Source organism: Bidens hawaiensis, unplaced genomic scaffold, assembly GCF_021521415.1.
Source record: "Bidens hawaiensis isolate Kalapana, Puna unplaced genomic scaffold, B.hawaiensis_p1.1 tig00050503_1, whole genome shotgun sequence".
In the NCBI taxonomy this organism is placed as follows: domain Eukaryota; kingdom Viridiplantae; phylum Streptophyta; class Magnoliopsida; order Asterales; family Asteraceae; genus Bidens; species Bidens hawaiensis.
The window spans coordinates 1-53629 of NW_027499035.1; the positions used below are offsets into that span (position 1 = coordinate 1).

General features: G+C 35.3%; 3 protein-coding genes and 1 pseudogene across 4 annotated transcripts; 2 read left to right on the top strand and 2 right to left on the bottom strand.

Moving 5' to 3' along the window:
- Positions 1 to 14630: 14630 nt before the first annotated feature.
- LOC143598562 (putative ascorbate-specific transmembrane electron transporter 1) lies at positions 14631 to 15880 on the top strand. Its single transcript, XM_077076752.1, has 4 exons — positions 14631 to 14807; positions 14916 to 14964; positions 15330 to 15529; positions 15617 to 15880. The coding sequence occupies exons 1-4, from the start codon at positions 14649 to 14651 to the stop codon at positions 15878 to 15880; spliced, it is 672 nt and encodes a 223-aa protein (XP_076932867.1). The 5' UTR covers positions 14631 to 14648.
- Positions 15881 to 20083: 4203 nt separating this feature from the next.
- Positions 20084 to 24079, bottom strand: LOC143598563 (receptor protein kinase TMK1 pseudogene; annotated as a pseudogene). Its single transcript, XR_013147133.1, has 3 exons — positions 23966 to 24079; positions 21540 to 23834; positions 20084 to 20610 (listed from the first exon to the last, which is right to left on the bottom strand). The product of XR_013147133.1 is annotated as a receptor protein kinase TMK1 pseudogene (transcript).
- Positions 24080 to 24193: 114 nt separating this feature from the next.
- LOC143598564 (uncharacterized) lies at positions 24194 to 27556 on the top strand. The gene is made up of 7 exons (XM_077076754.1): positions 24194 to 24253; positions 24338 to 24640; positions 25238 to 25321; positions 25461 to 25564; positions 25823 to 25898; positions 26392 to 26475; positions 26559 to 27556. Exons 1-7 carry the CDS (start codon positions 24194 to 24196, stop codon positions 27240 to 27242), a joined length of 1395 nt encoding a protein of 464 aa, XP_076932869.1. The 3' UTR covers positions 27243 to 27556.
- LOC143598565 (cyclin-SDS-like) lies at positions 27382 to 31805 on the bottom strand. The gene is given in 7 exon segments (XM_077076755.1): positions 27382 to 27447; positions 27694 to 27738; positions 27860 to 28040; positions 28722 to 28850; positions 28925 to 29091; positions 29173 to 29343; positions 30570 to 31805. Coding segments are annotated over 7 exon segments (1959 nt in total). The 5' UTR covers positions 31770 to 31805.
- Between the last annotated feature and the right edge of the window lie 21824 nt (positions 31806 to 53629).

The following is a 53629-nucleotide window of genomic DNA, read 5'->3' on the forward strand; positions in this document are numbered from 1 at the left end:
TTCGTTGGGAATCAAAGCGTGGTGCTGAATTCACTTGGGAACGAAAAGATGAAATGCGAACAAAGTATCCTCATCTTTTTGTTACGGATTCTTCTACTTAATTTCGGGACAAAATTCTCAAAAGTAGGGAATGCTGTGACATTTGTCAATTTTTCGTATTTGTATTTGTATTTGTATTTGTTAGACCGACCCGTTTAGTCGTTTCAATATATTCGTATTTAAAAGTTATCGATTTATATCAATTTCAATGATTAAAGTTTGTTTCCATTCAGTTCTTGTTCATAGTGTTAATCTCCGAGCTATAAAAGTTTACAAAATAGTAAATCACCAAACTATCGGGTATAAAATATGAGCAATCAAAAGATATTAAATTATACTAAGTTTTAATCAAGTATGTACAGTTATAAAGTTCAAGGGTTAAAGAATAAATAAACTTTAAAATCAATATATTAATATTTATAAAGTTTAGGGGCTTAAAGTGTAACTTTGAATTTAAAATATATTAATATAATAAAAAAACCCTAGCCCCCCCCCCCGTCTCTTTCCCCTTCGTTTTTCCGGTACACCGGCCGGTAACGACGGTGTTTTCCGGTGACCCTCCAAAACACCCATTAAGACCTCGTTTTGATCCGTTAATCCCACCAAACGACTCATCCACTAATTATAAACATTAATTCGCGAGTTATTTCGTCATTTAACATCTAATTAACTTATAATAATCACTAAACACGTCGGAATTATTATTAAATCTCAATAACTCGAATTAAACTTGAACTGATTCAATTGAGGCTATAAATAGCACTCTAATCTCCTTCTAAACGTGATACAAACAAAATTTTACACTAACAAACTCGTTAATATCACTGGATCGTTCATCCATGTTGTTTCCGGCCAACACACCGTACGACCTCATTCCGGCATCTTTAGAGGTAATTGATAGATGAATTTTCATCGTTTCAACCCGACTAATGAAACCCCTAATATCAATTCATCAAACAAACAACAAAATTGGATAATTGAAATTTCTAGGGTTTAAGGTGAAGAAGATGAAGTTTACTTATTTGTTTATATTTAATTGTTTGCATCTTTTAACAGAAATATTAAAGTGCTCCAGTGGTTGTGCATGTGTTGTGTGGGCATGGAGACCCGGGTTCGAACCCGGGTCACAGCAAACCTGTTTTATATTTTTTTGAAATCATTTTTTAATTAGTTTTAATGAATTATATTTACATTTATATATTATACAAAATAAACAAAATTAGTTTTATAATTAAATAAAAGTCGTTTTAACTTCCGTTAGCATTTTCGCTCAAGAACCAACTTTTACAAACCCAAACCGCTCATTAAAACTCGTTAAATATATATATATATATATATATATATATATATATATACACATATATATATTGTCATGGTAATTTTACAAATTCTAAATCAACAAACACTTGTACTAATAATCATACCGGTAAGAATAAAATCCCGTAACATTATTATATACAAATTTAGTATAAAACTTATAAGTAATATTATAATAATAATAATTCATGAAAACCCATTAACTTAAATATTTATACACTTAAAAATGTGTAACAAAATACTTATAAATAAAAACGTATGAACTATAAAACCGACATTTTATTTCATCAAATTAGTTAGTAATTCTTGTGTTTTTGTTATTTTAGCTCGTGAGATTCGATCATTCGGTTTCATATAACGCGCTTATAATATTACTTTCAAGTAATCATCCAAATTCAAAGGTGAGTTTCTCACACCCCCTTTTTATCCTTTGTAACTATTTTCGGACTAGCATATATATCCTATCAACAATTAAATTTCATTTATTTATTATTACAAACTATAATTCGTTACATGAACTTGTGTGCTTATTTGTTTGCTTGCTCAAAGACTACTTGCTCATGGTTACCTCAATAAGTATGATAATACGCCCCCCTATGCACTCAGGACCTCGATGTTATGAGTGGAATAGGGACCCCCGATCCGAGTATATTTGGTTATTACCGAATGGAAAAGACTTTGCTTGCGCTATTACTACACTAAGTTTCATGGAATTGTATGGTTTTTATATACTCGTATCAAACTTGTGTGAACTCACCAACTATTCAATTAGTTGACTTTATTTTATATATATATATATATGCTACATATACTTTCATTAGAGGATGAAGTGGCGAGAAATACTAGAAGTTAGGTCACTTAAATAATAAACAAGAACACGTTGTTTTGTTCCTTTTACTTTGTATTTGTTTATTTTATAAACTTGTTGAATTGAGATTTGAATGAATTAATGATATTATTGTCACTTAATAGTGTCACATGTGTTTTGGGCAATCTGTACGTCACACTCGGGCGTATTCCACTTTAGCCAGGGTGTTACACCAAAAACTAGATTACCTGAACTTTGATGAGATAATTTTCCCTAGAATCTTTAGAATTTGAAACTGATTGATCATGATAAATTTTTTGTCATTAATATTATGTGTATGACAAATTTTTAATTGTTTAATATTTTACAATTAACAATTGTATAATCAAGCAACATATAAAACTGGAAATTAAAATATAACAAGATGATTAGTTTCATTTCATATGAATGTAGTTTCTAGAAAATTGACAAAGACATACTAACCTTAAAGCATGTTCAAATAACAGTGATTATTCTGAGTTAGCAGAATATTAGAAAATTTAAAGTTGCATAAAGTGAAAGTAGTGATTATTATTTATAACTGTTGAAAGTATTGGATTATGAATGTTTAAATTTTGAATACTAATCCTGTGTTATTAGTTAATATTATGAGAAGTTGTTGGAATATTTAACTAATCGATATATATATATATATATATATATCTATATATATATATATTATCAACTTAAAGATAATAAAAAGAAGGAAAGATTCCGGATTTTATGGAAGCATGGCAAATGACTCTTAACCGGATTAACTTTTTTTTTTTAAGTTAATGTGAAAATGGAATATCCTTGAAATATAATAAGGAGCATGATTAAGTTACAAATAATAAAAAATAAAAATAATATATATTTCTATTAAGTTGTATTATAATTAAGATGTGAATCTTAATGAATTTTTATAAATTTTAATAATAAATGTTATAACTGTAATATTTTTAAAAAAAATTGTGTATAAATTTATTATATTGAATATAAAACATAATAAACACTTTAATTTTGTGTTAACCAACAGGTAAAACTAACATAACCCCAGTTCGTTGTATTTGTATATAAATAAAATTAATAAGTTAATATAATATTGAAATTATGTGAATAACTGATGAAAACGATATTCTATGTATTAATATCTTAAATGATTTTTGAAAAACAAAGATAGTGGAATGAGACTGAGACAGATTTTCTAGTTTAACGTTTTAAACGTTTTTAGTTAAGTAATTTGTCTTATAAGGAATATTCAATTAAATATATTTAAATATATAAAAAAAGGTATAAATCAAGCCAAAAAATATATATTTCTGAACCATTTTGGTCTGAGTTATGGAAGAAAATATTAACAGTTTAGTATTGATCTTCTTATTGCTACAATCCTTTATGCTACACAAAAAAGTCATAAATAAATGACAAATAGTTCATATGGAAAATCATTAAACATATGGACTATAATTATAATGTTCAAGATATATATAATAGGTATTCTCCATGTTTGCAATATTTATACAAAAGGTTTGGAGAAAATTAAGAAAAAAACACATTTTCCTAAGTTCAAATGCATATGAGAAAATTTTAAAATCCAAATTTGAAACCAACATTATATAAAAAATTATGCATTGCTGCTCGAATCCCAGTTTAAAAATAATTTCTAGTTTACCATACAAATCCAAATTCTTCGACAATGATGCACCTTTATTTTCTTTAATTTGCAAGTAAGTGTGACTAAATTTTATTTAAACAGGTCTGCAACTTCAATTTTGATATTTTCTTATTTCACAATTAATGTTAATGAATGAATTGGTTAGAATTTACATTTAATAAAAAATATTGAATTCATATATTGAAATGGTTTAAAAGATAATGACCATACATTAAAGGGTCAAGTTATTCTACAAAGGGTAACAAAAATGAGAAGTGTGAGAAGCCATAAATAATTGACATGTGTCAAGTGGGGACCAAAAGAAAAATGGTATAGAGGTAACTGTACACATTTTCTCTCCCCGCATGCAATGCACATGTTGATACCCCCTTCATTTTCAAACGTCTATAACTTTTTCGTATGATATTTTTTTTAAAAAAAAATTCATCATGATAACAAACGTTTTTTATCTTTAATATGAGTATGATTTTTGTTATATAAAATTTAAAACAAAAATTACATCATTGTGTCTTTTCGCACACCATTGTGTCTTTTCGCTTATCATTGTGTCTTTTTTCGTCATTGTGTCTTTCAACTCAACATTATATTTTTTTAAATACTAATAACACCGTTGTGTAATAATAATATGTAAAAATAATGATAAAATAACAACAAATTATCTAATACATAAAACACAATGATTAATACATGTTACACAATAACTTGAAACGTAAAACATAATGGTGAATACATATAACACAATGACTTAAAATGTAAGACACAATGGTGAATACGTATAACACAATGACCTAAAACGTAAGACACAATGGTGAATATATATAACAAAATGACTTGAAACGTAAAACACAATGGAAACAACATATTACACAATGACTTGAACGTAATATATAATGAACGCAATACTATTTTTCTCAAATTAAATGAATTTGTCATATGTCAATCTGAATAAAAAGACAATGAAGGTATTACACAATGACTAAAAGTTAATGACGAACAAAACGACACAATGACGTAATATTTGTTTTAAATTTTTACTTTAATATGAGTACCAATTGAAAAATATAATGATCAAAATCTATAATACAATTCATATGAAAACTCAACTAAAAGACACAATGAACAACAAAAAACACAATTAAAAAAAACCCATTAATTTTTTTTTTATTTTTATATAACAATATGATACTCATATTAAAGATAAAAAAAAACTTATTATTATGGTGAATTTTTTTTAAAAAAAATAATGTCGTATGAAAAAGTTATGGACATTTTAAAATGATTGGGGAATTGACATGTCTTGTATTAGGAGAGAGAAAGTTAACAAAGGTGGGTTATTACCTTCATGCCCTTTCTATCAATTTTTATTTATTAAATTAATCTCAGCCATTCAAATCTAAGATCAATGTACTGGATTCCTTCTCACCCTTCTCGTTTTTGTTGTCCTTTGTATTTTAACTTTACCCACATATTAAAATTGGTTGAAAAAAATGTAAGAATGACTAAGAGATTGAGAAGTGGCAAGAATGAGCAATCTTTTATTAGAATAGACAAGTGAATAACATTGTTTCAAACTTGGTTCTTCTCTTATGCATTCTCTCATTCTTTACCCTCTTTAAGGGTATCCATGAATGTACTAGTACAAACTCTTACACTCTCTGAATTGTGATTTGTAAATTATAGGTGGGGTTGGCTTTAGGCATCAATTCTTAATTTAACTATTAATTGGGTTTACCTGAAACTCTACTTTTTTTCAAAAACGAACCTGAAACCACCCTAATAACAACACGGGTTAATTGGGTTAACCCGATCAACACTTTTTGATCCTATTTAACCCGACCCTAATTTCCCTTTCGGGTTTGGGTTAGGTCGGGTTAATTGGGTTCGGTCATTTTGGAGACCTAGTCTCCAGCTTGATCATCAAAAGATCCAAGTATTTATGCAAACCTATTTATGATAAGCTAAGCATCCGGAACGCAAATGTTATTGGAACAAGTTCACCGAAACAGACTTGAAAGGTAACCTTTAACAAATTTTAAATAGTAAAGAGACGGGCAAATGGGTTTTCATTAAGCTCAGCGAAAACGTTTACATTAGATAATGAAGTCTCTAAAAACGTTATAACACAAAATAGAAAATAAAACACTTAGACCGACTATACATGCTTCTGGATCCATACATAATTAACAATTAGCAGGCATGCTCTGTGTTAGTTTCAACTCTTTTGTACAATGGGCACAACTCCCAATTGACTCCGCATGCGTATGCTAGTGATACGCTTCGTGGGGATAGATCATATGCCCTACTGAGTTGCAAAGAAAACTACAATATTGTTTTCGCGAAAGTTTGAAAATATTTAGAGTTAGCTAAAGATTCACCAACATATAGCAAGACTGTTTTGCATGAAGTTAGTAAGGCAAGTCCACACAAGAAAAGACCGAGTAGAAGACTGGAGATATAGTTATTAGATGTTATCTGATGGCTCGGATTTTGAAATTATAAAACATTGTAATTATGTCATAAATCAAAAGGACGCTTGAAATAAAAGACGAGTATTTAAATCCAGAGATTTTATAAAAACATTATTTTATTAAAAGACTTATACTAAAAGAACGCAACTATAATATATTACAAAACCAATACTAATTATTGATCACACGACTAAAACTTTGAGGAAGGCTATGGCACATGACTTTCCTTTTTTAGGATCAATCAGGATTTCGAATAAATGCTGGTTAAAACCTTTTCAATTTTTCATAATAGCTCAACCTAGAAGTGTGTAGCTAAATAACCGAATATGAAAAACGAAGTCATTTTAACTTTCCTTTTGGCACATGGGAGTGGAGCATCAGTGGGGGAATTCTAGAGCAATTAATACTCAACACACCGATGAAAAACCCAATATCAATGTTTTAAAACCCGGTTTTTAATCGGATTGAACTAGACTAAATAATGGTATAACCGGTTAAATTGGGAGATTCAACCAGGTTAAATAGTTATCGTATGGGTTTGGATCTGGTAAAGGGTACAGTTCGTGATAACTTAGAAGCTGGTGTGATAGAGCATGCAATGAGCAAAGTCAAGATATTACAAGTGAGTTTTGTAAAAAATATATATATATTTGTGTATAAATTGATTTATAAATTATACGGCGTAAATAAAATTGGTTCATCTGTCACAGTTTGCAGCCGAGGCAGCGATAACAATACTTCGAATCGATGACATGATCAAACTTGCCAAGGATGAAAGTCAAGAAGGTCAAGAGTAATTTATTTTTCTTGGAATTATTTTACATTTAATTATTTTTTAGGAGTTATGCTGGTTGATTTTGTTAAACTAGACGTTGATCATGGTACGCACGCTTCGATTTATGTTGTCTGCAGAAGCTAGGAACCCATAGGTCTGAATTTTTTTTGTTTGATTTGGGGCATTCGTTTATAACCAATAAAAAATTGTCACGTGTCTTTTGTAGTACAATTCAATGAACGGCAACTTCACATGTGTCATGGGCTCGCATTTGCACATGATCAATGACAAAAGCAAAAATCGCGTAAATGGAAGGGATTTCCAAAAGTAGATAATAATAATAATAATAATAATAATAATAATAAATATTATATTTATTATTATTATTATATTTATTATCATTTGGAGGACAGTGTACCTTTTTTTTTTCTAAAAGTATACTTTTATAAACAACCAGCCAAAACGCCAAACAAGCACCCTCCGCATGTCGGAGGACTGCCAGACAACAACACAACTACATGAAAACAAAATTACACTAATTTAACCAATTGATTTGGTCCTTGTTCGATCTATGGTTATATCAAATAAATCATAACCGGGGGGGGGGGGGGGGGTTCCAAATCCATCACTCACCACACCCAATGGTGGTGTGCCACCTCACCCCACCACATTCTATCACTAATGATGAATTTAGTGGGGGTGGTGGTGTGGTGTAATGGTTTAGTTATTTTATTTATTTATTTATTTTACAACTTAAAAAATAAAAACAATATTTTAAATAGAACAATTACAACTTAAAAATTATAATTAAAAAAATTACAATTAACAATCTAATCCTCGTCTGAATCTGGAAATTCCAAACCTAAAGAACCTATAACTTCAACTAGATCATATCTCAACCGATGGTGAATATCCTCATCCTGCAAGTCTAATTGCACATTCTTAGGAACGGAAACTTGAGTAGGAGGATCCGGCACCCAATCTGGAGAAATTGCACGTTCATCTTCTTTTACTAACATATTGTGTAATATGATGTATGCATATACGTAGCTAGAGATCGTAGGTTTTTTCATCGCACGAACCGGTCGACTAAGTATGCACCATAGACCCTTTAAGACACCGGAAGCTCTCTCGACATCTTTTCTTGCCGATTCTTGAAACTTCTTGAACGCCTTTTCATTGGTCTCGACATGTTACGAAAAGGTTTTCACAAAAACAGACCATTGTGGGTAGATACCATCGACAACATAGTAACCACGTCTGTAATATCTCCCGTTGACAAAATACGGACAGAAAGGTGTAGTACCATCTGTTACGCTCTGAAACAACGGGGATGTGTACAGAACAGTGATGTCGTTGTTTAAGCCAGGAACACCAAAATAAGAATGCCAAATCCATAAATCATTTGACGCAACCGCTTCAAGTGAGATGGTCGGTCGTTTTGTATCACCCTAACATACGCCCCTCGAAACTCACGTGGACAATTCCTCCATTCGATATGTGTACAATCGATGCTACCGAGCATCCCTGGAAAAATGCCATCTAGCCTCATGCGCGGCGTAAAGACGTGTAATGTCGTGTCTTGTTGGTTTTCGTAGAAACTCCTTGCCATACAATTTAATAATCACGTTACAAAAGAATTGCAGACATTTACATGAAGTTTTCGAGACATTTGTAAGTATTCATAGAATTGGTCGGGTGGCTTACCTGTCGCTAATTGACAAATAGCGGATTTGCATTTTTGAAGCGCCGTAAAACTTCGTTTGCCCCTCGCGTCGTAAGATTCTTGAAACCATTCTTCGCTTGCTTCGACGTCGGCTACAATCTTTAAAAATAAATTTCAGCAAACGAAACAGTTCCCTAAACGTCTCATCATTGTATTTCGGCTCCTCCACAAAATAAACGTTCATTAGCACTTCGTGGGCATGTATATGATCATGATCCACCATTTTTTTATTTGGACGGCTCGGGCCTTCAAGTTCGTTATATAACAACGAGAACCATTCGAAAATGTCATCGTCCGTAGACGAATAGCTATCGGTGTCTAACGGAAACGAGCTGCTCGGAAATTCCATATTTTTTTTGTTTTGAATGAAGTAGAAGATTAAGGGTGTTTTGAGTTGGATTTGGTTTTGAGTTGGATTGAAATGGTTGTTTATTTATATTGTTTATTTATATTGTTCACTTTCTTGGTTTAATAAACGTGATGGCTATCACGTTGGACCCTCATCACGCATGATAGGGGTACCAGCGGCGGTGTTGGTGGGTATATCACGAGTGATGGGGTGTCCATCACGGACCACCCCCACCCCTCTTAACGATTTAATCTCCCCAATTATTGAATCGATCTTGATCTCCTTCATCATCATCATCGTACTTAGTAAATCCCACCAATAACAAAGCTATGGTAGGGTCTGAGGAGGGTAAGATGTAGACAAACTTACCTCTACCCCATAGGAATAGAGAGGCTGCTTACGGTGAGACATCCGACTCGATAGTAGTTTTGCATCAAGCCTTGGACATAAGGCACCTAACACTCAACCATTGGCCGATTAGTGCATTAACCCTTGTCTTTCGGCTATCAACGACACCACATGATGTCTGATTAATGTTCCGCCACTTTTAACGTTATTTTCACGAAATTAGTAAAATAACGTCAAATTAGTGCAATTTCACTCCCCCCCTCCCGAGAGCCCACACATATATACATTATTCAAAAACAGTTGCATTTTCTGCGAACAAGCAATTAACACTATCCCATTAAACACCTCCTTCTCCTTAGCCCGAAGTCCCGCCGACTTGAAAAACTCTAAGAAATCTCTAACCGAAAAACCAAGGATAGAAGGGACCTTGAACCAATGGCTAACATGATCCCACACCACCGTGGGCACCATACAACCTGTCATTATGTGGTCAATTGTGTCTAGCCTAAACTCAAAAGGAGGGCATAAACTCCTCAGGCCTTGGACTTTTCTTCTGTTTAAGGTCTCCCAAGTTGAGACTCGGTTTTGTTCCGCCCTCCAAGCATGGATATTACATTTAATAGGGACCCACTTACACCATTTCATAACATAATTATTGCTAAAATCTTTGTCTTTCACTAAAAGCTTCTTAACCGAAAAAACCATAAAAATTCCTGAGTTCTCTCCAAGCCACTCCCACGAGTCTAGCCCCACTGACTAGACATCAGCAATCATAAGCTGTAGGTTCATATTTTTACATCAATATCAATTTTATTTATTGAGAAATCTGCATTTTGTCTCCCTGGTTTATATCCACATTCGATGGGTTTACCCCTGAAAAAGATTTTGCGAAGTTTGGGCCCCTGTGTTTCTCCGGCGGGTTCCTCTGACTCCTACCATCAGTTGACCCGTTGTTGACTGTTAATCCAGAAGGGTAATTTAGACATTGCACTATTTATCTCCCCTGATTCAATAAAACCCCCGATTTAGGGTTTTTTCCCCAAACACCCAAATACAAACCAACCGTTCGAACATTGAACCCCTAATTTTTCCGATCACCGTTAAAATCAAACGTCACCTGCACACATCATAATGTCGACCTCGTATTCTATTAGGTCGGACAGTGAGTATTGTGACCCGTACGACCTATATGGTAAGGTTTTTCTGTTTGCTCAACATTTTCATTTTTTTGCTTGATTGTTGTTAACGGGTTGAATGTTGTTATAGGTGAAAATTATTCACATGCGTTCACCATAATACTTTTCCATGGAGGGTATTTCGCTACCGAGGGGCAGCGAAGATACGAAGGGGGGAAGATCACTTACGTTGATGAAGTTCAAGTTTCTGAATTTCGTAAAAGTTTGTTGCTTGGAATACTTTGTAAGTTACAATATGGTTGTGGTACAGCTTGTTGTTTTCATTACAAACATCCGCGTATTAGTTTGGACTTGGGTTTAAAGCCGTTGGTTGAATATTATCATTTTCAAGATGTTTGTGATATGATTAGAGGTGGTGATGGTATAGGTACTCACATTGTTGAGATATTTGTAGAACATGGCAGGACTAGTGGTACTGAAATTGTGGTCTGTGATTCTGGATTTGTACCTAGTTTTGGTTTTGAAAGTGTTCATGAAGTGAGTGGTCAAAGTGTCCATGAAGTGAGTGGTGAAAGTGTCCATGAAGTGGGTGGTGAAAGTGTTGATGAAGAGAGTGCTGAAAATAGTTCTAGTGAGGAAGATGATGACAGTTATGATAGTGATCTATCAGATGAAAGTGATCCTGAGTATACGGCTGCCTTTCAAACACCCTTGGAGGATGTAGAAGTTGACATGAGGTTGTATAAAGCTATTGTAGATTTTGATGTGGTAGAAGCAGCAGCTGATCATATTAGTGATGATGATGGTTTAAATCCTTGCATGGATACCTATGAGAGCTCTGATGATGAGCGCTTGAGTGTCTTGAATAGTATGCTAAGAAAGTTCAAGGGTAAGGAAAGGAATAATGATGATGAGTGTCCATTTTATGTTGGTCAGTTAATACATTTAAAGGAAACATTGAATGAAATGGTAAAGAGTTATGCTATTCATGCTAGAAGAGATTTGTATATCAAGAAGAATGATCCTTTAAGGTTTAGGGTGATTTGTTTGGGGACCAATCCTAATTTGGTTGCTGGTGAGGGGTCAAATGTGTCAAGTCAGGAAAAGTTGAAGGTAAAAAAAGGGAAATGAAACCCACTTGCCCTTAGATGCTGCACATCTCAAGACAATCTGTTGAGGATAATTGGTGTGTGAAGGCCATTCCTAGAAAACACGACTGCCTCAGAAGTAGAACAATTGGTTTGTACACAATGTCTACTATTGCCAAAGAGATTGAGGTTGAGCTACAAACCACCCCCAACTTATCTGCCAAGGAATTGAAGGCCAAATTCCAGCAGATGCATCAAGTACAACTTTCTGAATCGAAGATGAGAAGAGCAAAGACAATAGCTTTGCAAAGGAAGGATGGTGACCACACCAAACAATACACCCACCTCAGTTCATAGGTTAAAAGTCTGAGAAGCCAATGTGTGGTGAATGTGGGGGATAGAACTTGCACGTGCAGGAGATGGGACTTGACAGGTATGCCATGCAAACATGCTGTGGCAACCCTATATAACATGATAGAAAACAACATGTATGTCGATCCATTGGAGAAGTGGGTTGATGAAGCTTACTGGTTAGACACTTGGAAGGTGTATAATCACCAAATCAGGCCCATACCAGGCCCTGATATGTGGACACCCTCAAATTGTCCAACAATAATAACTCCTCCTAAACATCATACTCAGATTGGCAGACCGAAGAAGAGTAGGAAGAAGGCACTAGGTGAGAAGAAGAAATTGGCAGCTAGCAAGAAGAGGAAGAGGAAGATTGAAGAGGTTCAGGAAGTGTTTTCTGCAGGAGGAAGACTTACCAGGTTGGGGCATGAAAAAGTTGTGGAAGATGTGGAGGTTACGGACACAAGATCAGAACTTGCAGGGCACCAATTCAACAATAATGATGTCAACCATAAAGTTGTGTTTGAGTTAGATTGATGGTGTGTGTTTGAGACTATTTAAGACTTTTGTTTTGAACTTTCTGGTACCATGTCATGGTTTGTGTTTGAAACAATTTAAGACTTGTAGCATGTGTGTTTGATTTGGGACATGATGGTTTGTATGCTATGTTTGATTTGGGATATGATGGTTTGTATGCTATTTTGACAGTATTTTGTTTAATGCTTTTAAAACTAGTAGCATGTAGGCAAAAAATGCAAACATTACAATAGATTTAATCATGTCAAATTAAAGTACAATTCAAATGCAAACAATACTAGAAACCAACTACAATGTTACTTCCAATGACAATCATCATTTGACCAGTTAGAGTCCCACACTGGATCGTCTTCGTATTGATCATGAAAGTAAACTTCTTCCGGCTCACTGGTGTACTTGAAAGCTGCTTTCACAACCTCAGGGTCATAATCATCACCAGGATCCATTTCATGTTCTTCACTTGGTCTAAATAAGTCTATCTTCTTGCACTAAATAAGCCATCAACTCATCTTCACCCAATTGATATTCCTTGTCTTCCATTTGACTTTTGTCTTGGTCAAACTGCACTTTCTCAATTTCATCGTTCCCTAACTTAACATTCTCAGTTTCATCATGGCTGCAACATGACTGATAATGTGAAACACAAATTTAAAGTAAATAGATGAAACAAGAAGCTCTAAAATTTAACATAAACTTAAATAACAACAACAAAGATTACATTATCCCATACTACAAAGACAATGTTAACAGCTAATCAATAAAAACACACATAAATGAAGAACAAAAACCAACTAATTCCTAGCAACATCTTCAAGCTTGTTACTTCTTTGGTTTTCATTCTTGCAAAATCATCTTTCTTGCAAAATCATCTTTCTTGTTCATCATCTTCACCATTGCTTGAATTACCTTTTCACAACTAGGGCATGTGGGATCATCAACCCATTTTAGCCATCCACAACTCCCCTTCAAATATATCAACAAACAAACAACCCTAATTCGATTCACAATTCACAGATTACCCCTAAAATTGACCTAAGCAACACGACAGACCAAATCATCATCGATTAACAGACTAGAACCCTAATTCGTGAGTAATTAAAACTTACACAACACAAAAATCGACGCCCCGGGTTTGCATCGGTCCTGGATATCCGGTAACATGTCGCGGCACCGCATGAACATCTCACACAAACCTCATCTGCACAGCAAGGCTTGGAAGGTGAACCCGAGGAGAATTGACTTGACTTGGATTGAGACATCCGTCAATCGGGTCGCCCGATAATGCCGTTCAATTACAGGTTGAGAGAATCGCCGGAGATGGTAACATAAAGGGAAAGAGGGTAGATCGAGTAATTATAAACGAATCAGGGGTAATAAAGTAATTTCCTTTTTTTAACGGGTCAACGACGGGTCAACTGACGGTAGGAGTCAGAGGAACCCGTCGGAGAAACACAGAGGCCCAAACTTCGCAAAATCTTTTTCAGAGGTAAACCCATCGAATGTGGATATAAATCAGGGAAACAAAATGCAGATTTCTCTTATTTATTTTAGTTGATTTATATACAGTTGAAAACTAAAAATAAAACACCATAATGAAATTCGTTTTGAGACTTTTATCTTACATCACAAACACTCTTTTTTTCCTTTCTTTCTTTTTTCTTTTAAATCTGTTTTTATTTGTAAAATTATCATATAACAATGGTTTTTTATATACAAAATAACTTTCCTTATTCATAATACTGTTTATTTCCAAATTTTACAAAATTGTATCTTGCATCCTTCTTTCCAAGGACCGTTACCTTGCTACTTAAAAACACAATCCCAACAAAACAAAATTTCCAACAATCCAACTTCATGGTATGCACCAAATCTTTAAGGTTAGCCGTCTTCGCAAGTTTTCCTAAAACTCCTTTGTCCCTTGTTTCTTTCAATCTCCATCTCTCATAGACTTTTGTTCTCCAACACTTTTGTACTTCAGAAATCTGAAATCTCTTAGGTGCCATTTGTATCATGGCGCGTGATCGGTCAAGCCATCGGGTGACTATATTACTCGCTACCATATTCATTCATTTGTTAGGGGTGTCGATTACTCTCTTGGTGTTGTATTGGCTCGTTAACTTCAGAGAAGGCTTTGCTTTCACGTCACACGTAAAATTCAAAATTTTTAATGTAAGTTTTAAATAAATATGTGTATTTAATAGAACGTATATTAAAAAAAATCGTATGAGTTTAAAGATATAATCCTAGTTTAAGTTGTGTTTTGTTGCTTGATTGTAGCTGCATCCACTTCTAATGATACTTGGATTCATTATCTTTTTTGGGGAAGGTAAGAAATAAGTTACAACTTAAACTAATGGTGGGTAAATTGAGTTTTTTGAGGAACTGGAACTGGGTAGGACCTAGTCAAGAACTGGGTTGGGTAGGAACTGGTTCTGGGTATGGTCGGGGTTTTTACTGGTTTTATTGGGTTTTTATCGGGTTTTGGCCTGGTCGGGTCGGTCCATGTTTTGACCGGGTAGAGGTAGAACCAGTATCGCTAGTCCGAGTCGGTTCCGGGTACGGTTTCTCTGAGAAACTGAACCTGTTTGTACACGTGGGTCATGCATACTAGTTCTGGGTCGGGTCTAGAACCAGGTTTTTTGCAATACCATGACAACATACATGCTAATGCGTACCACTATATTAAATCAGCATTGATCACATACAAAGCGATCCCTGGAACGAGACACGCACTTAAACTAATTCACCTACTATTTCATTTGGTCGCGCTTGTAACCGGAGCCTTGGGCACTTACGCTGTCTTCAAGTATCATAACGAACTCGATATCCCACATATGTACACTTTACATTCTTGGATCGGTTTGTCTACCCTTTGCTTATTCGGATTTCAAGTAACATTTCTTAACTCTAATCCCAAAAGTTATATGTAATCTACCAATGTGTTCATATATGTACTAACACAGCTTTATATATTATAGTTGCTATTGGGATTCCTCGTGTTTTTGTTCCCGGGCGCCAAGTTAGCAACACGAGCTAGCATCGCTCCATGGCATATATTATTCGGTCTAGTCATATTTGCCATGGTGATATTGAGTGCGGAGACAGGGTTAATTGAGAAATTCATTTTCCAAAAGTTGAAGCATGGTCAAGAAGCATTTGTTGTCAACTTTATAGGATTGCTGATACTTCTATTTGGGACATTTGTTGGTCTTGTTGTTGCTCTTCCTCTAAGAAGAAAATAGCCCCTTGAAACAAATGTTAATTGATTCGATTCAAATAAAATAAACGACTAATTTATATGTTTTTTTGGGCTGGAAAATTTATAAAAATAATAAAGGTGTTACAAATTATGATGTTTTGTTGAATTTGTTCTTAGGTTTCTTAGCCATCTATGAAGTAACGTTATATAAACAACTAGCTTTTGAACCCGTGCATTACATGAGATTTGTCAAATAATAAAATAAAAAGATCCATTATCTAAAAGACACTACTAGAAAACAAGTCATTTTCCCACAAAACTTTCCTACAAATTTCCTACAACAAGTAGTTCCAACAGATTTCCAACAAAAAAATAAGCTTCAACTTTGTTACAACATTATCTAATAAAAATTATGTTAAGTCAAAATAGTTTTTGTAGGAAGTTTACAACCACATGTTTTTGTAGCAATTTTGTAAGAAAAGTTGTTGGAAAACGGTTGAAAACGATTTTCAAGCATGTGTTTTTCCAACGTAACTTTTTGTTGGAAAATTGTTAGAAACTGGATTTTCCAACAAATTTCCTATGAATTCAGTTGTAGAAAAACATATCTTTTTCTTGTAGTGAGAAATGAACAGAATTATAGGTAATAAGATGATAAAATATATAGTATAAACAATAAGAAGTCTAAAATTTCAAATTTACAAATTTGATTTTTTTTATATACAACATTTGCAAAAATTGTTTGACCAATTACCCGTGGATAACTATGATAAGTGAGATGAGAGATTAGAAAATTAAAAGAGAAATTATAACTCATTTCTCAAAACTGTTTTGTCTCTTGACCCATGGATATGTAGGATAAATAAGATAAGAAATTAAAGAATTGAAAATGAAATTATAACCCATTTGCCAAAATTATTTTGGCTCATGACCAATGGATAGTTGAGATGAATGAGATGATAAATTAGAGAATTAGAAAGGAAATTATAACTTATTTGTCAATATGGTTTTGCTCCATAACCCATGAATAGGTAGGATGAATGAGAAGAGAGATTAGGCCTATAATGAATTTAGGATTACCACATCATCCTCATTATTTTTCTTTATTAATATAGTTAGATGGAACGCATGCCAAAAACTGCCATAACCACTATATCATTTAATCATGATCATTTAAGCTGGACGATTTTGTAAAATTTGCAATTGTGAATTCATTTGGCTTGTTTTCTTTTCAATTTCATTTTATTTGTAAGACCCCAAGCCTAAGAGGCCTTACAGTTGATAATTTATAAGCATAAATATTTCAATACGATTAACTAAATAAACAATAGCAGCAAAAACATTTAACAAAGGGAAACACAAATCATCTTTGGTTAAGGCCAAACACAAATTAAGAAAGTATTAATAAAATTACGAGAAAGATGGCAAAACTTGTGGAGTTAAAGAAAAAAAACACAAACTTGAGAGAAGAGATGTATGATATGAACATGTTTGTAACTAACACCGAGCATATGTAATCGACAGATCAGGCAATATACGAGGAGAAAAATAGAAGAAATTCATGGAAAATACCGTCCGTAAAACCTAATCTTTTTATTTCAAAACTAATTAGTATCAAATAATAGTAATAGTAATAACTGGCTAATGATTATTGTGCCCTTGGGTAATGAAAATACTTTTGCCACCTCATAGGGGCTAGATTTTGCGCTTTTACATTGGTTTTTTCATACACATAACCTAAATAGCAAATGCATATCAACATGAAGTTTGTGTTCATACTTCATACAACCACATATATCAAACTACATGAGCACATGGTGGTCTAGGCATAAAAATGGACATGTCCCATTATTAATTAGCAAACGTGTTGATCAATTTGTAATTGTAATAATGGAAAACATGATAATATGATAAACCCATTAATTATATATGTACATGTTATAGCATGGAAAGTAGCAACAGCATCGAAGAAGGATGTAGACGACATGGTTGTCAGCTTGATCGAGTTCCCCTTTATGATGTATAATTAATGATGGTGTTAGGGTTCTTGATAGGAACCCGGTTTAGGAGAGGGGATGCAAACAAAATTGTATGTGTGAGAGATTAGGTTATAATGTTAATATATATATATATATATATATATATATATATCTTTATATACACCCAATGGGAAACCCTTTATTAGTTATTTAAAGGTAATATGACACATCAACAATTACCAAACTAATATATAATAAGGTATACTTAATATTTTGATCTAATATTATATAAATGATAATGATAGCAATATATATATATATATATATATATATATATATATATACTAGTTTGAGGCCCGTGTATCACACGGGTAATTGTTGAAAATTTTAAACTTTGGTCATTAAGTGAAAGACAGTCAACAAATTGATCATATATTGTTAATCAGTTACAATTTAATTAAAATTATAGAAATTATATAACTAATATTACATATATATGTTACAAATAGGTAAAAATTTCCTTTTACACTACATTTGTAATTGTATTAGCAGGTATACATTGTTTATCAAAATCAAAATTTTTAGTCCATGTCTGCTTGTAACTCTTAATAAAGTAACATATAGGTCTACTTATAACTCTTGATATAGTTATATATAGTTGTCCGTGCTATAAAAAAAGTTCTCCAAGTACATACCAACTCTAGATAAATGATAATTTATATCCATGGTACTAATACAAAAAATATTCATACACATAAAATATCATAGTTTTTAATCAATTAATATGATATCATTTGAGAAAATCTCCTCATGTTTATAAAAAAAATATGATTATCCCAAAAACCATATATATACCTGAACTTTGATGATATAAGTATCTTTAGAATCTTTACAATTTGAAATTGATTGATCATGATAAATTTGTTATTAATATTCTGTGTATAACAAATTTTTAATTGACTTTATATTTTACAATTAAAAATTGTATAATCTAGCAACATAAAAACCAAAAATTTAAATATAAAAAAATGATTTTTTTATTTCATATGAATGTAATTGCCAGAAAAATGAAAATTACATACTAGCATTAAAATCATGTTCAAATAATAGTGATCATTCTGAGTTAAAAGAATATTAGAAGATTTAAAGTTTCATAAAATGAATGTAGTGATTCTTATTTATAATCGTTGAAAGTAGGGCAACCACCTTTACTCGTAACATGAAACCCAACCCAAGAAAACTCGTACCTGAACCCAAACTAACCTAACCCGAGAAACTCGAACCCAAGAAAATACTAACCCGAACCTGAACCGAAGTAATTCGGGTTGGTTCTTGGGTCCAAATTCTAGGTTTCAGGTCAAACCAAAAACTTTTAGTTTTAAAATCATATGTATTTTTAGGTATTAAATGTTAAGCCTTAGCCGCTGACGTTATCAGAATTTAGTCCAAGTCGATTGTTCTCATTCCACATATTATGAATCAAATGTTTATTGTTTATTATTTTAAATATAAACCATAATAAACACTTTAATTAACACTTCAAAATTCACTAATCGTCTCTTGTAAATCCATATGAAGAATACTTATTATATGTATTAATGAATTTAGTTGGAATAAACCTATAATTTTAATGTTATATATTGAATTGACTTAAAAGATAATGACCATATATAAAAATTAGTTGAAAAAAAGGTGAGGAGGGCTATGGTATTAACAAGTGGCAAAAATTGTAGGCTTTTATTAAAATAGATTATATTTATTCTTACAAAACGTTCTATATTGATCTTGAACTTTGCTGGTGTGCGTGGATCTTGTAAGGCTCGAGTAGCAATTGGGGAGTAAAGGAATGAAGGATACAACCATTGGCGGATCTTAGTGTATCCAAGGCGGGTCGCGGCCCGCCCAACTTTTTCGTTCGATAGTGTAATTTTTCCGAAAAATAAAAAAAATTACATGCGTTGATCTGGCTCATCCAAATTATTGTTTAAAATTAATCCTCCAACCCACGTCCCATATTATGTGTTCAAGATCTGTCAATGGATACACAACACATAGGTTAAGATCGTCATTTGGTTTGGTAATACAATGTCTGGATTGATAAACCCACTTGTTTAAATCTGTGCATTGCAAAATAAATGAACGCAAGGTAGTTTATCACACTATTTTCACAAAACAACAATAACTCTCTGCATTGCAAAATACTACCATAAAACAATCTCCTAATTAATTCTTATATATTAAATAAAGATAGAAGACAAATAAGCATCATAAAAATACACAAACCAAACCGAACCGAACCAGACTAAACCAACTTAAGACCGAATTCCGCCATCCAAACTAGCAGTTTCCATGCAAACCGACTGGTCAGCCCCTGTCATCCCATCCATGGCCTGCCACCTTTGGAGTGCCTGAGGCAAACTCCGGTTAAGGTCAATTGCATAAAAATCATCATGGTCTGATTCAGCCGGTTTCCAAAAGTCGTTGAGATACGATAGCACACTAACTGCATGGTACATGTCGGGTCTTTGGTATGGTTCACGAGTACAACAATGGCCAGCTAACTCAGCCACCATGGTCACACTGGCTAAAGTCGGTTCGTCTAGAAATGGTTCGAGACATGGGTCGATTGCTTTTCTAAAGGTTTCTTTGTTTATGTGCACTTTTTTGAACCATTGGACCAAATGGACAGTGTCCTCATTTTGGGTTTCTTCTATCGCTTTTCGGCCTGTGATTAGCACCATTAATATTACCCCGAAACTGAACACGTCGATCTTGGTGGTCACTCGACCCGTTACTGAATGAATGTTAATATATACATTAGTAAAAAAGTAAAATCTAAAATCTAAAATGTTAATAATTTGTTTCATATTCGGGTGGCAAATAGCGACACGACCTAACCTTATTTTGTACAACAAACCAACCTGATTTACACGTTTACATCTTTATTTTTAAACACCAACCCATTTGACATGTTTAGTTATATTATAGGTTAAATGATTTGTATTTAGGTTGACTTGTTTAACCCGTTTAGTTAAACAAATCGACATGTCAACCTAGTTAGTTAAACAAGTCGGCCCACTGACATGTGTACGACACATTTACATCCTGATTATCACCCACCAATCCTTCTAACACCTTTAGAGCATTCACATCCCATATCAATCTTATAAATTAACTACAAATTATATAATTTTTTTAAAAAATTGCTTCTTACTCTTTAAAAACTCTTACAACTCATTCGTCATATTTATCTCTGTCCAATTAAATAACACTTATTTATTCTTCTTTTCATTATTTTTTTTCTCTTAAATTCACCTCCATTTTCTCTTAAATTTAAAAATGAGGTTAGGAATGAACGTTGGGATGTGAATGCTCTTAGAGGAACTAGTTAAACATATCGTTTTCAGGTTAAAACTATTTTAAGTGTATATATGCATGTTAGGTTTGACGTTTTTAACATGAATAAAAATACAATTTGCATTCAGGTTAAACAATTCAACTCCCGAACCTGCAACATGTTAGCTAACCCAACATGCTTAACACCCCTTAACCATATAACAAATTTACATATTTACCATTTCTTTTAACCTAATTTCCACTTCTATAATCAAAGATAAAACACATCTAATACTACTTTCTAATTTTAATTTCTACAACTAACCAAAAGTTCTGGATTCGAGTCCTAAAAAGTAAAAGAAATATGTTATTTAAAAACAACATTACCTGCATATTCCGGTGCAAGATACCCAAACGTTCCCGCCAGTTGTGTAGCCGCGGAAGTTTTACCATCCGGCGCAAGCTTAACCAGCCCAAAATCCGCAACTTTAGCCCGCATATCATCACCCAATAAAATATTAGATGGTTTTAAATCCCTATGAATAAAACTTTGATGTGCTAACCCATGCAAATACTCAACACCTCTAGACACATCTAGAGCATTCAACAATCTTCTTGTCCAATCAAGTGGCCTCAAATCCTCACTCTCCCAATTAAACAAACACCTACTTAAAGTCCCTTGTGGCATATATTCGAACACAAGTAACCGTTCATTTGCATCCAAACAATATCCTAAAAGTGCAACTAAATGTTTGTGTCGAACCCTTGTCAAAATCTTAACCTCGGACTGAAACTTGTCTAAAGCTTTCTTATTTGTGAAACTAGATTCCACTCTTTCCATTCTTTCCATTCTTTTAACCGCGATTTTCGTCCCGTCGTGTAATTCGCCTTTGTAAACCGTCCCGAACCCACCCCGCCCGAGTATATTACTCGGGCTGAAGTTGTTCGTGACGGTTTTCAAAAGCTGGATTGAAATGACAAAATTGTCTAGCTCAATCTCGTGGTCAGTCGGACCAGCACTCGATATATTTTTGTTTTTGTGGGACCGGTTCTCGGGATTCGACCTAGGGATTGTGATTTTAACCCTATCATCATCGGATCCCGAGTGGCCGGGTTCAATCACCGGTGTACTTTCGTTGACCGGACTTCCGGGTCGCCCTTTTTTCAACCGGTAAACGCAATACGATATTAACCCGATTAGCAAAACCGCACCACTAAAACACCCGATAATCAACCATGTCTTTTTACCACTATCACCGTCACTGCCACCACCACTACCACTGTCTACACCACCACCAGTTCTTTGATCACTATCACTACCACTACCACTATCACTGCGATCAAAGCTGCCGATTTTTTCCCCACCACCTATAGAAGACGAAGCCAAAACCGACTCGTTTTTCTCGATTTTCGTGTTCCCGTAACTTACCACCGTAACATTTGGTCTAAAACTTGGAACTTTACCATAAAGTTGATTATTTGAAACATCAATCTCCACAAGACTATGCAAATCCTTAAGCTCATTAGGTATCACCCCAGTCAAATTATTATCCGCAAGAACCAACCTTTGCAACGACAAAATCGACGAAAAATTCGTCGAAATAGTCCCCGTCAAATTCATATTCCTAAAATTAACGGTCGTGATCTCTCCGTCAGTCGAACACGTTATCCCAACCACGAGTTACACGGGTCATTCCCGAGCCAACTCGCAGCAAAAACCTGCGGGTACCCGACCGATTCCACAACCGCAATCAACAAATTCACACGTGAATCGCACTCGAAAGCCGGAACTTGTGAACAAAAGCTATCAATCCCAAACATATCAACAGCAACCGTATCACTAAACTTTGGCATTGGCCCTTGAAACATATTATTAGTCAAATTCACAACTTTTAAAGATTGCGAACCGGTTATAGAAGGCGGCACAGGGCCTGTTAACATGTTATCTCTTAAACTCAAACTTTGTAACTGATTCAAACCCCATATTTGCGGTATCGGACCCGAAAACATGTTCCCATGCAACCAAACTTCGGTTAATTGTGTCATGTTTTGTAAAACCGCAATGCTACCATTTAATTTATACGTACTCTTTTGTGCATTTAGCCATAAACTTTGTATTAACGACCCCGAAAACGTGGTGGGTAGTCCGCCTTCGAGGTAATTAAACGCTAATCGTAAAGTTATTAATCCGGTAAACGTGTTACTCCCGAAGAAATTAGGGATTTTGCCTGTTAGATTAGTTGAAGTCGCGGAGAATGTATGCAAATTCGACGCCATTTTTAAACTATACGGTATATGCCACGAATTAAACGAGTTGTAATCGAGATAAACCTTTTGTAACGAGGACATACCGTCGAAGAAATTCGAAGGTATTGAGGTAAAATTGTTGTTGTTGATTAAAAGATTTTGCAACTGAGTTAACCCGGTGAGACTCGGGAGTGGTCCGGTGAGTTGGTTGAATTGAAGCTCTAGAATTTGGAGTTGAGTGAGATTATTTAGGGTTTGTGGAAGAGAGCCTTTAAGGTTTAGGTTTCCGGCTTGGATTGCGGTGACTCGGTTGTCTTTGGAGCATGTTACGTGATCCCAATTGCATGGGTTCGGGTCGGTCCAGCCGAGGGCATTTGCAGTGGCGGATCCAGGAATTTTTTTTAGGTGGTTCCCTCTTAATTTATAAGGTGGTTCCTACGCGTCTTCTATATATCCGTACACTATTATTTCGAAACTCGGGTGGTTCCGGGGAACCACCCGTTTGTATGCTGGATCCGCCCCTGGGCGTTTGAGGGTTCCAGATGGGATTTTAAGACATGCATTACGTTGGAATCGTTGAGATTCGACTGCGAGTGAACGTTGATGAGTGAAAGAGTGAATATGTTGAGGATTAATGTGAGAAATCGAGGTCGGGTTTGGGTACGTGCATGGGGTTTCATTATTTGTGTGATGGATGGATCTGGAGTGGGTTATTGATTGAATGAATGAGATGGAGGTGAGTGATTTAATTAGGGTTGGTTTGATGGAGATGATGGCATTGTTTCTGGTGTGAGATGAGTGAATTTGGGAGAAATGGAGAAGGAGATAAAGAACGAGAGAATTACATATTTAAGGTAATATATATATTTTGATGTTTAGGTTTCTTATTTATATATTTTTCAATGTGAATATATTTGCATATGGTTTATAAACATTAGAAGCAAAATATGTTCACCCTAGCCGCAGCCCTATCCGAAAACCATGTCAGATCCGGTACTCTCTCGATCAAAGGTTTCAAGAAACCTAATGAAAAGACCACACCCGAACCATCATCTCACACCAAAGTTGACCCTCAACTTCAATCCATAAATTACTCTCTAACTCATCCCACCACTCCAAAAAGAAACACAAACCAAACCACAGAAACTATGCTGTCACTTACCCATCTAAACTCCAATCTCAATCCCAAGCTCCTCAAAACCGAAAACCTTACACCGGTCCTCACCGAAACTATGAAGAAGGTGAACGAAAATGACACTTTTTTTGGAATTATAAAGATATGATTGCACAATTTTCATCACAAAAATGAGAGGGGACAATATTAATAGAGTCATCCGAAGTTCCCGCGAGAATTGTTAATCAATTTTAATGCCTCCAACGTCCACCGTCTTCTTACTTTTTTTTCGCGGCGATCGACATTTGCTAATAATAATAACAATAATCCCATTTTGCCGATCGTCTTAATCTTCAAATATCGGTACGTTTCATACCCATTTTCTTATACTTCTTTTTATATATGTTAATATTATTTAATATTTAGAATTATAGATTTTGATTCAAACCCTATGTCTTGTGATCATTTCCTGCCTAAATTGTATGCAAGGTTTTTATTTTATGGGTATTTATCGAATCCCATTTGACCGGAAATCCGGAATTTGGTCGAATAATTTCGGGTTATTGTATTAATATTAGGGGGTTTAGGGGGTTCAAAAACACAATTGGACAATATTAGCTGTTATGAGGGGTCGGATGTTACAAAAGCAACTTGAGTAGCTAATGCGAGTGTGATCCGTTTTTAATGATTTTGAAACACGCGACTGAACATTTGAAAATTGCAGGTTCCCATGGCTGCTGCTACCGAAGCAAGAGCCGAAACAAATGTTCCTTCTCCTACTACACCTAAGTCACCGATCAATGTTGAAGTGAGAACTTAACTCGCGCTGTTGCTTTCATTATGAATAATTTGAATCAAAACATATTTTTAATTTGGATAAGTTACTGTTTTCATTTCTTCATTTCCTATTTGTAAGTTATGATGATTTGGTTTTATCAAATTTACAGATTAAAACGGTGGAAGTAAGTAACATCGTGATGACTGTCACCGAGAAGGATATATGGGAATTCTTCTCCTTTTCAGGAAATATCCATTATATTGAAATGAAAAGGTTTGAATAACATTTATAGTCTCTTTGTGATATGTAACTGCTGGGGCGGACCCACATGGTAAACACGGTAACTTTTTTTTTAATGTTATAATCGTGTGAGTTACACATTTTTTTGTCGTTATTTACATATTCGATGGTCGAGTGATACCAGTTCATCGAACATTTCAAAAAGTAATGTTAGTAAAAAAATCTTGGGTTCGTCACTTTTTAACTGTCTAAGTAGCCTTATGAGTTTAGATGGTTAATTTAACACTGCAGTGATAGTGAAGCCACGAAACACGCGTTTGTCACCTTTAAGGAAGCACAGGGAGCAAATACAGCAGTTCTTTTGACAGTAAGTTAACTTTTTAACGCGTTTTATTAATGTCTGTCTGTTAATTCCTTTTCAGTTACTGTCCGTATATCCTGAAAGAGTACCATAGTGATATTTTTTTTCATGTCAAAGACATCAACCCTAACGCAAACACGCTTATAACCATGAAGGCTGAACATTTATCTAAACACCTCAAACAAGTTGGCGGGTTATTAACGAGTTGTAATAAAGTTGTAAATGTGTTAAATGGGGTTGGCAGCTTAAATGGATCATAAACAAGTTGACAGGTTAACCTTATAAATATACATTTTTTTTCCTAATTATAAACGGGTTGACGGATCGACCTGTTTAACTAAAAGAGTTTAACATGTAATGTGAACACGCCCCACTTAGTAAACATGTTCCTAATTTTAAACATTGTCATTTTCGTTTCATGTCTATATACACCTAAGTAACAGTTCTTTAACAGATATTATTAAAAGACTGACATACTTTTTTGATAAATAATTTACAGGGAGCCATAATTGGGAATCTACCGGTTTCAGTAAGCCATGTTGAGAATTATCAGATGCCCGCAGGGGCTCCTCCTCTATCACCGGTACCCCCTTAACCTTTTCACTAATATATCTACTATTTTTCAAGTTTATAATAATTCATTGACCCCTTTGAACTCTGAACCAGAGAGGTTCTAATTCAGAGAGGACACGCGAAGTTGCACAAAAGGCCGAGGAAGTAGTAAGCACAATGCTCGCGAAGGGTTTTGTTTTGGGAAAAGATGCAGTACAAAAGGCTAAGTCGTTTGATGAAAAACACCGCTTAACGGTTAATGCATCGGCTAAGGTTGCATCCATTGACCGCCGGATGGGTTTGACGCAGAAGCTTAGTATGGGGACCGCTGCCATGAATGAACGAATGAAAGAAGTGAACGAGAAGTATCAAGTGTCGGAAAAATCCAAATCTGCCATTGCTGTGGCGGAGCAGAAGGCCAACACTGCTGGTTCGGCTCTCATGAGTAATAAGTTTGTGTCGAGTGGAGCTGTGTGGGTCGCGGGTGCGTTTGCTGCGGTTGCAAAGGCGGCTGAAGGTGTGGGGTCCAAAACTAAAGAGAAGGTTACCAAAGCTGAAGTGGAAAAAGAGAGGTCCAAAACTACAGAGAATGATGGGTCGGAAACGGAAGAGAATGTTCAAAAAGGCGAGGAGGAAAAAGAGGGGTCAAAGACTACAGAGAAGGTTCAAAAAGGTGAAGAGGAAGGTTCAAAGACTATAGAAAAGGTTCAAAAACCCGAGGAGGGTTCGAATAAAGACTCTTCTGTGACACCTGCCAAACCATCTAATGATAATAACCACCTTCCACCAAATCAGTGAAGGTTCATTTTATTAGCTACTTATAAACAACCGAGTCAAACTAAAACCGAGAATATAGAAAAAAAAAGTATGTTTTAGAGCCTTGTTCTGCTTATTTGATAATCATTGTCGTTTTGCTAGTTACAAAATGTATTAACCTTTACAGACCGCCCGTCTTTCATTCTGTTCCGTGTCAGCGTATGGATTGAGTCAAACACTCCATGGACTGTCAACATAGGAGTTCAAAATTAGGAAGTTGTATGCAGTGTAGGTGTGTAGGTAAGCTATGTACTCGAACCGGTCCAGTAAACAAGGTGTACCTTTTTCTAGCTTTGCTGTTGTTATATTTCACATATTTGAAATTAATATGATGTTTTTTAATTCAAATATGACTTTAGTTTGAAGTTTTATATCGGTTTAGTATTTTTTGTCAAACCGGACCGTGAGTCAAAATTGTTTATAGTTAAATTACCTTTATGCAGTCAGATAAATCCTTATCATTCGACCCGTTCCGAATCTGAAAACAGAAGATCCAGAAAGTTGGATTAGTACATGGATTGAGAACACTTTGGCTGCATATGAAGCGATTTAAGTTATATTTATAACTATAAATATAAACATAAGTTTGAGTTTTATACCCGTGTGATATGCTGGACAGATGATTTTTTGTTTTCGGCTGAACATGCTAAGCACACTAAACTGGCTGCAACAGTTGAAGGCCAGTAGCACAGCTGTTCATGGCCCAGTAGTGCTTGAAGCGCAAGATACTTTGCAGTATTAGCAACATGTTGATCGGCTCGTGTAGCTTTTAGATAGAACCTTTTCGTATATTTAACATGGAAATGAATAAGAACAGGTAGTATATTGTCTCTGTTAATTGATATTTTGCATTAAAATTGAAGAATTATATGCTCTAATGATGAAAAAACAGGGAAAATCCATTTTGTGTGAAATTGTTATCCAAATAGGCGTTGACTTTTTAAAAAGAAATTACCAATTTGACCATTACAAACAATGTGAACATATTATCTATAGCAATTGGCTTATTATCAAAACGACCGTTATCAAGTTTCACACCAATGGTTCATATTATGACAAGTTCTACGCTACTTACGAGAGTGCCAATGTCTAACTGGCCCAAAAGTTAATGTTATTGATTATACAATGAGTCAATTTGGATATACACAAACTATATAATTAGGAACTACTGTCTTCTCGATTTATAAAGTTGGTGCAAAATACTTCAGTGTTATAAAATTTGATACTTTTTCTAAAACAACCTATTCAAAATTCAACGCAAAGCACTTTTGATTAAAACCTGTTTTGACTAGAACAAATTGATACTTTTAAATGACGTATTTTGACCCAGAGCTGTTTCTGCCTGTTAGCCGATTCTTTTGAAAGGCTTAATATTTAGTCAAAAGGCAATGGCTATGCACCTGAACTTCATTTAAATGGCATGTGTGGATACAGTTGTAATAGATTGAGAATATAGTTTACCATAAAAAGTTGTAGATGGTTGGTAAATAGCATTGGAAATTGAGGACTTCCTGGACCAGCCACTCCATGGCTACCACTTCAGATCTTCTGTATTCACTGCCTCCTACATTAAAAAACTTCTGCCTAATGCTGCATAAGATTAATACACAACAATATCCCAATCAGGAAATATTAATACGGTTAATTAATGCTATGGATCAGACCTGTTATAGGGCTGGTTTTCTTCAATCCTTGTTGCAAGTGTGAGACAAGCAATGCCAGCAATTTCAAGCTCCCTTTTGCTTCTGAAGTATCCTTTGCTCAGAAACCGGTCCAATAAGCTGACACCTAAGAACAAGGTTTCCTTCTGTAACTCCTTGCTAGCTGATTGCTGCTTTTACAGAGTATGAGTTACATGAGAAGACAAATTTCTATAATAAATTATTTGCATTAAAAAGCAATTCTAACAGACCTTCATTATCCAATGCACCATTTTCGACCTTTGCTGGACAACCAGATCACCATATTCCTTCATCATGAGGTATTCCTCAGTGTAGTTGTGTAGATATACTTGCCTCCTCTCCCTTTTCTTCAGCATCTGGTAGCTTTGTTCGTGTTCGTCATCTTCAGGTCTCAACAATTTCTGAACACAGTGAAGTAAACAACATTCTATCTAATTACAACAACAACCATTATATTGTAGTAAGCAGCATTCTATCTAATTATCTACCATTATAGTAGTAGGAAATCCACCAAACAACTGCACGGCACATCAAACATCTCAAAGGAGCAGTATATGTATATACATGATATGTTAACATATATAAGAAATGTTAATTAGTATTTTACAAATAAAACTAAGTTTAAAACAACATTCTATCTATCATTATTGATTTATTATTATGGTAAGCAATCCAGTAAACAACCGCAAAACACTTTAACGATTAAACACCTCAACAGAGCACCATATGTTACTGCATATAGCAATGAACTACTATATCCAAACTTAATGCAATAATTATGGGAGAAACTAGCAATATGAATATACAAAAAATAGGCAGTGTAATTGAATCCAAGGCATAATCACTTAAATAACTATGTCTGCATGATCGTATCGACCTCAAATTATAAATTCAGGTTACAAACATTGGCATAACTCATTCCAATTTGATAAAAAAACACACTCTAATTATCTACCAATTTATTATTATAGTAAGCGATCCAGTAAGCAACATCAAACATCTCAAAGGAGCACAACATGTCTATAATTAATATGTTAACATATGTGACAAAAGTTAATTAATAGTTCTACAAACAAATTAAGTTTATCACTAACGAGTACAGTTCCTGAACAGAACATGAATCTGCATATAGTAACAAACTACTCTTTGCAAACTTATTGCAATAATTAAAGGAGAAACAAGCAATGGTGAAGTAAACAACATTATATCTAATCATCTACCATTATTATAAAGTACAATCCAGTAAACAACTGCAAGTCATATCAAACATCTCAAAGGAGTACTATATGTCTATTACTTAATATGTTAAGTTGTTAACATATATGAGAAAAGTTAATTAACAGTTTTACAAATAAAACTGCTACTTCTGAACAGAATATGAATCTGCGTATAGCAACTTAGCAGCAAACTACTCTTTCCATAATGCAATAAGTATATTATTATATCTACCATTATTATAGTAAGTAATCCAGTAAACAACTACCAAAGCAGAATAAAACTCAAGCATCTTAAAGAAGCAGTATACTAAAACTAAACAATTAAGAGCAGAAACATATGCATAAATTACTCAACTAAAATGTACGCATAAATTAGGCAATGTAATTAAATCCAAGGCGTAATCACTTACAATAACTCTGTCCGAAGGCTGATTATCATCATACAGTGCAGAAACTTTTACATCAAACTCCGATTTACAAAACTTCTGACGGTAGTTCACGAACAACTGAAACGTAGGAGACGAATTCACATCACCAAACGACCGTTCAGAAAACTGACTACCGGAATCATACCACGACGAAGTATCAAACTCCGACGAAACTTCAACCTCAACATCAGCCTCAGAACTCTCCATATTAACATCCGTACACTCAACTGACGAGTACTCACACTCACACTCTTCATATCCACCGGATAAATGTTCCGAACACGTTAGGTCAAATTCATCCGCAATCGGCTTCGATTCTCCACAATTCTCCGCTTCATCATCATTTACTAGCTCATTCGTTACCGAATTATTAATTTCACCTGATTTTATACCAGAAGCAACTGATTCCGCATAGTGTTTAGGTTTAGAACACTCCGATTCAACTTCAAGTCCAACCAATTCGTTAACAGCTGCATCCGATACCTTCAAATCAGAATCTAATCCGAATTTAACTCGAGAACTAACCGAAACGACGTCATATCGCGTCTTCGAGTTCGAATTATTAACACACGACGTAACTTCATCTGATTTGAACTCCGATTGAGCTTCGAGGCCAACCGCTTCATTAATCGTCGCGAATTTACGTCTAGAAGTAACCGAAACGACGTCGGATCGATTCGTACCTTCCGAACACTCGATTTCACTTGCATTCACCTCAAATCCTTTACGAATAATATCCGACTGAGCTTCGAGTCCAACGGCTTCGTTAATCGTTGCGAACTTACGTCGAGACGTAACCGAAACGACGTCGGATCGATTCGTACCTTCGGAACACCCGAATTCACTAATATTATTAATAATATTCTTCAACGACGTCGTTTCGGCTGCTGCTGTTGATGATGACTTAATAGCTTCCATTCGCTTGGTGTACGATCTCGTAATCCTTCGGAACTCGCTAACGACGTCGTTTCCATCGGTAATATTAAAACTAGAACTGAAACTTCTCTTGTTAGTTGAGACTCGACTGGAGGATTCGTACGGTTCGAGCGTTAGGTTTGAAGAGGAGTTGGTGATGGAAGTAGGATTATTATTATTATTATTATTATTATTAATGAGTTTGAGAATTGGAGAGCAGTTTGAGCGTTTACGGCGAGGTAGGTTTGATCTGAACCTCTTCTTCATTGTGAAGTAGAGTGAATAGTATTACTGAGTAGGTGTGATTGAATTGAATTGAATTGAATTGAATTGTATTGAAGTGATGAAGATGATGAGTTTGTGTATATATGAGTAGGAAGTGAAACTGTGAAAGCGGTTAAGGACGTTAGGGGTAGTGGTGGGGCCTACTTGGCGTAACTGTTTTCACGTTCATATAAGAAGGGAACAACTTTCACGCAAACATGTAGTGGTGATGATACTCTTAATGACATGTTATCAATTTTTATGTGAAATTAAGGGAGGTAACTGTTTAAAAAATAAATAAAGGAAATTATTATTTTATACTTTAATTTTATGTGAATAATCATTTAATTTATATCATATATATGAATATATTAATTTGAATTTTGGTTATCTCCCACATATTTACTTTTCATTTTCAGAGCATCTATAACACAAACTCATATTAACCGTCACGTTATTGTCACATCATATTTCAAATTTTTCTCAAACCTCTTGTTTTCTTCCACAACAACAAATCTTCACAAACCCCATTAAAAACATTAAATTTGTCTATATATATTATATATATGTGTGTATGTGAGAGAAATGTCCACATCACTAGATTGTTCCTAGTTTGCTTCTACAAACTTCATGCAAACTTTGAAAGCATTTTCTACCTTTATAAAAAGGATATTTGTGACCAAAAGGTTTGCCACTTGCCACATGGGTTCAAACCTTGGGTTTTGTAGCCAATTCTGGTTGCAGAACAAGGCTATGAGGTGTGGTTGTCATTTTGCCTCCTTTCTTACAACGCCACATCAGCGCAACATTATATCACATACTACTACACTTTCTTTCACAATATTAAGGAAATGGTCACTAATTTACCACTTTCATCCGTTTTCAAACAAGGTAATAATAATAATAATAATAATAATAATAATAATAATAATAAAATTAACTTAGTTTAATTATTTTTAAAATTATTAATATAAATAAAATAAAAAAAAAACTAAATATGTATAATATTACATTACACTTATTAAATCAAATTAAAAAAATACTCTGTTTAAAGATTAATTAAAAAACCTAATATTATTATTAATATAATTAAATCACAAAGGAATAAAAGAATAAATGCATATAAAAAATTAAACATAATATTATTATAAGTACAATAAATTATATATGTTTTTTTATTCCTCCTGTCTTTTTCTCAAACCCAACCAACAATTCTTCTGCAACTTTCGTCCTCATCTTTTTCTTCTACTCTCAAATTCATTATGGCTCTTGCAACTCATCAAAACCCCTAATCTGTGCTTTGAAATATATTAAAGAGTTAAGTGTCATTTTATTACCTGTGGTTTGGCCAACTACGCAATTTTAGTACATATTCTTTATTTTGTGCAAATGGCTACATCAGTTTCAAAAAACTTGCATTTTTAGTACCTTTTTTAACCACATCAATTTTCATCCGTTAAGTCCAGGGTATTTACGTAATTTCATATATTTATCGTTTTATTTTATTTTTTCTCTCTCCTTTTTATATTGAAAATATTATGATAATAATAAGAATATTTGTCATCATCCTCATCCACTCATCCATCATCCAGATTCATTCTCAATCTTCATATTCAAACACTCATCTCCATCTACAAATCTAAGTGTTCTAAAACCCTTTCCCTCATCATCTTCTTCATTCCTCAATAATAAACAACACCCACTACAACCTCATCTCACCGGAGAAGATAAATATCCCTGACCAAAATACCATTTCCCTCATCATCATCTTCAACAGCCCAGAAGCAATCAACCCTCACAACGTCCGGTTGAACGGGATGTCGTGAGGATGGCTTGTAGGTATCTGGTGGCGGCGGAGATGGGTCTGCCGGAGAAAGAGGCGGAGATGGGTCTGCCGGAGAATGTGACGTCGGCCGTTGAGGATTCCGACCACCATTGGTACAGTGGGATGCCGAGGCCGGGTGTGTCGGTGTCGTTGTTGGAGAGGGGGATTATATGATGCCGAGGCTGGGTGTGTCGATGCCGACCACCATGGTGTTTTGTGAAGAAGAAGAATAAGGGGATTATATTATGTCCAGGATATTCAAATGATGGTTGGCGAACCACAAGAGCACATAATTATGATCGATTTTGAGGAATTAATGTTTGTTGGAAGTTTAAGGAATTAGGGTTTATAAGATGATGAATTGAGGGAAAGAGTTTTAAAGACGGGGAGAGAGAAAAGGAGAAAAAAAAAGGAAAACAAAAATATAGTAGTGAAATTACGAAAATATCTCTTGTCACACCCCCATCTTAGGCCTAGGAGTGTGACCCAACAGTTGGAACCACATTTGTAAATAAATTAGAGTTACGGGTTATTAGCGGAAGACTTTATAAAACATGTGGGTTTAAAGTTAAGATATTTACATTACAAAAGACGAGACGGAAGTCTCGTTTAAATTTACTTGTTTATAAGTTTAACAAAAACATTATATTTTAATATTCAAACAAAATATCCGAGCCATCAGATTCTTGAGCCCTTCATCCTTTAAGCTCTAATCTTGGTTACCTGCAAAATATTAGAAAATATGTCAGCAACGAATGCTGGTGAATATGCTGACGCTAAAATATTTTCTTTTACTTCGTTACCCCTCGAGGGTTACGCAAGCCTCGGACCATCTTGGCTTAGGAATAACAAAGTTAAAACAATATCATTATAACCTCGAGTCTCTACACTAGGTCACCCCAGCAAAACACCGTAGCGTTTCGACGTACTTAGGTACCATAAATATACACATGGTCATTCTCACTCGAACATACTTAGGTCCGACCCATCGTGGCTGGAGGTCGTGACCAAGCGTGGTGCGATGTGCCCATCGCATTTTACCACATATGTAAGGATCCAGACAAACGTATACCACAGCCTGAGGGCTAGGATTTTACTCTTATTTATAATGTTTATAGAGACACAGTCTCATGTAAAGTTTTTCATATAACACATTGACTTGTTTAAAAATAAGTTTGTAAAAGTGGGGCGTATTCACCTTTTCGCTTTGGGATCGGCTTCAACACCGTCCAAGGGTCTTTCCCTTGCTATCTCGCACCTGTAGTACGAGTATAACCATTTGTTAGTCGGATATACAATCCGACTTAGGACCTATAGTCTTATTTTATAAACTCCACCTCGATGAACCTTTAGTTCATAAATCTCTTTTACTTGAAAACCTTTAGTTTAAAAGTAAATTTATAAACCTTTAGTTTATTTATAAAACCCGACGTTTCTTCTTCTCTAAGAAACATATTCTATTTCTTTATTATTTAAGAATACTCATTATTACTTAAATAATAATTTCATAACAAAGAATATATATTACAGACATATATAATATTCATATTCTATCTTTATTCTTTTCTTTGTTATGTTTCCTTTTCTTTTATGGAGGTATCGAGTATAACCTCGACTTAAGGCTTAAGCCTTTAATAATAATATTTTATTATATTCTATTGATATTACGCCTAACCTTGTTGGCGTTTTGGAAATCCTAAGGATTTGAGCAGCACTCCCACGACGCTTGATTTCTTTTGCCTCCTTGATCAACACTTCCTTTTGTACGCTAAACGAAACCACCAATCTTTATCGCTTGTTGGTACGCTTCTCGAGGCACCAACACTTCACGGCACGCACTCCGAGATGATCGTCTGGACTTCGGAATAGTATCACCTTCTTGATATACACGTCGTCGGGTGATGTCACGAATATCAAGGTATGGTACGGAAAACGAGGAATCGAGCACGGTTATCGAGATGGATCAAGGGCACGAACTTCAAGGTGTAGAGAGATGTTAGAGAGAGAGTAGTTTGTGAATTTTTGGTGTGAGATTGTGAAGACCCGAGGCTGCTATTTATAGGCAAAATTCTGAAGCCCTTCGCGGTACGCGACAGCCTCCTTGGCACCCGTCGCGTAGCGCGACGTAGGCCAGAACAGTCACCATATGGGTCTGCCACGTGTCGCCACGTGGCAGACGGTGTGCCACGTGTTAACACGTGGCGGACGATGTGCCACGTGTTGCCACGTGTCGGGACACGTGGAGAAAGGTATGCCACATGTGGACGCGTGGCAATCTTGTGCTAGAGGTGTCAGACCACGTCATCGCGATGCGCGATGACGTTGGCTCAACAACGATCGCGTATCGCTGTTGACTCCATCTAGAACCTTTGACCAAGACTCATCGCATATCGCGATGGGCTTTTCCTTTGTCCCGTCGTGTATCCGATAGGACAAGAAAACAGAATTTTCGTTTTAAACCCTAAGTTTTGGAAATTTGGCAAATTTGGTCCCTTAACTTTGAAAAGTTCATAATTTGAACTCGAAATTTTCTCGATGTTACATCCTCCCCACCTTGAAATAAATCTCGTCCTCGAGATTGCTTTACAAGAACAAACGGTGATATTTCCTTCTCATTTCCGATTCGAGTTCCTATGTATATTCGGGCCCTCTACGCGAGTCCCATTTAACTTTCACTATTTTCAATGTTCATCGTTTCAATTTCTTTGTTTTCGAATCTTCTATTTGAATTGGACGTTCTACGAATTTTAAATTTTCATTTATTTCAACGTCTTTTAAAGGCATTGCTAAAGATTCATCAGTTAGACATTTACGCATATTCGAAACGTGGAATACATCATGTATCCCTTGCATTTCCTCGGGCAGTCGTAAACTATATGCAACAGTGCCGATTCGTTCAAGTACCTCAAAAGGTCCAACGAATTGAGGACTTAACTTTCCTTTCTTCCCGAAGCGAACTACGTCTTTCCATGGCGAGACCTTCAAAAGAACTTTATCACCAATATTGAACTCTAACGGCTTACGACGAACATCGGCGTAACTCTTTTGGCGATCACGTGCCGTCTTAATTCGTTCTCGGATTTGGAGAATTTTATCGGTGGTTTCTTGAACTATCTCGGGTCCAGACAATTGATTTTCCCCAGTTTTAGACCAACACACGGGCGTTCTACATTTTCGACCATATAACGCCTTGAATGGTGCGGCTTGAATGCTAGTGTGATAGCTATCGTTATACGAGAATTCCATTAGGGGTAAGTGGTCGTCCCAACTTCCACCTAAGTCTATCACACAAGCGCGGAGCATATCTTCCAACGTTTGAATTGTCCTTTCGCTTTGCCCATCAGTTTGTGGATGATAGGCGGTGCTAAGGTTTAACTTCGTACCAAGCGCCTGTTGGAAACTATTCCAAAAATGAGACGTGAAACGGCTGTCTCGATCACAGATTATTGATAATGGTACTCCATGCAATGCAACAATGTTGTTCACATAGATACGCGCTAGTTTGTCCATTGAATAAGACTCATATGGGTATGAAATGTGCATATTTTGTTAGTCGGTCCACAATTACCCATATAGCATTATGTTGTCGAGTCATTTTAGGGAGTTTGGTAATGAAATCCATAGTGATTAACTCCCATTTCCATATGGGAAGTTCGGGTTGCTGAAGCAATCCCGAAGGCTTTTGGTGTTCAACCTTGACTTTTAAACAGGTTAGACATTTCGCAACGTGCGAAGCGATGTCCTTTTTCATCCCATTCCACTAGTAGTTTGGTTTGAGGTTTTGACACATTTTGTCACTACCGTGGTGCATCATGTACTTGGACTTATGGGCTTCGTTCATAATCTTTTCACGCAAGTTTCCAATGATTGGTACCCAAATTCTATTGCCGAGTCTAAGGATACCATCGTCACCCTTGACCAGTGAGTCAATGGTGCCGTTACGTTTCTCGTCGAAGATTTGGTTTTCATTGATCGCTTGAGTTTGGGCAGATTTGATTTGTTCGAGGAGATCGACTTGAAGTTCTAGCCTCAACGCTCCGACTCCTTTTGGCATTTCGTGCTCTTTACAACTTAAGGCATCAGCCACAACGTTGGCTTTACCTTCGTGATAGACTATCTCGCAGTCGTAGTCGTTGAGAGTCTCCATCCAGCGTCGTTGGCGCATGTTGAGTTCTTTTTTATCGAAGATGTGTTTTAGACTTTTGTGATCGGTGTACACGATAAATCTTACTCCATAAAGATAGTACCGCCATATCTTAAGTGCAAAGATTATGGCGCCTAACTCTAAATCGTGAGTTGCGTAATTCCTTTCGTGTACTTTAAGTTGACGAGAGGCGTAGGCGATTACTTTCTTGCGTTGCATTAGTACGCATCCCAAGCCGGAATCATACGCGTCACTAAATACCACAAAATCCTCAGTACCTTCTGGCAAGGCCAATATAGGTGCTTGGGTAAGCTTTTGTTTAAGTATATCGAACGCCTCTTGTTACTTTGTTCCCCACTCATATTTGATGTTCTTGCGAGTTAGGAGGTTAAGGGAACAGTGATTCGGGAAAAGTTTTCAATGAACCTTCGATAATAGCCGGCCAATCCCAAGAAGCTTCGAATCTCGGTTGGCGACTTTGGGATCTCCCACTTAGGGATAGCTTCAATCTTTGCGGGGTCCACTTGAATACCATTAAAGTTGATGATGTGACCAAGAAATTGTACCTCGTGCAACCAGAATTCGCATTTCGAGAACTTGGCGTACAACTTCTCGGTTCTAAGAATTTCAAGTAATGTTCGAAGGTGATTTTCATGATCGTCCTTAGACTTTGAATAAAAAAGTATGTCATCGATGAATACGATCACAAATTTATCCAAGGCTTACAAATTCGGTTCATCATTTCCATGAACGCGGCTAGCGCATTAGTAAGTCCGAATGGCATAACGGTGAACTCATAATGGCCATACCTTGTTCGAAAAGCAGTTTTCGGGAAATCCTCATATTGGACTTTGAGTTGGTGATAGCCGGAACGAAGATCGATTTTAGAAAAGAAGCTAGCACCTTGAAGTTGGTCGAAAAGATCATCGATTCGAGGAAGTGGATAACGATTTTTGATTGTAACTTTGTTCAGCGCACGATAATCGATACACATCCGCATAGATCCATCATTCTTCTAGACAAATAGGATCGGCGCTCCCCATGGTGATGAACTTGGTCGAATGAAACCTTTCTTGTAACTCATCGAGTTGTTTCTTTAACTCCTTCATCTCGGTTGGCGCTAAGCGATACGGAGCTTTGGCGATCGGAGCGGTACCGGGAATAAGATCAATCCTAAACTCTACTTCACGGTCGGGAGGAATGCTAGGAAGTTCGTCGAGAAAGACATCGGCATAGTCGGAAACAACAGGAACGTTTTTGATTTCTTTGGGTTTTGATTCTTCGGTGACGTAGGCCATGAATGCTAAGCATCCTTGATTTAAACATTTGTTAGTCCTCATCATTGAGATTAGGCTAACTCGGCCAGCGTCTTTATCCCCTTCAATTCGAATGGTTCATTTATCCGGGGCTTAAAGTTCAACGGTTTTGCTGTCGCAAAGAATACGAGCATGGTTGTCGGATAACCAATCCATACCCAATACAACATCGAAACCAGCAAGAGTCATAGGTAGCAAATGAGTAGGCAAAATGTAACCGGCTAATAAAATTTTTTCGTTTTCTAAGGCTTTGGAGATTTTATCGATTTCGCCATTAGCGGTCTCGACGCTTAGAGTTTTATTAAGTTTGATTAAAGGTTCGTTTAATAGACTACAAAATTTATAATCTATAAAACTTAAGTTGGCTCCTGAATCAAACAAGACTCTAGCATAAGCGTTGTTAACAAGGAACGTACCGGTAATAGTTTCCGGTGTGTCGGCCGCCTTCTTTGTATCAAGGACGAAAACTCTTGCATTGCCCTTCTTGGGCTCATTCTTTTGACCGCTACCTCCCGCACCACCAGTCGCGGGCTTGTTCTTGGGGCATTCAAAGCTAAGATGTCCCATTTCCTTGCAATTGTAGCAAGTCATCTTCTTTTTCCAACAATCGGCCGTGGCGTGGCCGGGTTTGTGATATGATTCACAGAGTCGTGGAGTTAGATGGCATCTACCCCTATGGTATTTCTTACAAATTTTGCATTGTGGGATGCCGGGGTTGAAGCCAGACCTTCGTTGGTCAACTCCTTTACCCTTGAAACGGGTATTTCCTTCCTTCTTCGGGTCTTGTGTTGTCACGACCCTCCTATCTTCTTCTTTGTTGCGGATCATTCCGCCCATCAAGTACCCAGCCAACTCCATCGCGGAGTCATCGGTTTGTGGCATGTGTGACCTCACCATGTCACGAATCTCTCGTGGTAGTCCCCAAATATAGCGTGTAACTTTGCTGGATTCAGGGGTAAGCAGCTGGGGTACTAAAGGACAGTATTCATGTAATTTTGTATTATACTCACGAAGGTTTGTTCCAACAACCTTGTGAGCCAAGAATTTGGTTTGAATTTGGTCCGTTTCATGCATCGGACAAAATTTTGACATCAGCAACTCTTTGAACTCGTTCCAAGTCATGTTATACATCACCTCCCTTCCTCTACTTAAGATTAATGTGTTCCACCATTCTAGTGCTTCGCCTTTAAACATGAGAGCGGAATATTGATTTTTCACCTCATCGGAACACTTGCTCGTGATAACGATTGTCTCCATCTCTTCAAGCCACCTTACAGTCGTGATGGCTCCCTTTGTAACACCCTTGGCAAACATGTGATATTCGTCAAATTTGAGTCTCGATTTATATTCGTTTTGTAAACTTTCATATTGTAAACCCGACTCAATACTTTTAAAACCTTATTAATTATTGTATAATATTATTATATACCTCGACCATAATTATCGATGCTTGTCATATTATAGTGTCGTTAAGAAAACATAGAGGGTTCAAAATGATTTTCGTAAACTAGTTATAAGCTTTAGAAACCTTTTAACTCGTTTTAAACTTTGATTAGAACTTAAGGGGGTGTTTTTGTAAATGTGTCATTATATATATAAACCAAAAAAAAACTAACCCTAAACACACACAACATGCACAGCCGCTCTCTTTCTCTTCCATTTATTCCGGCACCGAATTCCGGCAACCTCGGAACCTCCGGCGACCACCACCGAACTCCGACACCACCCTCTCTTTCCCCATGTACCTCCGACGCACCACCACTAGAGATGTACAAAAAAACTGATTATAGAACTGAAACCGAAAAAAAACCGAAACCGGTTTGGTTGGAAAACCGGTTTTTTTATAACCGGTTCGGTTACCAACCGGTTAGACCGGTTTTATACCGGTTTCCCATATATATTACTGGTTCAATTTCATAACCGGTTTTTTCCTAAACCGGTTAAAAAACCGATTTTTCCCTAAACCGGCTAAAAAACCGGTAATCCTTACCAAATATTAAAAACCAGTTAAACCTATGCATTGTGAGTTTCTGACCATGCACAGCACTGCAACAGCTTTTATGCATGCAATTATGACCATGCATACAAAAATATGAACGTTGTATTGTAGCAATATTTATGACTATCAATCAACTTTTTTTTGTCTTTATCCAGTTTATGCACCAAAGGCTTTGCCAAAGCCTCACATAGTCACATATGACCGTTGCCAACAAAATTTAGCCGTTGTGTTGTTTTTTTTCCCCTAAAATCATCTCTAACTTTGTATATAAGGGTGGTGGGTGTTTAGCTTTAACCACACCATCCTTCAATCTCCTAAAAATCTTAAAATCACTCACAACCGACACGACCATGGCAAGCTCTAGTCATCAAGATTCGGTCAACGTTGGCCAGTCCACAACCGACACCGACACGGTGGTTCGTGTTATTCCAACAAAGCGTAACCGAGAAGTTTGGGCACATTTTGATATGTGCGAGATGGCGAACGGGTCAACAAAAGCGCGTTGTCACTAATGTAACCGTTTTTACGCCATTGCGGCAAACTCCTCATTAAAAAATCACTTCGAAAAACCGTATTGCTAGATGTTGAAACAACAAGCCGCTAGCGGTCAAGCTACCATGGGAAGCGAAGGCGCTTCTCTTTTCGCCTACAATTACGAAATGGCAAGGGAGGAAATGGCGAAGTTTGTAATCCAAGAAAGTTTGCCGTTCAACCATTTCGACAACCAACGATTCACAAAGATGGTTCAAAAAACGCTCCAACCACGATACACCCATGTAAGTCGTGCTACTCTTAGGAGGGATTGTTTAAGATTGTGGAAAAATGCTAAACAAGAATTAATTTCTTATTTTGAAAAACTAGAAACCGGTGTTAACTTGACTAGCGACATTTGGTCCGCACCGCACGGTTCACCCGACTCATATCTTTGTGTCACCGCCCATTGGATTGAACCGGCGACGTTGCAAATGATGAAACGCACGATTTTGTTTAAACTTTTTGATTACCCTCACACCGGTGAAGCTATATATAAAGCAATCGACAAATGTATTGCAACTTACAAATTGAAAGAAAAAATATTGTCCATATCTTTCGATAACGCCTCAAACAATACAAGTGCGGTATCGCATTTAAGATTAAAGTACAAACCGATTTGTGAGGGTATTTTTTTCATAGTCGATGTGTCGCACACATCATAAATTTGGCCGTTCAAGATGGTTTAAAGGTTATTGAACAACAAAAAGAAGCTTTCAAGAAAATGTTGCGCCATATATATAGTCATGCGCATAGACATTCAAAATATATTAAAATGTGTAAGGAAGCGGGTCGAGTTTGCTACGGACCCAATTGGGATGTTGCTCATAGATGGAACTCGACTTGCACCATGTTTGAAAAAGCTATTATGCAAAAAGAAAGTTTAATAGAATTTCATAACATTTTGTCGATTCGTGGAAAGGTTTCTTCTTACCACCCATCGAATTGGAATCTTATTGAATCGGTTACCCAATTGCTTCAAGTTTTCAAAACGTCAACAAAGACTTTATCGGGGGTTTACTACCCAACAAGTTCATTAGTACTTCACAATTTGTTTAAAATGTGTTTAAAATTAAACGAGTTGGCGGGAAGAGGTAGACCATATTGTGATATAGCGGATACGATGAAGGAAAAATTAAGAAAATATTTTAAAGAACTACCCGCGGTTTTCACTTGTGCCGCCGCTTTAAACCCTTGTTTTAATATTTTTGGAACCGGGTCTTTGATTGAAAAAATTGCAAAAGCGTTGGATTTAAACCCTTGAAGAACCAAACTTTGGACTAGCCACAAGTGCCAAATTCAATACTCAACTTAACCAAATGTTTGATGTTTATGTATCAAAATATGGTTCTTGCACGTCACACATTCACGAGTCAATGAGAAATGCCGCTTTCGGCGAAGGTTCATCAAATACGGAAGATCAAGATTTGTATGTTTATAACCAATTGTTTGATGAGTCGAGTCAAATGCAACGTGGTAACACTGGTAGTAGCGAACTCGGTCGGTATGGTGGGTTGAACTTTCTACGATCGATGACTTCACAAGAATTTAAAAACTTTGATTTGTTGGCTTGGTGGAAAAGTAAGGAAGATCAATTTCCGATCTTAGCCACCATGGCCCGAGATTTACTAACGGTCCAAGCTTCCACAGTAGCTTCGGAAAGTGCTTTTTCTATAAGTGGTAGGGTGATTTCGATAAGGAGGACTCGACTAACACCAAAGGTGGTTGAGATGTCGATTTGCTTGAAAGATTACTTGGATGCGGCGGAGAGATGTCAACACATACGCTCACTCGAGGGAGAATTAGATTACGAAGCCGAAGTGTACGCGGACGAGGTTGAAGCCGGATTGACTACCCCAATGACCGAAGAAGAAGCCGAACTAGATGAACTCTTACGCGATAGTTCTAGTTCGGGTTCGGGCTCGGGATGGGGTTCGAACGAAGAAGATTAAACGCGATCATCAAAACATATATTAGCCCCACTAAAAATAATATATACTAGTAGTGGGCATTCGTATTTAACCAGTTATGTATGTAACCGTTTGTTCCAAGACTTAATCGTATGATGTTTTCACGTATTTAACCAGTTAGTAGTGGCCATTCGTATTTTCTACCATTTATATGTAGTTTTGAACTTTAAGAAGAATATGTTTGAAATTATTCCTCTGTTGTCATGAATATTTGGTCACATTTGCATTTCATATATTAAATTGAACTAATGCAGCAAGGTACTGCATATTAATAAAGGTACTACATATGCATTCCAAATATGCATATAGCATATTAAAGGTACTGCAGCAAGGACCATTAGTTCAGCAGGGCAAAAGGGTAATATAACCATTCATCATAAAGGCAAAAAGGTTAAATGGCTGCAAAATTTAAACATCAGTTTTAAAAATCGGTTTTATAAATCAGTTTTAAAAACCGGTTTTAAAAAACCGGTCTACAAACCGGTTCTAACCGGTTTGTATAGGTTAGGAATATTTGCCTTCTGAGACCGGTTTAAACCGGTCCCGGTTAAAAAAACCGGTTTTTTTTTACAAAAAAAAACCGAACCAGTTTAAAACCGTAACCGGTTTTGAAAAAAAACCGCTTTGTACACCTCTAACCACCATCACCCACTCGCGCTTCCGGCAGCCCCAAAACCCTCCACCCTCGTCTTTCCGGTGACCGGAAAATCTGCCACCAGTGCAGCCGTGGCCGCCGTCTCTACTCTATCTCTTGGCTCACTCTATCTCTCTCTCTCTCCCTCTCTGCTCTCTACGGCTCTCTCGAACTCTCTCACTCTATCTCTCTCTCTCTCTCTCCATTCTCTCTCCCTCTCCGTCTCTCTATCTCTCTCGTCTTTCTCTCCCTCCGCCTCGTCTCTCTCTCTCCCTCTGTATCGTTTTTCCGGCAAGCCTCCGGCGGCCGGAAATGGCTTCGGCTTCTGTTTCTTTGTCTTCGGCAGGTTTCGGCTCGGGTTTTGTTCCCGGTGTAGAGCCAACCTCATAAACATCTAACAGGTAAAGAAATTTAGTTTTTGTGTTATTAATTTTATATATCGGTTATTAGATTTAAATTGTCAATAGTCGGTTTTATCGTTCGGTTATTTTCTTTGAAACAAGTCGGATGGGTATTTGGTTTGTTTTGAATTTGGGGAAAAATGGTTTTGTCGGCAAACTTAAACGAATCGGGTTTGGTTAGTTAAGACGGAATACACCCGGGTTACTAACCACTTAAAATCGGTCATGGATTTATATATAAAAATAAATATATATATAAATGTTATATTATTATTTTAGATTTAATTCATATTATTACTATTATGTATTACTATTATTATTATTATTAGATATATATATATGCATATATGTATATATACAATATAAAAGACTTATTTTAAAGTTATTAATACTACTTTATTATTATTATCATTACTATCTTATCATTAATAATATTATTATAAACTTTATTATCTATTCATTTTTATAAAACCGAACTCTTAAATTAAGCTCGTCTTGTTTCTATTTAATATTGGTTTAGTTATTTAAAAGTCCCAATAAAATGATATTATTTTTATTCTAATTATTAATTAAGTACGAGTATCTAATCATTAACAAACTAACCGGTAACCCGATTTAACAACAGAACCTCCTCGTTCAATGTTTCCAATATAGTTTCATTATGGTTTCAAGTTCATTAATATATGTTACATTATTTATTTTTGCTAAGGTGTTTATCATTTCAAGTCGGATCTGTTCGTTTACCGTTCGAGCTTCATTTATTTATCTATTTATTTCTCGGTTCATTAATCAAGGTGGGTACTTTCATACCCCTTTTTCCATCTTTCGTTTTGGGGTGACATTTCATACTTATCAAACTAAATGCTTTGTTTACTTCAATCTTAAACCCACAAACATGATTGTATACTTTACTTAAATAATTGCTCGATTTGGTGTTCTATGCTGTCATGCTTATATGCTTATGTGTTTACCGCTTTTGGAAGGTTGATTCATAAATCCGTGAACTATCTGGTATTCTCTTATAGCACGGTGCCGTTAATGTATTCTTATTAACGACCTCATGAAATCCGAATTTATTTATAGACGGTGCCGTTAATGTATTCTTATTAACGACCTCATATAAAAATCCTGAACCATCTGGTATTCTCTTATGGCAGGTGTCGCTAATGTGTTAGCGATATCATATTATCCATATAGTTGCTTTATTTATCATTTCGTATACAAGTTTTGTGGCTTTTTATTACTATATACTTATATGCTCAATCTTATGAATTGCTCACCAACCTTTGTGTTGACAAACTTTATTTTATGAAATGTTACAGGTTTGACTTTTGTTGACTTGAGGACTTGATGAGAAACGTTACCAAGACTGTTAGGGTATTAGTAAAACGAACAATATAAATGTTACTTGTATTAAATTGTTTGTGTGAACGAGAGGTGTTGATTATTGATTTATGAAATAAATGAGTTGATTAAATATTTTCACTTTAAATAGCGTCTTGTGTATTTGGGCAATCGGTTGCACCCCGGCACGTTCCGCCGCCTTTGGTCGGGGTTTGACAGATTGGTATCAAAGCCACAAGACTATAGGATAGGTGGTTAGACGTAACGACCTAGTATAGTCTTTACTTTAGGGTCTTTATACGTGTTGCCTATACGTGTTTACCCTACTTGATTGTTCAATACACTTTTTTATTTATATACTTATTTATTTTATCAAATTGTATATATACACAAATACTCGAAACATATTAAGGTATCCTTACCTTCCCTTGATAAATTTTTATATATACACATACTTGTATTTTCGTAATAATCTAAGGTATTCTTACTTTATTTTTGTTTAAATTTTATATTTACATGATAATGTAAGGTATCCTTACCTTAAAACGCAAAAACATTAGTTTTTATTGTGTTTTATGAATCGTGAGCTTAACTTGGATCCCGTTGTTTCAAATCTCATTAAAGTTTGTCTCGTATGAGATGACCACTTTAAGTAGTCGAATGCGAGCGTTCCGCCCGCCATCCTAATTTTCGGTGTTAAAACAATAGAACTACGGTGATTTCGTGGACTAGTGTTTTGACATGACGTTGTATTCTGATTTATTGTTTTTGTTACAATTGTTATTTGAGTCGAAGACATGAAAAAGACGCGGTTGTACGTGCACATGTTAAGACTCCAACATGGTATTTTTGTAAAAAAGGTTTTTAGTGTCGGAATATCAAGTCATGGTGGTTCATGCACGATTTCTCCGCCTTTAAATCTTAAAATATTATTATTATGTTTCAAAAATTTAAACCATTCTTCCTTTATTTTGTTATAAATTCTTATCACAAGTCTTCATTTATAAATTTTATATATTTTTTTTATATATTCTCGATTTTATATGGTAAAGTTTTACACCAATCTTCTCATTTTGATTTCACGATGATTTTTATAACAAATTTGGTTCATTATGATCTCTTCGATATAGGTTAAATATATGTATATATAGAGTTTGATCTATTCATAATAATTTTTAATATACCATTTATTTTCATTAAGACGATTTACAAACGAAAAATCTTATTATATAAATTTCATCATATTAAGAAGGTTTTATGATAAATTTCACCTCAACTTTTCAAGTAAATTTTCCTATTGTATAAACTTTAAATTGTCTTTAAAATCCTTGTACAAAATTTTATAAAATTATATTTTTATAACTGTTCCGCTTATTTTGGACGATCACTTCAAAAGATTTTAATTATTTAAACATTGCACGACATTTTTAATTATACTATATTATAAAATACACGTGGTAAAAATTTTCACTACCCAATTTTATTTTCATAACAACTTTCATCATGCAATATTTAGTTCGTTATAAATTTTCGCAAATAAAAATTTACATCTTACGATTTTACGCGTTTTAAAATTCTTGTGATAGTTTTGCCATGATCTTCCAAGAAAGTCACAAACTTATAGCTTGTAATCTTCCTGAAACTCACATGCAGAACTTCATAGAAATTTTACTTAAAAGACAAAAAAATCGTTTACTCGTGATTTCTCGATTTACAATGCCGGTCATTTTAACTTACCATGATATTCTTCATTACGCGATATTAAATAACGAACTTGGTAAAAAGGGATTTCTTTTCACAACTTTATATTTCCAAAACGACACTCATCATTCAATATTAAGACCTCATAACAAATTTTAACATTCAACTTACGTATTTTAAATTCCCTCATAAGCAAAAAAAAATAAAAAATAAAAAAATTTATTAATCTTTATTAAAAAAAAATTTGTGAGGTTCACACGCTTGGATCTCAAGAATTCTGTTCATATAATATATAGTTATATATATATATATATATATTAAAATGTAATTTTAATTATTAAAATTTCTGGGACATTTCAAACATTAATTATAAATTATGATATTTTCAATATAATACTTATTATCGGTCAATAAAAATCTCCCTGAACGCAACTACAAGTTCCCAAACACCCGTATTCCCTCTCAAACTACCATCTCAAATCAAACCATCCGTCCACTACAAAAACTTTTCACGTACTCAAGTCTTTCCCGAATATGAACGAAATCTTAAACATCCAAAAGTATACCCTCACCTACCCAAACCCCATGCAAGTCCAAGATATACAAAAAATTAACCCAACAAAAATCCTTAAATACCAACACTCCCACGCCACAAAAACCTATCAAACTCACTATCCTAATACTTCAAAGACACCGACAAACACACTCACAAATGCCTTGAACATATATAAACCAAAGCTTACCCAACTATGACTTAAAATCCTTCGACCCATACTATGTCGAGTCACAAACCATATCGCCACATCATTTCCATCCAACCATAGAGTTGATGTCAAAATAGTAACCCAAACATTCTTTACAAAATATATGTATAAACCAAATCCTAACCCAAACTAGCCAAGATCAAATTATCCAACCCATCAACTTAACCCAAGCTTAAATAAGCCAAACCTCACATATTAGCCCAACCATTACTCACACAAATCACCTAAGCCTAAACCACTCAAACGACCTAAACTCAACAAACCTCATAAATCCAACTCAAGAAAACCCAATTATGCAAGCCAACCAAAACACACTCACTCCTCACCAAATTTCCAAACCATTCACCATTCGAAGCCTAAAACTCCCATACACACGCAAGCTTCGTTTTTCTTTAATTTTTTTTTGTGTGTGTGTATATATATATATATACGACTAATGTATTTATAACGACCTCATGTGTTCAAATAATCACTTTTAAATTATACACTCTAAAAATATGTATATATATATATTGTATTGTCATGACAACAAAAAAAAATTGATTATGAGGTTTGTCTTCAAAGGTTGTTAAACTATTATGTGTATGATTTCAAAATTTTAAATATTGTCACCTAAGATGATAAATCTCTTAGTAACTTTATAAATACGAGGTTTCATTTTGAATATTGAATGCAGGATTTATTTAGTATTAAATTACAGCTTTCACCATATTACATAAACTCAATGACCATGGCTTTGCAAATCTTTTGGGATGCGCTTATAAATATTTTATATTGTCACACAAATTTTGTTCAATAACGATTTACGCGACTGTCACCTCTAATCATCGCAAGCATTATTTTATAAATAATTTTTTTTTCACAACTGCTTTATGTATACAAATTCCTTTAACAAATTGCACTTACAAGATTTACACTTGATAATGATCAAAACGTTTCTCTAGCTACACGATACCGCGATATATTGATATAATTATATTCATTTTCTTGGAAACAATAAAACGAATTTACTTGAGATTTCATTTTCGATGTTATTCTTATATTTTCAATGAGCATATAAAACGCGATTTACATATTTAGTCATTTATTCGAGTCACACAATTATTGCGATTTTTCTTTTCAATTGATGAGATGTTTCGATGACGAATATTATGCACACGAGATTTCATTTTGGTGTTTTGATTTCGACCGAATTCAAGTTATTCTATGACAATTTGTGTAATACTTTGAAACCTCAAGTTCGCTAAAATTTTTTGTTTGTTTTTCAAACGATATTTCATAAATTTGTTATTTATATTTGAGCATTTATGTAAACACGATTCTATACATTATTCTATATCATTTCATCTAACATATTAACGGCCTATGTGGGCTGTCTACAAGTTTTGGCGCTATTAGAAACCGTTATGATAATGACGATTATATAAATGGTTTCACAATAGTGGTCGTATTCACGTTTTATCACATTTCATCGGTTGTTTTGGTTATTAATCAATACTATTTTATTTATATTGATGCACGTATGCGTCACCCCAATGAAACTCACCTCATTCTCATGTTATCACATTTCATGTAATCATATACTCAAATACTTATAACCTCAAGTTTGTTCACGTGTGAAACCCATCGTACGACGTTATTGCAAGTTGTATAATCGTTTATCCCAACTTTATGTGATCATTTATTGGACTTTTCATTTCTATTTATCGGGTTTCATCTTATCAATTTTATTTAGTACCCCGATTTATAGACTTTGGTAACTATTTTGATGACTTTGACTTCGAATATTATTTCATATTGTTTACCCTAATTCTTTTTTTTATTTGATCGTCTTTACTTAATTTAAGCCGAATCGTTAGTTTCGCCTTGGTTTATATTCTAGAACTTTAAATTGTTTCATTTATGTATCCCATTTTCCTGCTTATTAAAAAAAAGTCAATCCCGAAATTTTCAACCGCTAGTACTGTTTTGTCAATATTGGTAAAAATTCAACAAATTATTTACACATTTATTAATTAAAGACTTCAAAAATAAACATGTCTTTTTAAACCACACAAGGGGACGAACCATGTGGACCATACGACGATCTAAATAATTATGGGTGCACACTTAATTATCGAAATCCCCGTATGAAAGCCATAGTGAGTACACTTGTGTGCGATAACTCAGACCCGAGGATGATGGCAGAAAAACAATAAAAATGTGAAAACATAATAAGGGCATGGTGGATACGCCGCTGGTACATCCTATATATAAGTGCCTTTATTGTGTTTCTCATTTGTAGCGTTTTTCGAGTCATGCAAGGATTTGACGTTATTCTTTTGCAAAAAAAAAATAAATAAATAAAAAATAAAAAATTCATGCAATTGTTTTATCAAGAGCGACGTTCGTTAGTAATTACTTTTTCTTTAACTTTATTTTAATTTCGAGACGAAATTTTCAAAAAGTTGGAGATACTGTGACATTCGTCAAATTTGAGTCTCGATTTATATTCGTTTTGTAAACTTTCATATGGTAAACCCGACTCAATACTTTTAAAACCTTATTTAATTATTGTATAATATATTATATACCTCGACCATAATTATCGATGCTTATCATATTATAGTGTCGTTAAGAAAACATAGAGGGTTCAAAATGATTTTCGTAAACTAGTTATAAGATTTAGAAACCTTTTAACTCGTTTTAAACTTTGATTAGAACTTAAGGGAGTGTTTTTGTAAATATGTTATTATATATATAAACCCAAAAAAAAAACTAACCCTAAACACACACAACATGCACAGCCGCTCTCTTTCTCTTCCATTTATTTCGGCGACCTCGGAACCTCCGGCGACCACCACCGAACTCCGACACCACCTTCTCTTTCCCCCTGTACCTCCGACGCACCACCACCACCCACTCGAGCTTCCGGCAGCCCCAAAACCCTCCACCCTCGTCTTTCCAGTGACCGGAAAATCTGCCACCGGTGCAGCCGTGGTCGCCGTCTCTACTCTCTCTCTTGGCTCACTCTATCTCTCTCTCTCTCTCCCTCTCTGCTCTCTACAGCTCTCTCCAACTCTCTCACTCTATCTCTCTCTCTATCTTCGTTCTCTCTCCCTCTCCGTCTCTCTATCTCTCTTGTCTTTCTCTCCCTCCACCTCGTCTCTCTCTCTCCCTCTGTATCGTCTTTCCGGCAAGCCTCCGGCGGCCGGTAATGGCTTCGGCTTCTGTTTCTTTGTCTTCGGCAGGTTTCGGCTCGAGTTTTGTTCCCGGTGTAGAGCCAACCTCATAAACATCTAACAGGTAAAGAAATTTAGTTTTTAGTGTTATTAATTTTATATATCGGTTATTAGATTTAAATTTTCAATAGTCGGTTTTATCGTTCGGTTATTTTCTTTGAAACAAGTCGGATGGGTATTTGGTTTGTTTTGAATTTGGGGAAAAATGGTTTTGCCGGCAAACTTAAACAAATCGGGTTTGGTTAGTTAAGACGGAATACACCCGGTTACTAACCACTTAAAATCGGTCTTGGATTTATATATAAAAATAAATATATATAAATGTTATATTATTATTTTAGATTTAATTCATATTATTACTATTATTATTATTAGATATATATATATATATATGCATATATGTATATATACAATATAAAAGACTTATTTTAAAGTTATTAATACTACTTTATTATTATTATCATTACTATCTTATCATTAATAATATTATTATAAACTTTATTATCTATTCATTTTTATAAAACCGAACTCTTAAATTAAGCTCGTCTTGTTTCTATTTAATATTGGTTTAGTTATTTAAAAGTCCCAATAAAATGATATTATTTTTATTCTAATTATTAATTAAGTACGAGTCTCTAATCATTAACAAACTAACCGGTAACCCGATTTAACAACCGAACCTCCTCGTTCAATGTTTCCAATATAGTTTCATTATGGTTTCAAGTTCATTAATATATATTACATTATTTATTTTAGCTAAGGTATTTATCGTTTCGAGTCGGATCTGTTCATTTACCGTTCGAGCTTCATTTATTTATCTATTTATTTCTCGGTTCATTAATCGAGGTGGGTACTTTCATACCCCTTTTTCCATCTTTCGTTTTGGGGTGACATTTCATACTTATCAAACTAAATTCTTTGTTTACTTGAATCTTAAACCCACAAACATGATTGTATACTTTACTTAAATAATTGATCGATTTGGTGTTCTATGCTTACATGCTTATATGCTTATGTGTTTACCGCTTTTGGAAGGTTGATTCATAAATCCGTGAACTATCTGGTATTCTCTTATAGCACGGTGCCGTTAATGTATTCTTATTAACGACCTCATGAAATCCGAATCTATTTATAGACGGTGCCTTTAATGTATTCTTATTAACGACCTCATATAAAAATCCTGAACCATCTGGTATTCTCTTATGGCAGGTGTCGCTAATGTGTTAGCGATATCATATATCCATATTGTTGCTTTATTTATCGTTTCGTATACAAGTTTTGTGCCTTTTTATTACTATATACTTATATGCTCAATCTTATGAATTGCTCACCGACCTTTGTGTTGACAAACTTTATTTTATGAAATGTTACAGGTTTGACTTTTGTTGACTCGAGGACTTGATGAGAAACGTTACCAAGACTATTATGGTATTAGTAAAACGAACAATATAAATGTTACTTGTATTAAATTGTTTGTGTGAACGAGAGGTGTAGATTATTTATTTATGAAATAAATGAGTTGATTAAATATTGTCACTTTAAATAGCGTCTTGTGTATTTGGGCAATCGGTTGCACCCTGGCACGTTCCGCCGCCTTTGGTCGGGGGTGTGACAAAACACAACATCGTCCCACTCTTAGGCTATCCCACATCGGCCATGGAAAAGAGAGATCCTTGGTTCATAAGTATTGTCCTGCCTCTTAACATCACCAACGCGTTTTGGGCAACCAAAAACAAATCCGTGAGCTCTTCGTGGGCAGAGCGGACAATATTGGTGGTACGAGAGGCCGGGGTGTTACAGGTGGTATCAAAGCCACTCTTGCGCCATTCGGGATGATGGTACATGCCTCATCGAGGACGATGAGTCCAAAGGGGGGGTTGTTTGTAACACCCTTGACAAACACAACATCGTCCGACTCTTAGGCTATCCCACATCGGCCGTGGACAAGAGAGATCCTTGGTTCATAAGTAATGTCCTGCCTCTTAACATCACCAACGCGTTTTGGGCAACCAA

Excerpts from the sequence above, each read along its gene's own strand:
- LOC143598562 (XM_077076752.1), top strand. The coding sequence starts at position 14,649 with ATGGCGCGTGATCGGTCAAGCCATCGGGTGACTATATTACTCGCTACC. Across the intron at positions 14,808-14,915 it reads TAAAATTCAAAATTTTTAAT|CTGCATCCACTTCTAATGAT; the intron begins GTAAGTTTTAAA and ends GCTTGATTGTAG. Across the intron at positions 14,965-15,329 it reads CATTATCTTTTTTGGGGAAG|CATTGATCACATACAAAGCG; the intron begins GTAAGAAATAAG and ends ATATTAAATCAG.
- LOC143598564 (XM_077076754.1), top strand. The coding sequence starts at position 24,194 with ATGAGTGAATTTGGGAGAAATGGAGAAGGAGATAAAGAACGAGAGAAT. Across the intron at positions 24,254-24,337 it reads GAGAGAATTACATATTTAAG|AAGCAAAATATGTTCACCCT; the intron begins GTAATATATATA and ends TATAAACATTAG. Across the intron at positions 24,641-25,237 it reads TCACCGAAACTATGAAGAAG|GTTCCCATGGCTGCTGCTAC; the intron begins GTGAACGAAAAT and ends TGAAAATTGCAG.